Source organism: Dermacentor variabilis, chromosome 7 (genome assembly GCF_050947875.1).
Source record: "Dermacentor variabilis isolate Ectoservices chromosome 7, ASM5094787v1, whole genome shotgun sequence".
NCBI classification, from domain to species: domain Eukaryota; kingdom Metazoa; phylum Arthropoda; class Arachnida; order Ixodida; family Ixodidae; genus Dermacentor; species Dermacentor variabilis.
In genome coordinates this window covers 94,310,656-94,382,744 of record NC_134574.1, presented here as the reverse complement: position 1 = coordinate 94,382,744, position 72,089 = coordinate 94,310,656, and the positions used below count along the sequence as shown (strand labels likewise).

Here is a 72,089-nt window from a genome sequence, read left to right as displayed (position 1 = left end):
ACCTGCATTCGTCACGCAATCACTGTCCATAAATTTTACGTAATACCATCAGAAATATTTACGAATGCAGAATTCGATGTGTAAATCAATTAAACTTCCATCAAGAGATTCTTGCAATGTACCCTGATAGAGGATCCGTGTATCCTTCGAGACGCTCGGCCACGACGGCTCTTTGCGCCGGTTGCGCCCGTGAATGCTTGTACCATAATATATTTTTATTCAAAATATTACGTGAGAGGGTTTTGGAAAGGCTAAACATATTCAAAAGAAGAGCGAGTCACCTAGTTACATAATGTGTCGTGGTATGAAGCCACGTGTTATACAATTCTTAGCCTTATATGTTACAATTGTTGCTTATAAACGTTTAGGCTGCAAATAACTGAACTGTGGAAATACACATGCAATTTTTACAATGACGTGGCACATCTTAAAAAAGGTATCACTGAAAACTCACACCGTCGTACGCAGATATTCCTCAGACAGTGCATGGGCATTCTTTAAAGATACTGGCCACTTGATTTCTAAAACTCCCAGGATCAACAGTCTAGCAAAGATAGCAAATGTATTTAATAAGAAAATGATTGTTTACCCAATTACTCAAATATGGATGTAATTGAGTGGCGCAAACCATCAGCACACTTAGCTTGTCTCAATTAATTCATTAATAAGTATTTAATTATTTCGTTAATGCATTGATTGATGATAGGTTGCACTTACATCACTTAATTCAAAGTTGGGGTAATAAAGTCTTTGAATACTCTATATTTCATTCAGATCTTTATATTGTTGTGACAACCGCTGTGTATAATTTAAACTCAAATTGTTCAATACCATTTAAATTCTGTATTATTGAAAGTGGAAAACTGAAATACGACTTTTGAACAAAATAATCAGAAAAAATCACACACAAGACAAAGTTGCACGCACAAGTTTAGCGCCGCACTGACAACATGAAGAATCAGCGATGAAATACCCTATGCGATGGATGTTGGCGGCTACGCTGGGGTCGCATGATATGGCATTCAAGTTCCAGGCCTTGCCATACTTTCGGCCTCACATCAATGCATTGAACGTGCCGCTTTTGAACACACTAAACCCTTCTAGCACAGTACAGTGCTATCGAACATGAAACGTTCTTGACACAACGGTGGTGCGTTTTTCGCCCAATTCACACTAGTCACACTGGTGAGACCAGAGTCGCCGGCACAGAAAAAAAAACAAAGGCGTACATAGCAATGAAGTTCATATCACTCAAAGACAGCACATACACTCTAGCGCGATTCGAAGGTTATCGCGAAAGCGTCGTACTGCTTAGCGGCCCGTTACGGAACTGTGATAATCAGCAATTCGCATTCTTCACTTCCCCGTTGTCCGTTCCATGTTGCAACAATTACTCCTCGAGAAACTCGCCACTCTTTCTCTTTATTTACGACACCACAGTATACGTTGACTGCAATACCATCACTGCCTCTTCCCTGAGAGAAAACAAATTAAAAATAGCCTGAGTGAGGTATCTAGCGAAAAAAAAGGAATCGTTGAAACCAATTACCCCGACAATGCCAGTAACAGTGGTGCATCAAGCACACCAGATGGTTTACACAATAGCTTAAAGAATAACTATCTCTGAACTGAACCCTATTAGGCGACCCTGGTACGTACTCGAACAAAATATGTCGCTGAAGTCTTGACGTTGCTTCATGCATTTTACAAATGACCAACCTGCTCAGTGCTCAACAATTCTGCTGCAACGTACTGATGCTCATACAATTTTTTGCACATATCTTAATGCTCCGCCGTGTCATGTTATGAGAAGAGCCTGTGTAGTAGAAGTGGACTATTTTTCTTTGTATTCCGTTCAGAAATATTAAGCAGAAAGTGAGCACAAAGGAAAATGGCCGCAGAAATTCAGCGCTGAATCCGTCACATGCCCTTGAAACAAGAGCAATGAGGAAGTTCGAATATCTCGAAAGGCTCATAAATTAAGGCCACTTTCTCTGATATCTTAATCTTCTTGCTTCTCAAACAAACTATTACAAAACAAGGCCACATCGTTTAGATATACAAATTGCGAAAACTGCATTCGGTGATGTCGTTGTAAAGTGTGTCGAGAACAAAAAGTAATACATTTCTGTTAACTCTCATATATAACCACAAAAAAGAAAGGAACATAATGAGCATGAAGATGAAAAAACTTGGGATTCATTTCGAGACCTGAAAACGGAAACGATTCGTGCAAAGAAATTCGAATACCCCTTTTGCTTGTTTCTCTTTTCTGAGTTAGAACCTAAATTTGTATGAGTTTACCATGATGATTATGATTCTCTAAACAGTTATCATTATGCTCTAGTTTTATGGCCCCGCAAGAATGAGTGAATAAGCGTGACATGTGCAGGTATGGTCACAATTACCTAAGTGATGTAGTTACCTGAGTGACTGTTCTACCGCAATTACGACATTGTAGTATCATATATCTAGAGGATGCTATTTGTACATCACCTTTCGTCGAATTCTCAAGGTTTGAACACTATTAGATTTATGTGATGCCGAGGTTATACGCAATATATTCTTTTAACAAGTAGCCATCCTTCGTGTGATCTGCATTCGTCAGATAATTACTATCCCTATTTTGTTGAATGAAATACCTTCGAAAATCGTAAATGTAGAAACAAGGCGATATTTAGGTGAATTCCTGGATTTTTATTTATCTCAGTGCTTTGGGTTCTAATATGCCTCAAAAGTAGCGTAATGTTCGCACAAGTTCATATACACGTATAAAGTTTCAATCAAGAGAGCCATGTCATGGATTATGATACAGGACTTGAAGTGAGCCACTCGACGACCTTGTCACTCACGTATATTTTAAGTATTACGAATAAATAATATTTACGGTTTTGAGAAACACAAGAAAGTGAAGCCGACAATGACGACATCCTCGGGCGTGCATTAGGCGTTTGAGAGCAGGGCTTGACAAAGACCGTCGCTTGACGCTCTTCCGATGGCCGGCTGTAAACACTCAAGCCGAAACAACCAGGTTGGAAAGCACTGGTCGAATGTCAATGATGGTCACGAGAGGGCCGCTATTGACGTGTTGACAGTGCGAGGCAATAGTGCTAATTGTGAGAATGAGAAGGGGGGGTGTTATCGCGGCCCCAGGTGAAGCTGTCGATGACGAGCATATGCAAAAGGTGGTTCAAACATCCGAAATTCACAACTGCTGAAAATAGAAAGCATAGGAGCAGGCAAGCGAGTGAATTTTCACGCGCTTCCAAGAAAGCTGATTAGGAATGTGATATCGAAAATCAAAGGCCACATAGGGGACACAGTGGAGGAGAGAGTGGTGAAATAGAGCGGAGTGATTGACATACTGCAGGGACTAGGCACGGAGATCGCGAAGCAAATAGCGGAAGTGGTTACCAACCTACGGAATGTTTCAAAGAAAATACAAATCTAAGTGCACATGTGCCACAGTTCAAAAGGCAGAAACGCCTTTTATGGCAGACGCCAAGTATACGGTTGAAAGTGCAGTGCTTGAAGTGGAGAGATTAGTAAAATTAAAGCAGTCTAAATGGACGGAAACGAATGATGTACTAGGGGAACTACATAATGTTTTCTGCGTAGCATACAGTAAGAAGATATCATTTTTGTTCCAACTCGGTGCATAGAGATTTAGGTAGCTCAAAATAATCTTTTATGGAAATCATTTCTAGATATTAAGGGAGCCCGCGAGAATGCTGACAGGGATTTGTTAAGGGATATTCTGAAGTACAAATACATAAAGGACAACTTCATGAAACTGCTGAGGGGAATATATAGAGACAACCGACTATAAATTATATGGCAAGTAGGAAATTGTCAAGATGTGGTGTAGTTCACCAAAGACTGCAACAAGGGCGCGCTCAGTCGTCATTTTTATTCGTGTTTTATGGTAAGGGCATAGACAGACAACGGTAGAACATTCAATTACCATTTGATTCACCATGCATGCGTAATGGACCAATTCTGCAGCAGAAGACCCTTGCACTAATCTATTCGGACGACATTGTGCTACTAGTGGACAATGCAAGAGATTTACAAACACTGAATAATATATATGGCAGTACATTGATGCATCTGGGCCTTAAATTTAGCTGAACTGACTAGCGCAAGAGTGGAGACGGGACATTGAAAAGGCGACAAGGAAATGTACTTGGCACTTTTTAGTGTCCTGTGTGCAGCCTTGCGCTGGTCACTCCAGCATAGAACACCAACTAGACAGTACTGACACCCTGCTTAGATTTAGCACAGAGAAATTTAGAATTAGAATATTGAATAATGAGATAAATAACTACGTGGTGCCGATTCTTGAGCATGTGGCATCCACAGTCTAGATATATAGATACTTCCACGTACACATAAACGAAGAAAACAATTACTCAAGCATCCAACAAAGTAATCTCAAAATAAAAGGGAAACCTATTTCAGCAGCATTAAAACATAGGAGCGTTTCTGGCCAAAATCTTTATTAGGCGGTGCGTGGAATCCGGAAAGGAGCCATGGTGCCTACCCTGACGTGCTCAGATGCCATTGTGTGTCCTGAAATTGGATATATTGATGGGGTTGAAAATTCACGAAAGATTTGCAGGCCGGTTGGCTTTGCGAACGCATCGCAAAACCAGAAATTAGGCAGTGCAAGGGTACATAGGTTGGACCTCGTTCGAAGGCAGAGAAGCACAGAGCAAAAGTAGTGTTAATGACAGAGTCAGGAACATGGATCAAAATAAATGGGCCTTTAATGCGCACAAGTATCTGTACCTAAAAGCATTCACACAGAATGCAAGAATTTGTCAAGAATGTTAGCGACCAAGTAAAGGGTAATTGAAAGTGTACAAATACAGCCACGAAAATAACAAAGACAATCAGAGGAACCAAGAAAGCAAATTGGATACAGAAAAGGAAACAAAAAAGACCATCGAGGTTTACAAGAATGAGAAAAAAAGATGTCAGAAGGAAAAACTGATACGATAACATGAATGGAAGTGTCTTGCAATTTGAGGCTCAAGCTGGTCGCCAAAGAAAACAAAAATACGGAAGCAAATATTCGTAATGGCAAGCGACATGTGTATACTGCAGCAAATATTTGGAGACTACGCCGCGCATCATAATGGAATGAGAAGGGATTTACCTAGCGAGACCGGTACGTAACGTACAACTTGCAGAAGCGCTTGGATTTACATTAGATGGAAGTATGACCCGGTCTGTAGTCCAGATGAGCAATAGACGTTTAGGGTATTGTTGAAAAAAGAAAGCAGAGAAGACCCTTTTACGACCAGATATATTACAGGCATGGGCAGTGGTAAGAGGTAGACGTAGAAGATAAAAGTGATGCACACAAGAATGCTAGAAGGCAAATCATTGATCATTGATAATTATAATCGAAATTGAAATAATTGAACTTATAACGTAAACGAAAATTGAAATATTTGATAATTGCAAATAATATGCAACTTGTAGCCCATCGCGGCAATCGAATAGAGAGGTATTTTAAATTTTACAGACCTGTATCTCTATCTCTCCAAGAGTTAGCTTTCTTGCACATTGTCGTATAGTACGTCAAGCAGCGAAATATTGATAATATTTTTCATATTTTTATTATGCGTCATGTTAGATACAAATTCTTTCCAGATTCTGCGCCACCATATCCCAGTGTCCAGTATGCGAAAACGCTATCGAAATGTTAGATTCCGTTTTTTTTTTTTTGCGAAGCAACGATTTATTCTTATCCATTTCTACGTTGGTTCAAATTGTTGAAACCTATACAAAGAAAAAAAGACATCGCAGAAAGAGAAATTTTCCACTTCGGAAAAATCTGTAGCCACGAATGTAAGCACTTGACATTTTCCTAGTGTAGAAAAATGAAACATTTCCTCATATTCACCGTGTGTCTATACTTAGACTCTCGGCTTATTCATCCATCAACGGTGCAGACGATTCTAAAATCTAGACAATCATTAGTATCACAGGGCGAATTGAAATACTCAAGGCGAATTTTGTGCTGGCGTATCAACGAATACGAGCAAAGACGGACTATGATTGGTGAATCCTTATTTAACATCCTGACGGTGAGCAGTTCGCAGCAAATATAAACACTCTTTTTCAGCTTCTGTGCACAGTTTGCCTGAGAACGTCCACCAAAGTAATAGCTTAAACTCAAACGTTCGCCCCCATGTTGCTGCCGATAGTTCTGCTTTTCCTTCAAGGAACATATGCCGCTGGAGACGTGAAGGCCAGAAGCGATGATTTAGGTACGAATATATGTACTCCTTCTGACTTCTTGTGGCGGGCAAAAAGTATAGGAGTTATATGGGTAGGCGTTTTAGCTTACGCTTATTTATGCTACCATGATTTTCTCTCTAATATTGGTTTTGTGTGCATGAGCCGTAGGTACTTGTTAAATTCGTCAGAAAAGCGCGAAATATTTCATGTGGGTGGCACTTTGTTCGTCATTGTAAAAGGGGCTTGGAAAATTGTGCACATAACAATGTGTGACTTGTGGTAGAATATACGGACCCTTTCGCCAATATAACATTGTACACGGCGTGCAGAATTACTTGTATAAAAATGGCAAATGCTAACTATAAACTCAGTGTTAGTGGATGGCTAAGAGTGCCATACACGTTAACTCTTCTCGCTTTTCTAACTTTAATTGTGAGAGTTATTGTAAGGGAATTTCTCCTTCTCAATTGATCGAGGGTACTGCCTTTGAAAGCTTCCCGAGGGCAGAATTCCTGTTTTTTCAAAGGGTCCTATTTATTAATGTGAAGTCATACCCGACGCTTTACTTTCTTCTGCATACGAAGAAGCTTTATTATGTACAAAATGGTAACACTATTTATTTGGAGACTGGATCGATACGCGTTCATTAGTTTTTTTAAATAAAAACTAAAAGGGAGGGATCACGAATGGCAAACACTGGAACCCGCACTGACTTTTTTTTTTTGCATATGCCTACTACTTGGTAGCACAATGAACCACATGCGTAGAACAAGCTTTTCACGTAGCTGGCTTACCTTATACGAAGTTTAGTGCTCGTTTTGCGCAGTTTGTTTCTTTTTAACGCGAACGACTACCCAGCTCAAAAAAAGTTTCTGCTTGATTCTTTACGAGCACATGTATTGATCACTACTGCTGTTTGATTCCCTGCAGCCGCAAAGCCGCTTATAAGTTGAACTTTATGTCGTGTAATGAAGAAAGCGAACGAGGCCGTTTCACTTATTTTATCCCCACATTTGTCGATAACATTCGTCAGCTACCTGAAAACTAATTGCACTATGTATACTGTCATATTAATATAACTTAGCAAAATGTGTTGTGAAGGCGCGCATTGAATGTGGTATTTTTCTTTTCCAGTGTTTAACAAGCAAGAGGGTACATGCAGTTATCCCCAATGTACGTACTTATTTTTCTATGCATGCTACTATGGTATCCTTGTTGCTGAAAAGCTAGAGTCTGAATTATACATTTAATTTGGCTTGCAAGGATGGAAACGTTTATAGAATATTCTCGGGTCCTATACAATGAATGCTGCTTTGTAATAATTCATACGTGTAATAAAGAAAAATTTAGATTTTTACTGAGAAGGATTTTAAGCAGCAGCTGGTATCTGATATGTGTTATGTTAAATGGATCATAACCTTCAAAATACGCATTTCTATATTTTTAATCCGCGACGTTGTGGGAAATCATTCATTTTTACTCAAGGGAATGTATAACTAAGTCATTTTGCTTAGAAATATGTGCGTAGTAACGTTTTAAAAAAGTATTCGCTCACAATGTGCCTTGAAGTACATTGCTCAACCAATTTTCTGTACAGATTATACACAAATTTGAGCAATCTGAGAGCATGGTTACGATTAGGTGTGCACTTCGGTTACACATCTTGTCTGATGCTATCGCTAACGAAGGCTTATGCAATTACACGACCGTCCTGATAGTTTCAAAAGGTAGGATGTTGTAAGTTTGCTTTTCATAATTGAGAATAACGCGTAATCAGTGTTAAAGGCACCAGTTGCTTTAAAACACTGCTTTGTGTCGTGACAAACCTGCCGTAATTGTAATATAATGTTGCGGCAAAACAGCGGGTTTTCTTCGGTAACGCATTTGGCATTGTCAATCTACGGCTGGTATGTCTGCACCAGTCTTAAAAAGTCACGATCTTGCTAGCTCGAATTTCGTTGAAAGAGATGAGGACGCCTCTACTACGAATACCGATGTCATATGAAGGCCAGAAATTATGTATGCTAGGAGTTCTGAATTTATTCTACACATTTGAATTAGCAACTGCAACCTAATGCAGTTTTACCATAACCCCCTAGCAAGTATGTTTCCCCAGTGCAGACATACACGTAATTCGCACGAATACGAAAACTTTCAGATATTGTTACATGGCTGCTCACTTACGGCATTGCAATATCATTCGGTACAACGACGCTTGAAGGTTCCCAAACATATACGTTCTACTATAAATACTGCTACGATATAGTACAGGGAGAATGAGACATCCATGGCATTGTAGGAATAGCTACAAAGGCAATGTTTGGGTTTCATTTGTAGCAATAAATACGATTGGCTAGATGTTTCATTTCCCCGTTACTATTTACTTCTATCAAACTTGTCGGTTTCCACAGAACTATTATTTCAGTATTATATGGGTGCAGTCAGGCGAATAATTTTGTTTAGGCGATGGTTTTTTCGCCATTCTCCTCTTTTGTAGGCACTGGTTGCTTTCTTCGCAAGAATCAAGCCTACTAACAAATAAACATTACCCTTATCTTTATCTTTAAAAATGATCTAGACCGCTAATCATTAGCCTTGCAGCTATGCGACACTCGGTCACCATAGATTGCGCGAAACTACTTTAGAGAGAGAGAGAGAAACTTTATTGCAATTGTAAAGGTTTGAAGGAGGGGTGGTCGGAGCCTCTCAGTCCAGGGCCCCACTGGCCTCTGCCACCTGCCTGACCTGGCTAATTAAGGACTTTTGTCCTGCCAGGTCGGAGCGGGCGAGCTCTGCCTCCCACTGCTCCATTGTCCTACTGGTATTTAGCCTATGAGGGTGCTTAGTGCACTCCCAGGTTATGTGTATTAGGGTAGGTATGCCACCGCACCAAGGACAGTTGGCCCTATAACGAGTGGGATACATGGCGTTTAGCAATTTTAAATGGGGGAACACCCCGTTCTGAATTTTACGCCAATCGGCGGCCTCTTCCCCGTTAAGTTGTTGGTGGGGCGGCGGGTATTTGCTGCGGACTCCACGCTGATGAGCAAGGATGTCTTTGGCATTTAAATTGGTGGAATTTTGTGAGGGATAGTGCGGGTGGTTGGGGTTAGAAGAGGACGCCGTCGCTCGGTTAGTGAACCCTCGAGCTAACGCGTTAGCCTTTTCGTTCCCCTGTACCCCCGCGTGGCCCGAGCACCAGAGTAGGCGATGATGGTGGTTTAAGTATTTGGGAATTATCGCGAGGCTAGCCGCAGTCACGTGCCCCTTGAGAAACATGCGACATGTCTCCTGGGAGCCCGTGACCACGACCGAGTCCCTTTGCGAACGCTCGGCGTGGGCGAGTGCGATCACCACTGCTAATATTTCAGCCGAGGTGGGAGATCCTGCCGTGGCCGACGCGGTAATTTGTTGTTGGCTGATAGTGTTCACGACTGCCAGGGCGTACCTCCTTTGGTAGCGCTGCCCGGTCGCCTCTGCATACAGAGCTGCGTCCGTGTAGTACGTGTTGTACCTATGGTTATTAGAGTACGCTGATTGAATGTGTTGTTCGCGTGCTTTGCGCCTTTCTTTGGTGTACTCGGGATGCATATTCTTTGGAATTGGGGCTACTGTAATTTTGGATCTCATCGAAAGAGGGAGAGGCACGGCCTGCTCTGTGAGATAAATGGGGTATGCTGGGATATTCAGTCTAGCCAATATTGCCCTACCAGTTTTCGTGAAGCTGAGGCGCTCCCTCTGTCGCATCAGGGTGGCTTGCCTCAGTTCGTCGAAAGTATTGTGCACTCCCAAAGCTAACATGCGCTCCGTTGAAGTACATTTAGGCAGGCCCAGAGCAGCTTTGAAAGCGGTTCGGATTATTGTGTTAGCCTGCTTTTCCTCCTCCCTGTTCAGGATTTGGTACGGTAAGCCATACGTTATTCGACTAACCACTAAGGCCTGTACGAGCCTTAGGGTATCGTCCTCTCGCATTCCCGGTTTTCGATACGTCACGCGACGTATCATTTGGGCTATGTTGTTGGCTGTGGATTTGAGGGTCTTGAGTGTCTGTACTACTCTCCCGTCGCTCTGAAGCCACAAACCCAGGACTCGCATCGTGGGTACCTCTCGGACTGATTGGCCCTCAACCACGATGTTAATGGATCCTCTGGATTTGTAGCCTTTCGCGTGTATCCGTATAACCTCAGATTTTTCGGGTGCGCACTTCAGGCCACTCCATTTAGAAAACTTCTCCACCGCTAATACTGCGCTTTGGAGCGTATATTCCTTATCCCCTAGTGAACCTCTGCTCGTTCACAGCGTGATGTCGTCCGCGTAGAGCGCGTAACCTAGGTCGGGTATCCGATCCAGATCGCGCGCGAGGTGACACATCGCTATGTTGAAGAGAAGAGGAGATAAAATAGCTCCTTGAGGTGTTCCTTTGTCAGGCATTTTAAATAAATCCGAAGTAATGTGGCCCATACTGATGCTCACCTCGCGGTTGGAAAGAAACGCTCTTAAGTAATTGTATGTGCGCTCACCACAACCCGCGAGTTCGAGTTCCTCCAATATTGCGGCGTGAGAGACGTTGTCGAAGGCTCCTTTCAGGTCTAGCAGCAGTCTAGCAGCAGCAGTTGCATTCCCAAGCACGCATCTAAGCAAACTTCCTTGGTTTCACAGGCTAGCTGCATCGGCTGTCCCTTGGATAGCTGCGGTGACTACCTGGCTGGTCATCCCTGCATCGTACACGTGCCTGCGCGGCGCTGACTACCCTGCTGATCTCGGCGCGCACTCCGCTGAAACCACCCCCAAGCTGCACTCTACGCAGTCCGGATTCCTGCCATAAAAGCCGTCCCGACGAGAGCATCACTGTTGTAGCAGCAGCAGTTGCATTCCCAAGCACGCATCTAAGCAAACTTCCTTGGTTTCACAGGCTAGCTGCATCGGCTGTCCCTTGGATAGCTGCGGTGACTACCTGGCTGGTCATCCCTGCATCGTACACGTGCCTGCGCGGCGCTGACTACCCTGCTGATCTCGGCGCGCACTCCGCTGAAACCACCCCCAAGCTGCACTCTACGCAGTCCGGATTCCTGCCATAAAAGCCGTCCCGACGAGAGCATCACTGTTGTAGCAGCAGCAGTTGCATTCCCAAGCACGCATCTAAGCAAACTTCCTTGGTTTCACAGGTCGGTTGCTTTTATTACTCTCGATATGTTTTTTTAGAATTTCTCAAGTCCTGCAACTGCTGCTGCTACAGTTGTTGCTGCTATTGCTTTTCTCTGTTACCGTACTCGCATTGTGTTCACTATTTAGCCATCCTCGTAATGCCGACAAATGCTGAACTTTGTAGGCGGATGGACGAGCTAGAAGCTATATTCAAACATCGGTTGAATGAATTGGTCGACCGGCTTGTCATTAGCATACAAACTAAGCTTCAGGACACAGGATTAGACATCGGTGCGATGAGAACTGAAGTTGGTCGCATGGATGACAGCCTAAAGCTTCTAAACGAAGTAGTCGAGTCAACCCGATCTCAACAGCTTGAGTTATCTGCGGCAAACCGCGTTCTGAAAGCAGAAAACGAGGCCCTTCAAAGGAAAGTAGCTGACCTTGAGCAATACTCAAGATTAAATAACTTAGAAATAAAGGGGGTGCCCTGTACCCAGGGGGAGGATTGTACCGCAATCCTGACTGCCATCGCCGACAAAATCAACTGCACAGTCTCAGCCATAGATGTTGACACAGTTCATCGCGTACCAGCAAAGTCTGGCCAAAAGAATATAATCGTGCGGTTTTGCTCTCGATCAAAAAAAACTGAATTCATGAAGAAGGCGCGAAAGGCTCGACTGAATACCCGAAGTATAGGGTTTTCAGGAGAGCACTCGCAGGCGATATTCATCAATGAGCATCTATCGCCAGACAATAAGCGTTTGTTTTCCAGGACGCTTGCCTTAAAGAAGGAAAGGGGTTGGCAGTTCATCTGGACAGAAAACTGTCAAATCAAAGTGCGGAAATCTCCCGATAGTAGGGTATTTCGCATCGCTTCTGATTCTGATCTATCTATCATTACCTAACTTTGCATAAGCCTTCCAACTTTCAATTTTTAAATTCTGTCCAATGGCTACGTACTTTTTACCTGAAGAACTTGAGGCTTATTTTTCATCGCACTGCCGTTCACTAATCCATTTCAATGCGCGAAGTCTGCAAAAAAACATGGATGGCATCACAAATTTTTTATCATCTACCCGTCATAATTTCTCTGTTATCTGCGTTAGTGAAACCTGGCTCTCCGCTTCCCACAGTAACTTGTATTGCTTTCCTTCATACTCAGCCGAATACTGCCACCGTGATAACAGTAATCATGGTGGTGCTGCTATTTTTGTGTCCTCAGAGTTGCGTTTTCACAGGCGATCTGACTTGACACTTAACGTGGCGAACTGTGAATCTGTCTGGGTCGAATTTGATGATACATTCTTTTCACAAGATAAGAAAAACCTAATAGTTGGCTGCATCTATCGTTCACCCTCATCATCTGGAAGCGCGTTTTGCTTAGCCCTAGGTAATTTGCTACATAATTTAACATTCGAACAGAAAAATGTCATTATCATGGGTGATATTAATATTAACCTTTTAGATACATCCAATACACTACTTAATGACTACGTTAGCTGCCTCAATGGGTTAGGATATGAAAACCTAATTACTCTTCCGACTCGTTGTCCCACGGATAAACAGGGCACGCTTATCGACCACATAGTATCCAATCTTCTTACTAACCCTGACTGTGGTGTGGTCGAAGCTTCAATAACCGATCATTACCCAACATTCGTGCGCTTAACTTCTACTGCTCGCATTACCGATGCAAACTTCACCAGAAAGAAATTTAATTCGTCAATTTTTATTGAAATAATTGCCGCTTCAGACTGGTCCCCAGTAATGGTATGTGATAACCCAGAAACTGCCTATAATACATTCTCACAAATAATTTCTAAAGCTATTTCAGATTCCACGGTACTAATGAATTGTAAAAAAACGTTTTCAGCTCCTCGTAACCCATGGTTATCTACCAGTTTACTAAATTGCTTAAGGAAAAAAGATAACCTTTACAGAAAAACAAAAAAACAGCCATTTAACACAGCACTTCACGAAAGGTATAACAAATATTCTAACTTACTAGGAAAACTGCTCAAACAGGCTAAAACGACGTATTATGAAAATGAAATTAAGTCTGCAGGTAATGATGTCAGAAAGCAATGGAACGTATTAAACTCTTTTTTAGGTCGGTCGAACCATACTTCCGAAATAACTATGATACAGTCGGGGGATCTTCTCCTTGATACTCCCTTGGACATTGCAAACTCCTTCATTAATTCCTTCTGTGCAGATAATGAAGAGTGTGAAGATTCATTGACCGAGACTTACCCCCGTTTGCCCCATAGCTTTTTCCTTTATCCCGCAACACCTCAAGACATAGTCACAGTCATTTCCAGTCTAAAAAATACAGGACCTGGTCTTGATAACTTCAGCCCTTCTCTTATAAAAACGATAGCTTACCTAATATCTGAAACATTCTGTCACATAGTGAACCTTATCTTTAAAACAGGAATTTATCCAAGTTCTTTGAAGAAAGCCAAAATAATCCCTGTTTTCAAGAAGGGAGATAAGCGTCTAACATCTAACTACCGCCCTATAGCTATACTTTCATTCTTCAGTAAAATTATCGAAAAACTAATCGTAACACGCTTATCAAGCTATTTATCAAAATTTTGCATCCTATCACCAAATCAATTTGGGTTTCGGGAAGGTTACTCAACTGATTTGGCATTAATATTTCTAACAGACAAGATTCGGCAGGCAATTGACGCTGGAAATTTCGCTGGTGCATTATTTATTGACCTCTCTAAAGCATTCGATTCACTTGTTCATAACATCCTTTTTGCTAAATTAGACTCTATTGGTATAACTGGCCCGGCACTGCAATTACTACGTAACTATTTGAAAGATAGAGAATACACTGTATCAATCTCCAGCACTTACTCGCACCCTAAAACAACTAACATTGGTGTACCACAAGGATCTATATTAGGGCCTCTCTTGTTTTTAATATACATTAATGACCTCCCAAAGTACCTAAAGTCATCTGACTGTATCCTTTACGCTGACGACACTACCATCTTCTCCTCAGACAAAAGTCTTGATTCACTGATGTGTAAGCTTAATCACGACGCGGCAAATACTATAACTTGGTGCCAACTTAACAAACTACACATTAATACTGCCAAATCTAACTTCGTCATCTTCTCAGCTAAACAAAAACATATCTCAGTGTATCCATCGCTAACCTTTGCCTCCGGTGTACTTTATCCTACTGATAGTGCACTGTTTCTTGGCGTCATATTAGACAAACACCTAAAATTTGACGAGCATGTTTTATCCTTAACAAAGAAGGCAGCATATGGAATTAGAATATTAATTAAAGTTCGAAATTTCTTTAATATGAAGACACTCATCTCCCTCTACTACGCTTTTATTCACACGCATATTAACTATTGCATATCATCATGGGGAAACACGAATTCTACACATTTATCTCCACTACAGCATACCCAAAATCAAGCAATTCGCATCATTACACGTAGCAGCTACACATCGGAAGCATCTCCATTGCTCAGATCTAACGGCATTTTATCGTTACAGAAACTAAATAAATACTCACTTGGAATACTTGTTTATAAATCTGTCAACGGAAAGCTCCCGTTCCCTATAATTACTACCAGCCAGTATCCATTTTCCACGTCTACCCGTTTCGCTTCTACCAACAGCTATTTACTACCAAAACCTAGAACTAATTATGGTAAATTTACTACTAACTTTTCAGCCACATTACTTTGGAACTCATTACCGTGTCATATTAGGATATTCTCTCATTTTTACACATTCAAATCAAAACTTCGTAAATTTTTGCACTCAATATAACAATTTGATCGTTATCATTATATTAATAAGTGCTTTGTTTCGTTAAATATTTTTACTGCGTAAGCTAGTGACTAACTTAACATGGTGTCTTTTGTCTTTGCATATAGCTGCTTTGTATTCATATATCCTACTCATTTGTAATGGGAGGTCCCCTGTACGGTCTATTGACTATGGGACCTCCCTCTGTATGTATGTATAATCCCCATTTGTAACCTGATTATTATGCAAATAAAGAACTTGAACTTGAACTTGACTAGTCTCTCGTCGCCGTACGGTATATTAGTTAGAATTTCGTCTCTAAGTAGGAGGAACGCGTCCTGGCAAGATAAACCCGTGCGAAATCCTATCATGGAGTCCGGGAACCAGCTCCGCTCTTCCAGGTATCGCTGCAATCTGCTATGGATAACCCTTTCATAGAGCTTACCTAGGCAGGACGTGAGCGACACCGGCCGTAGTGTATCAATCGAGGGATTCTTTTTTGGTTTGGGGATCATGATTATTTTAGCCAATTTCCACTCTTGGGGCAAGTCTCCCTTGGCCCAGCACTCGCTATTAAATGTCTTTGTGATTTTCGCTAGGGCTACCGAATCCATGTTTCGAATCATTGCATTTGTGATCGAGTCTGGGCCCGGTGCCGAGTTTTTAACCGCGGATTGTGCCGCCTCGTACACTTCCGCGTACGCTATATCTTCGTCTAATTTAGGGTTCGCTTCCCCCGCGTATTGTCTCCTCGCGTAGGACGACCCCGGGGTAGGGGAGGGTCCTATGTACTTTTTCTGAAGCGCATGGACGAGATCTTGGTCTGTACCCTCGAAGTTGTCTGATATAATTTGGAGCTTCTTGTTATTCTCAGTACGCGTGCTCATCGGGTCTAGCATGCTTCGTAGTATTCGCCACGTACTGGTCGTTCCAAGAGTTCCTGACAGGGTTCCACAGAACGTCGCCCACTCGTTTCAGAACAGCACGCCTTAAAATTTGTTGGAGCCCAAAGAGAAAAAAGTATGTAGGTGGTTGAATAATGAAATAAAGGAAGCTATAGAAGAGCGCAAGCAAGTGTCTGCGGATAATCGAGACCCTAAAAAAGTTGGTACTACTCGATCAACAAGTATTGCTTAGATCAAGGAGTACCAGGAGAGTGAACTGGTCGTAGAAAATGAAAAAATATACATGTGAAGTTTGGGTCTTGACGTTTTCTATAGAGGTAGAAGCACATAAAAAGGTTCTCGAAATATGTAAGGGCACTAACGGCACCAAGAGAACATCCGGAAATATTTAAAACGGATGAAGAAAGGTATTTATTCGAATGAGACGAAGCGCCGCAGTAGATGAGGAACGTTATCTCTGATGATTTTGGCAAAAAATAAAAACTCCGTGCTATTCCGCTGCGTGAAAGTGGATAACCAGCGAAGCTGTGTATGTTGGCACCTAATGGCTAACTGTCCATTGTCGTGCGCCAAACGCAATATGTACATGCATGGCAGGCGAACACGGCTAGTCGCACTTCCACAATACTGAGCCTCAGAAGATGATGAGGCACCAGATGTATACCTACACATGTATTGTTGCGAAACGCGGCAAGGCACCTCACAGCTTACCGCACTTAGAGGCACACACTGATTCACCGTATCGAAGGCGATCGTGCTTTCGCCGACGTCCGCCAGTGCAGTAATGGTTGTGAGGTCACTCGAAAACCACGGGCCATCCAACAATGCACATGTCATACAAAATTGGTTCCCCACAAACTTCTTTTGAAGTGTGGCCGTTGCTCCGATGAAACGTTCCAAGTTAGCGGGGTAAGGGCCACATGGATGGTTTGCATTTCTTTTCGCCTCGTGGTCCTGGCGGGCAGCATACTTACGGACTGCCACCACAGGAGAGCGGAAGGAAAGCAAAGGAGATAAGCAAGCACTTGCAACGCAGACAAAGAGAGGTCGTTTTCAACGTAGACATGTCCGAGGCGGGTGTAAGTGTGGTATCCGTTCTTATCAGCTTAATATATTATAGGTGTAGTATTTTAACCTAAGATATTAACCTTATTTTTGCAAGTTCGTGGAGTGCCTACACACTAAACATTTTTACACCCTTAAGGGTGTAAATCAGTTTGTCGCCAGACGAACACCCTTAGGGTGCTGTGGCCTACACCTTACATCTGGGGTGCTAATATAACACCTTAGAGGAAGGGTGTCCAGCAAAATAAAAATAGGGTGTTAGGGTGCTAGTCAACATTAGCACCCATCTATATGGGTGCTGGAAGGGTGTACACCCTTTGTCACCTGTATCGAGGTCGATGAAGCTTCAGATAGGCATACATAGAGATGCGCTATCGATCACTGTAAATAATGGTCACTCATGGCATACAGAAGCAGTTTGTCTTCCTTGCACAAAACCCGTGCAAAACCAATATATGTAATATAAATATTTAGGCACGCATGCATTGAATGTTTTGTTGCTTATATATATATATATATATATATATATATATATATATATATATATATATATATATATATATATATAAAACACCAGGACATACACTTTCTTGCATGTTAAAAAGAAATATGTGCATGTTTATTGTGCTTCTGCCATACAAACTTAAAACTAAAATCACAAAGGAACATTAACCACTAAGTCTTTTAATACAAGCAAGTTAACATGCCACAAGAATTCTAAGAACGTGAAGCTTTAACAATTCTGTTGAGAAACTTAGTCGTCACAGACCTTGGTTTCGTCAGGTCAAGGCCCATAAAGAACCGCTCAAGCACAACAAGGGTGTTAAATGCTTTGCGGTCATACTGCAGGTTGAACAGCCAGTATGCACCCATTATTGCCGCAAGTCCATCTTCTGCATTCATTATGGCGAAACATTTCTCCCGGTCGACCATCAAGAAGAGAAACTCCGCATTGTGAAGCGAAGAACCAGTAAATGCCACACAGGGTGTTGCTGGAATGTCATCCTGCATGACAAAAATAAAAACAATATTTTCTGCATGAGATGACAGCATGCATGCATGTTGCTAATTGACATGTTGCCTATACTGTGGAAAATTTACTCTTATAAACATGACTGGATCCAACAGAAATAAAACTTAACACACATAAACTTGGCTGACGATCACATTGGAGCAAAGGGGAGCCGTTGTTGCCCATTGTTCTGAATGTGGTCACCATCCCAAGTATAATTAGATACGATTGCTTGATGCACATACGTTCCGCAATCCCATGAGCACTGGTGCATTCACGGAAAAAATACGGCTATAGTGGCCAGTAAGAGGGCACACCCACTTTTATTATTTTCAAACACAAGACAAACATTGACTACTACATTAACTACTATTCGGCTATTACAGCTACACCTAATGTGCATAATAAAAAACTTGCAATGAAAGATAGACATATGCCCGAAACCGAGTGCTTTTAATAGGGAATACTTCCCACATATACATTTTCTGTGATTTTCAAACATTGCTATTCCATTTAGAGAATAATTATAGAACTATTTTTCTAGATCCCTTTTCATTTTATCTTTTATATTGTTAAGAAATCCTGAATACCTTTAGTGCGTGTGTGTGTGTGAACCTTGAGCGGTGCTACAAGGTAAACAGAACAAGTATTTAATTTCAACAGGTTCGACAAGTGGACCAATCTTCATTAGGATTTATGAGAAATGGCAGTTCGGCACTGATAGTGAAGACACCAGACCGGGTGCCGGTCATTCTCATATACATGAAACTAAGAGGGACAGTTATGACAATGACTGACTTTCTCTCGGCGTTATGGCAAATTTATGGCTGGCTTATTGGCAACGATGCAGGGCAAAAGGAAGGTGGAGTCCTATGTATGTAGGGCAAGGTCAGAAAAGAAAGGAAAAAAAGAAAAAAAAGACAGGACGAGGGAGAAAAAAGTTGGAGAACGGAAGAAGGCGGAGTAGCAAGGAGCTAGGTTCCAGCTGACACGAGGCAAGGAAGGAGAATACGGTCACTGCTCAGTACCAGTACGTGTGCCACCGTTGTAGCGGGAGGGGGATGTGGAATAGGGAGGCGGGGGCACAATAGAGAAGGGGCCCGGAAGGAAGACAGAACAGTGGCTATTTGTGGAAAGTAACACAGTGTCACAGTACACATATACAAGGCACGGCCTGTTTCGGCAACGTTGTGGTCCAGCTGAGGTGCAGAAAAAATTTTTCTAAAAAGTTTATAAACGCGGGGTTCGCAAAGCAAGTACGCCCTTAGGCTTAGTTTTAGGGAGCAGAGTTAAGCAGCTTCCGTGTGGTGCAGTTTCCGAACGTTAAACGGTCAGCTGATATCACATCAGCTCGTGCGGATTCCCAGAAGGGGCAATAGGTCAGTCGAATAACTACGCAAGTGGCAGGACGGAGGAAACTGGATTTATTAGTTTTTCGCTCGCGCCCATGAAGCACACGCGGAGGGAGCCGCAAGCAGTGGCCAGCATCAGTTTTCAAGTAGAGAATTATTTGCAGTCCCTATGCCCTCTCACTGTATATCCCAGACACATCAGTCGCCCCAGACTCGCTATAATACCTTTAGTGTATGTTGCAAATTTATGGATGACAAAGAATTCTCTCTGCTTGTGTGCACGGGATGTTGGTAACAGGCTGCAAGAGCACGACGCTCACGCGTTCAGAGGAGTGATCTGGCAGTCGAACATGCCTGGAGAAGGGTAAAGTCGGGAGACTCTTCACATGTGTGCGGCGACTGTTAAAACGCAGGTGAAAAGGAGTCTGATACACTCCCGCTTACACACCTCGCATCGAATTTTGTACATGACACTACTGGAAATGCAGTCAAGATTTTGTTACTTTTATATACAAAGGTAGAATTTGATGCCTCAGCGGTGTCTGTTGCTGTCATGTGACGACATACCTTGCAACAAGGTTTCCCACACGGTCGACAACCCTTGGGCATGTTGGGCTTCTGTCATCGCCCTGACTAACAAATCCCTTAATTTTTTCTTCTTTATATACAACCCGAGGCAGCCACTTGAATATATTAGCGAGTCGGATGCTCTGTTTCATGATGTTAAAATGGCGCTTAAGAATGGCATTGACTCATGAAGCACCGGTAGTGTATGAGGACCAAATTCGAGTGTGATTGGGTATTTTTAATGCTCACGCTCTCTCGCATTATATGTGCTCGATCTAAGCTGCGGGCCTGTTCAATGGCATTGTCTACAATTCGTGGGGCATATCATCCATGTGTCGCCAAAATTGTGCAGATCTAGAACAGGTTCCTCACGTTTGAAAGGTAGCCTGAAGAATTTCTTTACACGCACACACACACACACATATATATATATGTGTGTGTGTGTGTGTGTATCTGACGTCACATACATGACATCGTGTGCATTATGTGCATATTATGTCAAATGAGGTTCTACTTCGCATGTCTACCTTCACTTATTGTATTACACTATTGGCATGGTGCATTGGGTTCCTTGGCTGCGATGCAGTCTTTTTCTTGCTTTTTGTTCGCTTACACACGTTGATATGAATTATGGAATGTTTTGTCCACTCACATTCTTTGGAACAAAGAGAGCTCCCACAGCTGCTCGCTCCTTCACATTTGATGCAACAATCTCCAGTGCTGCAAGTGCCAGGATGTCTGTAAAGCAAATGATAGAGGTATAGATGTCTGTATACATATTTATCTGTGTATATACATATCAAAAAGTACACTATATTATATATATATATATATATATATATATATATATATATATATATATATATATATATATATATATATATATATATATATATGGACTCATACTTTATTAATCATATAAGCCAGCATTCAATTACACCAAGTACAGCATAGAGGCAATTATCTGCATTTCATATTGTAATTAAATCATAATTGTAAATAAAAGCCGATGAACTGGCCGCACGTGGGATACAAACCCACATCACCATGGTGCTGTATTCCCATCCACTTTCTGTGGTTTATTTTTCTTGACTAGAAGTAACCTTAACAAATTAAATTGTGCGGTTTCACGTGCAAGAACCATGATTTGATTATGAGGCACGCCGTAGTGAAGGACTGTGGAGATTTTGACCACCTAGGGTTCTTAAATGTGCACCTAAATTTAAGTACACGAGTCTTCGCATTTGGCCCCCATAGAAATGCAGCTGGCGTGGCAGAAGTAACCATGGGAGGGTTAGCCAGTGCAAACACTCACAGCCTTTGCGGCATATGTGGAACATCCTTTCTGCCCCAGGCGTCACATCTACGTGAACTATTTGAGTGAAGGCAACTGGTAAATAAACCCACGTTACCTTAAGCCACAAAGCTGCCAGATTGGAGACCCTCGCTATAAGAAAATGAGTGTACATATATTATATATATATATATATATATACATATATATATACCAGAAAAAACCGGTTCTGAGTCCGGGTAAATATTCACAGTGAAGTAGACGCGCGTATGAAGCGGTTTATTGACGTTTCGGCCGGGGTCCGGCCTTCATTCATTTCATTCATTCATTCTGATGAAGGCCGGACCCCGGCCGAAACATCAATGAACCGCTTCATACGCGCGTCTACTTCACTGTGTGTGTGTGTGTTTATTAGTCTTATTAGGCCAACACTCACACCAAGGACAGCATTGGGGAAATTATTTGTAGAAGGGTAGCCTGCATTTTTGAATCATGCATTGATAGGCAATACATGCAATTTTTAAACTTAACAAATAGGGTAATCACAACTTGCACATGTGCAATATTGGTAATACAATGAAGCTGTTGCACACAAAATTATTGAACGTAGGTGTAAAAGTTCCACTCAGACTTAATATTGCTGCAGTGCAGGGCCCAATATGTACTGCCTAATTGTTTTACGTTCGCAGAATCGCAACATACTTTTTACAAATCAACTACAACACCAACTGCAATATCGTTTTGATTACTTACGGCTTGTTCTCAGCCTTGTTGGTTCCATTTCACTAGCTGTCTGTAACATCTGCAGCACATGTTCATCACAGGTCACTTTTTTCCTTGTGGCCATCCTTGTCAACATATTAATGGCTTGTGAAACCTTCTTGCTTGGTTCTGCCTTTGTTAAATGCTGAAAGTCACTGCAGAACTGCACAAAATACAGAAAGATGTACCACTTCGAAACAAAATGTCAAAAATCGTTTGGCTATACCTTTTCAAGTAATATTTTGGGTTAAGCCAATATTCGAAGCTTCATATGCGAATCAAATATCACACAATAAATATTCGTATAGATATTTCAAAAGAAACTAGTTCTTATTTTGACAACTGACTATTAAATTCCGGTTACAGTTTATCTGCTACACAGCACATTCTGAAGGGAAACAAGACATTTTCAAAGCAATATAGAAACGAAATGTGTGAAAGGCAAATTGTTATCCATCCAAATGAAGCGCGAACCTACAAAGGAAACCCATATCGTTTTCCAAAAGGAAAAGTTTTACATTTGAGAAAAAATCATCCTGGTCTGGGATTTGAACCTGGGACCATCGCCTTTCTGGAGTGGCCACCACTATCGGAGCTAACTGCTGTGGTCAACTAGCTTCTTGGTTAGCTGAAATACAAGAGCGACCATCCCACAAGCGATTTTTGCTAGTCTCTGATTTAGCATTTTTGGCAGTCTCGTCATGAAGCTGGTTCAAATCTTACGCTCTCTCCTGGGTGTTTTTCTTGTAACGAACCTTTGTACATATGTATATGGCACACAAATCCTTTGATAAAGCAGCATCGGCGCTTCCTTACTAGCATGCTGCACAAACATGTGTGCATCGTAAATTTTTTTTGTGCCTTGCAGAAATCTTGACTATAGATTATGCTGCTTGGTGTCTCCCATTCTCTATCCTACAATTATCCAAAAGAGCCGGAGTTGTTTTGCATAGCACTTTGGAAAGAGGCCCCTCCCTGCATATTTTAGGTAGCAATTATTCAGCCACCACATTTCTTTGATAACTGTGGCATACATTAGATCTAAATTGTACTTTGCAATTGGTCCATTCTAGCACATAGATTACAATTATGCTATGTTTTCACAGGTACCTATTAACAAAGTTTCATCTCAGTAATCAGTTTCACAAGGCACATGGACATTTCTAATGCACCAGAAATGGCTGTTTTATAAGTGCCATACAAAAGCCCCTTACAAACCTGTATAACTAATATGTATTGCTGTCATGAACATCTGCAAAGCAAGTAGAAAAGCCGAACCACTTACTCGTTGAAATTCCATGAGGTATGGATATTTCATCTTGACATCGAGCACAGTGCTCTTGGCAAGGTCAGGAACTCTTTGGTTTGCTGTTAGGGCCATTCTTTCTTGCATCGCCTTCTCATTTGGCAAAGATTTCTTGCTTTCTAAGATGAGCCATTCCTCATGTTTGGTGAGACTAGTCTCATCTTCTCCTGTGAGGTTTGGGAGGCCGATGGCCTGAATTGGGAAATAAAATTGCAAACCACTTATTCAATTGTTGCTGTAGTTTTCAAACACAGATGCTGCTTTCTGCTTGAATGATGCTGAACTGTCCTCACCATCTTAGGCTTCTTGCTGCGCTGGAGCTCTTTCGCGGCTGCCTCAGTTCGTCTTTGAGCACCAAATTTCTCTCGATTTTGCAATGCCCGATCATCTTGAAGTTTCCGTCTCTGGTTTTTGAATTTATTTCTAAGTGCTACTTTCCAGGAGTCCTACGAATACAGAATATTAAACTGGTTAGGATATCTGCTGATATATAAAGCAATGCTGTTTCCACGCGTCTACAGGGTGCAATGCTTCTTTAAAAAACAGCACCAATTTACAATCTCTCTTGAAGCACTGCAAATTCACTGGCATTTGCTAATTTAAGACTTATTAAAATATAGTGTTTTACTGTGGGCAAGGTACATTTGTCAAATACATTGGATGGCATTGCATTAAATACAAACCGAATATATAAAGCGAAGAATTACTTTTTCACAAATGTCTAGCACCGAGCATAAAAGCTTCAAAGGTTTCAGAATGATGTTCCAGAAAGATATATAAATTACCAAATGTGCGCTTTTCGTTATTACGTTTTCATAAGAATATTTGCTGATGCTCTCATAAAAACTATTGTGGATAAGTCAAGATGAATCCAATCATAGAGAACAGCATTCTAACTTTAATGAAAGCTTGCAGGACCTTTCATTAAAGTTATTCTATCCATCCAATGCTAAATTCAAATACTTCTAACCTGAGGATCTGGGTGTGAATACATTCCTTAATATTAGCTGAAATAATTAGCATGGGCCAGTTTCAAAAGTTATGTACTGAAATGTAAACTGAGTAGGGTTTTTAAATATAAGGTAATGCATTTTAAGCGGCTAAACGTAGGTACAATACAGCACAAGGTAAGTTAAAAAGCTGAAGTAACATTAATTAATTTTATGAACACGCGTAATGCTATGTGCTTTCAGTATAAGCGACATTTGCATAGCTGGAGTTTGAGTACCTCCTTTGATGAAAATAATGACTCCCAAGTTTTATGGCAAAACTAATTTCGTGTATATGCAATATAGAGGCCGTACAAAAAAAATTACAGAAGGCCGCCTTTTCTGCGTACCAAAGCATGAAATCTACTCACGGATCCACTTCCAACAACGTCTCGCAGCTGTGGGTACTTGTCAAGGAGTAGAGACGTCACCTTGTTGTAGAACTGACGTGTTGGAAACCTGTAATGTACGTGTGCATTACATTTTCAGTGGTACACATAAAAAGTTATGGAAGGCAGAAAACAAATGCAAGCCAATATGCACTTACAGTGTTGTGGATGCCATTGCACCAAACAAGATGTCGGTGATCTGTCTAAAAGAAGAAGGCGTGAGTGCTTCGCCACTGATGACTTTGTCATGGAGGGCCCCAAGGCTGGGCATCACAAAGTTGACCCCGTCATCATCTGAGCTGGATGGCCTACAAGAGATGACACTTTAAGTTACACATAAAAAAAGCTATTATAACGACGAGATTACTTTAATGGCAATTAACCTTACGATTGAGTTGACAAAGCTAAAACCGAATTTTGCATTTAAGTCTTTTTTATACAGAACGAAAACCATTTTTGGCACACACATTCTATAAAACTGATAGTGCCAGATAGCTGCAAACTTCCATGTTATGTGCTCTTGTCAACAAAATGTCAACCTCGTTTGCTTGCTTATTGATTTATGGTATTGTCCACGCTTCGACAGCTAAGTGGGAGTAAAAGCGATATTAACAGTGTCAGTTGAGTGCCACGAGTGTGCTATGTTGCTGTAAAAAAGGTTCAAATTTATATGTCATCACACAAGTGGTTTGTACAATTGGGGAAGCTATAGCTGACGGGGCTGAAAAATTCCTATATGTGACTGCAGATATCCTTCTGAATGAGTACACTTCGAGCTTCGTCAAGTGTAGCCTTGTAAGTGCAGCTTTGACAGCACCGTAGCTTCCACAGAGCTCCAAGCTAGAAGTATGAATTTGTACGGGTGATAACTCTAGAAGTATGAGCTAATGATTCACTAAACATGCAATCATTGCAGTAAAATTATCAGAAGTGCAATCGCAACTGCACCTAAAAATGCACTTACAGTTCAAGATGATGAAGGGGTTCACTGGGTCTACTCTGTTCACAAGTTTCCAAAGTGACTTCTGATGTGCACTGAAAGCAGGAACAAGCCTTAAACTTATTGTTTACTCCAGGTAGGCCACATACTCCTGCGATCAATGCCTATAAAATCATGCAGCTTTTGTGAACTGTGGGAGTATGTGCAAGCAAAGCTTTGGTGAGCTGGTAAGACGAAACTTGGAAACATGAACAGATGTCACTCAAACGCATACACTCGCTGTCGCAACACTGGCGGGAAGAGCGCGAACCGAGCGGTGCAAATGTTTATGCTGCATATCGCTTCAATGAGTCTCCAAAAACCCGAGGTTACTAGACCTCCAGCACTACGGGCGTATGAAGCCGTACTGCAGATAATAGCCGAGTAGGCGCACCTACCGCAGAATTTCAAGATAGGGTGCGGACGTGCTGCTGGTGTAGAAATGACGCGCGCTCACCTGGCCCTACAAAGCATGCACTTTATCACGTAACCTCCAATATTGGGCGCGAATCAAAAATTCTTGGCTCACCTTCGCTCCCACAACCTACGGCGACAGAACTCTTTGTTGGCCTAGTTGATGCTTGCTAAAAGACATGCTTTTTGCCGCAATTGAACAAACACAATATTTTTGCCGCCCGTGTTGTCTTTATGTGTCTTCCTTTTGTCTGTGTTCAATTGCAGCAAAAAACATGTCTTTTAATCTACGGCGAGCAGGGCGCTATATGATCTTATGGCACAGAAGCGACAATGATAAAAATTCGCCTGTAGTTTTTATATAACTGCTACCACAATAACAGAGAAAGCGATGCGGCTAGCAGTGGCGGAACATAGCAGCCCTATCTGCGAGTCAGCTGGTGCTGACGCTATGTTGCAGGTACCATAGTTCACAGTTTGAGCCCCTCCAACTTTCCACTGTCATTTTCGAGTTTACAAACGTTGTTTTATTTACCAATAACGAATTCGTTATTACACAAGCCGTATTTGCGGGCAACTAAAGCGACCATGGATATCACCGCACTACAACAGGATCTCAATTCCATCGCAGTATGGTACGAGAAATTGTACATGACGCTTAACCTTACTAAATGGAATGCCTGTGCGATACTGAATGAATGTACGGAATAGCCACTACTCCTTCTTGCTCTATCATTCACCCGCAACCACAGCTTAACCAGTCATACCTACACAATAAGCTGTGCTCCGATCAATAATGCCCCTCTTACAAATATCTTGGCGTTCACATGACATCGACACTATCATAGGCAACTCATATTGACGCCATCTGTTCTAATGCTTCACGCACCCTTGGATATTTAAAACGCAACCTGAAAGCCGCATCACTAGAAATAAAAAAGCTAGCATGTCTAACATTCGTACGTCCGCAGTTAGAATGTGCGTCAACTATCTGGCACCCTTCCCAATCATATGTAACCTATGACATAGAGGCAACACAAAATCGCGCAGCTCGGTTTATAGCTTCCAATTACTCTCATGGTACCAGCATAACCGCACTAAAATGTACACTTGAACTACCATCACTTGCTTCCCGCCGCATCATCTCTCGTCTCTGCTTGCTTCACACCTTTTATTACCATCCACACTCCAGGCATTCCCTGTTAAATCCACCCTTACGTACATCCTCTCGCTTAAGCCACAGTTGTCCCATAGCAAACATTAACACCCAATCATCTGCCATGAGCGCTTCATTCTTCCCCGACGCAATAACCCACTGGAACCATCTCCCAGAAGATATCGTGTCATGCACTGACCGTAAAACGTTCTGCGAAATGTTAAATAACCACACTGCTTAATTACCGATCCCACCTACCCTCACTCTAACACGATATTCCCCTTTTTTTCACAATTGTTCCTGGCTTTTATTTGTTTATTGTTGTTTCTTTACTTTTCTGTACATTTGTTCTAACATTATTACAAAGATTAAAGCCCTCCCTTATGTAATGCCACCGAGCCTTTAAGGTGAAAATAAATGAAATGAAATAACGCGAAGGGATGCAGTAATGAATGAGGAAATGACACATAAAAGCGAATGGCCTCAGGGTGCTTCATTCATCACTTCTGCGATCTACAGTCGCAAGATAATGTAAAAGTACGATTGACGATGTTTTTTTCACGGTCGGTGAGAAGAGCTTCAGCCTCCCCGACGCATATCATGATTATAGAACTTCGATACCTCAGAAATGTCCACAACACAATCGAACACGGGAATGTCCTTCACGTATTACGCAATGATGCACCGCGGAACATTGTGAAGACCACTCGCTTAACGTGCCTGAGGAACAGCCTCGATCGTCTTACTCAAGGTTGCAATTAATAGACCATAACCACAATAAAGTGCTCAGTGGCAACTCCTACCGCGGCGCTCTTGCGCAAGGTGAAGTGCCAGCCAGCACGGCAAGCAGACGAAAATAAAATCGCTTTATGTTCGTGTCACTAACCCGAATATTAACGAGGCACTTTATATGACGCTTAAAAAAGAAAGACGCCTCATATTCGCGCAAACACGGTAATCATTAAAACTAGCGCGAGCTCGCGAACGTGTGAAATATTAAAAAGAATTAGTTTACTACAGTGACAAGCTTCCACTAAGAAATTTACCTTTGATGATGAACATGATGGTGCTCCTTCAGCGACACTTTCCTGTTGGGCGTCAACAATGATTTTGGCCATATCAGGTATGTTGTCATCGGCAGCGAGGTCAACATATTCGTTGAATGTCGGATCCAGCACCTGAAACCAACGTCCGTGTACAGTCACTCAACCGGCTAACTGCTTAGGAGATCGCATTAAGAGGAAGCTTTAGCTCGGACCCAACTCCGACGCGGCCTATTCAAATACATGCAAAAACGAAAAACGTTTTTCTGAGATAACCCCTAATTGATTTTAGTCCTTTGAGGGTCAATGACGTAAATATACGGCGCCGCAAACGAACTCCAAGATGGTCGATGTAGTATATTTACAGCACCGTCCGTATGTTTAAAAAGCGCGCCAATTTCCTAACTTTTCCTTTTCTGCCATGCGCTGCCACTATGTAGGAATACAGGGAATTTTTTTCGCGTCACCCTCACTCATTTTCCGTTGCATGGTTTGTTTTAGCGCTAGTTCGCTCCCGCGCGTCTATATAGTACCGCTCGCGCATTGGCGAGCGCGCAGGCCGGCGGCGGCTCGGGTTTTGTTCCGCAGGCGGTTTCGGCTTCTTGCACTTGCAAAACTGATGGCTATTTCGTTACTAATCGCTCAAAGGGCGACCGCCTGTCTCTCACTCGTTTAGTGCTCACAGGGGCGCGCATAGGAATGATGCCGCCGTGCATGCGTTTCCGGTGCTTTTTTTTTTTTTTTGACACTCGCGGGAACTAATTGCCTTATAGCTGACGATAAGATGAAGATTAGCGGAAGTTTGTCACGCGTTTTTCTTTCTTGACGGGCACACAACCACAGTTTTCTAGAGTATGCTCATCTATGCAGTTCGACAACGCTATGCGTGTACATATTAGTGTAAGAGCAGGAATATTGGAGTCTTGCGAAATATTCTCGTGTGCGCCTTTTCAAAGCCTTGAACTATAACAATGCATAAAAGTTTTAATTTTTATCTTTATTTCCTTTTTTATTGTTATTCATGAAAGAAGGGCACATATATACCAACGCAAAATATGTTTTCCTCACTTTACGGTAATCCTAGAAAATTACGGTAACGTTTTGGAAATAACTCCCTAAAAAGAATTGGAATCTGCAATAAACAAAATCGACCCTATGCAGTCGCATCTGGCGAAAAAAATCGACCCTCTGAGAGTTAACGAAATTTGTTACATTTGGGAGAGCGAGTTAAATTCTAGTGAATGCTGTCGCGGAATCTTTAGTTAGGTCCGGAATTTTGTTAAAAAGATTTTCAAAAATGTGAAAACTTGAAAAAAAAATATAGAAGCACGAAGTTTACAGATTCATAGCTCTCCATAAAAACAGGTATCGGTTCTGTAAACGGAATCCATTAGATCATTCAAAGCGGACAAATTCGATACGTCATCTTATATCTTACGTGAATTTTTACGTTGTTTACAAGGGTTCTGTAAAAGCTATATTTCCATATTACAAAATTTTTGAGATTCATGTGTAACATATCAATTTTATCCGCTTTAGACGTACTATTAGATGCAATTCACAGAATTGTATTAACAATTTTAGTTGCTGAGTTACAGAGTTGTAAATTTGATAATGTCGTTGCAAATTTTCGATTTTTGCCAATTTTTAATAAAAAGAACTGACAACTTAAATAAACAATCCGAAATCAACAGTCACCAGATTTTCAGTTTTCCCTTTAATTTCAACAAACCTTGTCAAATTTGGTTCAGTGGTTGCAGAGAAAAACGAATTCTCCTTCTACATGTATTTAAATAGAGCACCCGAGCTCCAACTCTGACGCGGCCTATTCAAATACATGTAAAACGCAAAAACGTTTTTCTGAGCTAACCCCTAGACCGATTTTAATGAAATTTGTTGCATTTGAGAGAGAAAGTTAAATTCTAGTGACTGTTGGAAGCGAAATTTAGATTTAGGGCTTGAATTGTATTAAAAATATTTTCAAATATTCGACCGATTGAAAAAGAATAGAAGCACGACGTTTACAACTTCATAGCTCTGCATCAAGAACAGATATCTCGGGTCTGTAAACGGCACCCATTCGATCAATAAAAGCGGACAAATTCGGTATGTCATTTTAAATCTTACGTGAATTTGTTACGTTAGTTACAAGGGTTCTGCAAAAGCTGTATTTCCATATTACTCAACTTTTTTATATTCATATGTAACATATCAATTTCGTCTGCTTTAGATGTACTATTAGATGCAATTCACAGAATTGTGACATTATTTTTCGTTGTTGAGTTACAGAGTTGTAAACTTGATAGTTTCGTTTCTTAAAATTTTCAATTTTTGCCAATTTTTAATAAAACATTAACAACTTAACTAAAAAATTCGAAACAAACAGTCGCTAGATTTTAAGTTTTTCTTTTAAATGCAACAAACCTCGTTAAATTTGGTGCAGTGGTTGCCGAGAAAAACGAATTCTCCTTTTACATGTACTTAGATAGCAGCACCCGAGCTAAAGCTTCCTCTAACATTTTTTTCGTCGTACAATCACAACTCCGCATGTACTCGTATGAAAAACCAGGCAAAACATAAGGCAAAGTTCGGTCTGCTGTTGCGGAGCTAACGAAGCACTTTTATCGTCGCGACGATGGATAGGATTTTTTTTAAAGTGCTAGGAAGGCACATGTAACCGACAAACGGAAGCCTCGGGAAAACACCCGAAATTATACGTGGATGGCGGAGGAACCCTAGGGCCCCCAACGCGCAGCGCGTAGATCACAGCTGGAACCAGAACGGTCTGTGTGTTCGAACGACCGAGGTCAGAGCGTGCCAAAGGTGCTCGCATACTGCGACATGCAGAAGTCTCGTCGAGCCCCGAACTATTGGGCCAGTCCGGACTCCCGCTTTGGTGCCCCAGTTGCCCCTTTGGTGCCCTAGAGGCGCCGTCAAGTATACTTAAATGGCAATTGTGAAAATAAACACGATTGGAAAAATAGAATCGCGCCGGCCGCGCGGCACGGGCTTGCGCAGCCGCCAGCTGGTAAGTCGATGTCCCGCGCTAGCGCGCACCTGAACTTCGCGAACACCAGCTATAACCTTGTCAGGTATAAATGCACGGAGTTATCCACGGCAAGCTCGAACATACTGCTCCATATATAAACAGAATTCTACACTTGTCATTCGAACCGTCCTGAAATCGCCGTCGTGGCATATTTCTAAGCGTTTGAATTCGGAACTATGCTGCGAACAGCTTTTAGAAAAAAAGTGCCTCGCCCGACGTTTCTGTCATACACGCAATTCGATGTAAGTGAAATACGTACGTCGACAAACAAATGCAAAATCAACGTGCACTTACCTGAAATTTGCTTGATGACAGTGCCACCAGACTACCGAGAACTGGACAAGTGGCGACTGCTTGCTTGAGCGCTTCCAAGGACCCATCTTGTAGCGTGTATGACCGCTTCGCACGGAGGTGCGGCACAGTTAACAGGCAACGTACAGGCGGCATCTTCGTTGACACCGCGCACAAAACTAATCACAAGTATAAATTTGTAGAGCCGAAAACGAACAAGCGCGAAGAGGCGCCAACGAACAGCGCAAGTGCCGCAGCTAACGAAACAATGCACGCACTGGCGCGCCTGGTCTGTACACAACTTTGAAGGAAAGGGGAGAGTGAGAGAGAGAGAAGGAGTGCTAAGGAAGTGCCCGAAGGTGTGCGGCAGCATGAAGGAAGGAGGAGGTGCGCGATGGAGACGGTTGCCAACAGACAGCTTGAATCAGGAGATTTGGGATAGCATGGGGATAGCCGTCCGGAGCTTCGCGAGTTGTCAGGAGCGTGAACAGACAACACAATTAGGCGTTGTTTATTTCTAGGCAGGGTGGTTAATCTGAATAAATTGTGTGGTATACATTTCGCGTTACTTCTTGCTTTTGCATCAGCAAAATCACAAAACAAGACATAATCATTTTGTTTTCCACAGCGAGGAATAAGAAGAATGTCTATGATAAAAAAATTATGCAGATCCCACGGGAATCGGTGTAAGCGAAGCGTTGAGCGCTGGATGCTTTGATTGACGATAATTAGCGGGGATGTTGACGGCTAGAGCCTAATTTCTTTAACGTTTAGTCTAACACGAGAGTGGCGGGTTGATGTTAAACGTTACCTTACGGGCACCACTGCTGTTTGTCTGCGTAGTGCACAGAACACGCAGAGAGAGGTGTTTTCTTGAGGCGTTGTTGTGCCCCATATTTCACAGCCTCTGAGAGCGTTGAGCATAGACATTGCCTCACATGGCACATCGCATTGCGGCAGAAGTATTAAACTTGAATTGGATTATGGGGCTGTACGTTCCAAAACCACAATCGAATGATAAGGCATGCCGCAGTGGCGGACTATGCATTATTTCTGAAACCGTGATGTTCTTTAACGTGTTCCTAAATCTAAGTGCACGTGAGTTTTCGATTTCGCCCACATCGAAATGCAGCTGCCGCGGTTGGAATCAAATCCACGGACTCTAGCTATGCCATAGCCACAAAGCTAACGCGGGGGGCACAGAAGTGCTGATTTTACGGTCGACCGCTTCAGTAGGGTCGCGTGGACCGTGTGGTGCGCTTTAATTAATGCGGCTCTGCTTCTGCACGCCCTGCGTAGTTTGGCCGCTTGAAATATTTGCACGGTATTTATTTTTCAGAAATAGCAACAACGTACTGTACGGCACATTGAACTGAAACTTATCCAGTTTACCCGCAACCGCCGTCGTATAGTAGTAGGGTTTGCTTGCCTTCTCAGGTCACCTCCTCGCCCCCCCCCCTTCATGGGAAATGCCTCTTCTCCTCCCTCCTTTCTACAGTTACGTCCCCTCTGGGCACGCACCTTAGGAGAAAGCGAAGCGCTGTAGTTTCTGCAATGCTTCTGAGGGGAGCCGAAACTTATTTCTCATCGGAATCAGACCAAAAGAAAGGAAAGAGAATGGTTCTTAATGAACTTAAAAGAAATGGCTACACAGAGGACTTCATTCGAAAAATAACCAGGCACAGACGACTGATTCCCTACCCCAGAAATGAGTGTCCATCCCATACGTCAAAGGTACCAGCGAAGGTCTCTGCCGAATACTAAAAAAAGGCCTCAAAGTTGCGAACAAACCGATAAACGCTTTCAATATCCTCGTCCCTAAACCAAATCGTCCAACAAAAGAAAAGGCTCAAGGCGTCGTCTACAAAATCAGCTCTGCCGACTGCCGGAATCGTACATCGGGGAAACCAAAAATCTCAAAGAAAGAATCAGACAACACGAGAATGACGTCCGAACAAATCGAATACGCAGCGCCGTCGCTGAACTTCTTGGAGACGCCGACCACAAAATTGCTTTCCAAGAAACCCAAATCCTTCAAACAGAGACGAACTCACGAAAAATACTACTGGAGTCATGGCACATTCAGAATACGGGGGGGGGGGTGTAACATAAACCGCGTGAAGGGCAACCTACCCTCGGTTTATATCCATGGCCTTGGCGACATGGCGAAAAAAAAAGAACGCCTAGCCAGGTAGATTACCGCTCGAGGTCACCAACACGAAAATGTCTGTGCTCCCCCGTGCCCGACCCTCCCTCCCTCCCCCGCACTAATCCTGTCAACTGCACTCTCACGGGTCAAGCCTCCCCCAGCATCGGTCATCCCAGCCGACCAACACCGCTGCAGCAACCGACCCTACCCCCCTCCCCGCCTCTATTTCCGGATGTCAAGTGTGTCCCTACGTTCCGTACTCTCCCCTCCTTTCTACGGAAGACCCTTTAAGCTGCACACCGCCACCTCCGACGAATACCCCCCGGAGAAGGAGCCGAACAGGCTCCGAAACTTTGGGCTAAAAAGTAAGAAGATCCCACGCACTGTGGGAATCGATGTAAGCGAAGCTTTCCGTCCTGGATTCTTTGTTTGACGATAATTAGCGGTGAAGTTGAGGATTAAAGCATAATTTATCCAACGTTTGTGCTAACACGAGAGCGAGAGTGGTGAGTTGATGTTAAAGGTAGCTGCAGTGCGTGCACCACTGCTGTTTGTCTACGTAGTACACAAACACGCAGGGAGAGGTGTTTTCTTGAGGCGTTCTTGTGCGCCATAATTTAAAACCTCTGAAAGGGTTCAGCGTCGCCATTGCCTCACATGGCCCATTGCATTGTGGCAGACGTATTAAACTTGAACTGGATTATGGGGCTGTACGTGCCAAAACCACACTCGGATTATGAGGCACGCCGTAGCGGCGGACTCCGGATTAATTTTGGCACCGTGATGTCATTTAACGTGTTCCAAAATCTAAGTGCTTGCGCATTTTCTAGTTCGCCCCTGTCGAAATGCGGCTGCCGCGATTGAGATCAAATCCACGACCTCTAGAAATGTCAAAGCCGCAAAGCTAACGCGGCGGCCACAGAAGTGTTGATTTGACGGTCGACCGCTTCCGTAGTGTCTCCTGGACCCTGCGGTGCGCTTGAATTTATGTGGCTCAGCTTCTACGCGCCCTGCGTGAGTTGCCCGCTTGACATATTTGCATGGCGTTTATTTTTCATAAATAGCAGCAACATCCTTTATCCTACCTTTAACTCAAGCTTATCCTATGTCCTCGCAACCGTTGTTGTATAGTAGTGGGATTACCTCGCCTTCTCACGTCTTCCTCCCCCTCTCTTTTTGGGAACTGCCTTCTCCTCCCTCTCCTTCTCCTCTCTACAGTGCTATCTGCGTCCCCTCTGGCCTCGTAAGTTAGTAGAAAGGGAAGCACTGCAGTTTCTACAATGCTTCTGAGGGTAGTCACCGGTAATTATAGCTGGCAAGCGGCTATATAATGTGGCGACGGCCAGGTAGCTCCAGATGGCATTGTGCACATTCGACGAAGTGGGGTGAAAATGTGTTTCCAGCGTCGCCTTTCCTCTGTGACTCACTGCTGCCATGTAGGCACACGCTGTAACCCCCCCCCCCCACCACCCCCTTGACGTGGTGTGCTTGAAAGCATCAGCCACAGCGGCAACAGCAGCGCAAAAGTCGAAGGAAGAGGCAAAGAAAGCTTCGCTTTAAAAAGAGCAATCAAGTGTCCATGCTCTGCTGTCGCACGGTCGGACCAATTGTCACGGTGGGGATTCTGGAGTTATAAGTCCTAAACGTGTCCATACTCTGCTGCCGCACTGACGCATCGCTTGTCTCGCTGGAGAATCTGGAACTATAAGCCCTGTGTGAGCGCGACATGCCTGGAGCAGCTGTTTTATAATCAATCGTGTGTACCGCAGTCGAGAAGCGTGCGAAAGAGAGGCTCACAAAGGCGGCATTTAAGGTGCTCTCATCCTTTCTGCGACTTAGAGGTGAGTATATGTTATATACATACGTTATATTTTAGCCCCGGTGCCATAATTCGGGCAGGACAAGGCAAGCTTACACTGTACGGACACAAGGACAAGGAATACAACACAAACGCCGTCCTCTCGTTCTTACGCCCGTGTTTTGCAGGTCTACCTTTCCGTATCATGGATTCCTTATGCACTCGCTCACGAAGTTTTGTGCGGTGTGAGACCGGAAATAAACGGAGGCGACACACGAGCGCTTCGAGACGAAACAGAGGCGCGCTTGAGTTGCACAGGCCACAAACGCAGGAGCGCGCTCAGTGCTGTTACGATTGATAAATGCACGGGCAAGTTATAAACCCAAGCAGAGCTGCACTAAACCAGTCTCCCTCCCTTCGGCACTGCTATGTGGCTACGTTATTTAACGACTTCTGCTTACCAGCCTATACTGTCAGGAAACTAAGCTTAGACACTGCATTATACTAAAATAGGCATGTTTTAATACATCACTTGTCATTGTAATTTCACGATGCAGAAAATTTCTAAAAGATTACTTTTTTTCAGATGCCGGGTATTCGGTACTTCCGATGCCCAAGATGCGGGTATCCAACGTTCTCACTTAAGGAACTCTTCAGACATCTCCGTATAGCTCATGGGCATGAAGATAACTGGCTATGTGGCCTAGGAGGCTGCATGAAGACATTTAGACTGTTTCTTTCATACAAGAGGCATGTGTACCGGAATCACCCCGAACTGCTAACGGAAAGAACACAGCCCATCGCAAGTGTGCCATTGGAAATGGAGCAAACGAGCGTGTTTGAGCCGCATAGTGAAGAGCGTACAGAAGCCCAAGAAGTTTTAGGTGATCCTGAGCCATCTCAGTCAAGTTCCAGTTTAAGCAAATATGTGGATCAGCTTGCAACGCTGCTTCTGAAGTGGAAGGAAGCAAGGCGTCTTCCTGAGTCCACCTTGAATGAAATAGCAAACGATGTTATTTCCTTCATTAATATAATGCTTGAGGATGCACAGCTTTGCACAAATATTGGTGCTGTCGTTCATGCAGAGCAAGAATGGAAGCAGCAGCTGAACCAGCTGCTCTCGAAGTCGGGTCGGCTTAGATATTGGAAGACACATTTTCCAATTGTTGAGCCTCGTACCACCGTGCTGGGAACTGATGGCCATGGAAGATTTGACACCATGGAGTATGTGCCACTTTGTGATGTACTGAAGTGTGTCTTGGAAAACACACACTTATCTGATGACTTCAACAGCTACCCAAGAAAAGAAAACTACTTGTGTTCTGCTTTTGATGGTACTGAATTCCAAAATCATGCCTATTTTGCTGGGGACACTTCTAAATTATGCATTCAGCTTTATAGTGATGAATTCGAGGTGTGTAACCCGTTGGGTAGCAAAAGAGGGAAACATAAAATGACTGCCGTGTATTTTTCAGTGTTGAATTTTGCTACAAAATTCCGTTCAGCACTCTCAGGAATCCATTTGGTTTTGCTTGTTAAAGACAAACATGTGGCTACCTACGGCTTTTCAAAGGTCCTGGCTCCCCTAATTACAGATGTAAATGAATTAGAAGATGAAGGTATTGTCGTAAATGGAACTCTACTAAAAGGTTCGGTTTTTATTTTCACAGGTGATAATTTGTCCAGCCATAGAGTAGGAGGCTTTAAATGCTCATTCAGTCATGGGAGAATTTGCAGGTTTTGTATGGCCTTGCACCATGAGCTCAATCACAAATTTCTGGAAAGTGATTTTCTGCTTCGCACACCAGAAGGCCATCAGCACCATTTAAATATGTTAAGTGCTGGGCTTCCCACTGCATCATTGTATGGAGTTAGAGAAGCATGCGCCCTCACATTCAACGGGTTTAATCCAACACAGCATCTACCTCCCGATGTAATGCATGACATTCATGAAGGTGTATTGCCATTTGCCTTGCAGCATATCATTTCATCGTTGATCAAACAGAATTTCTTTTCCCTCACATACTTGAACAAGATGATATGTGAATGGAATTATGATGCTCATGATGTGCGCAACAAACCAGAGCCTCTATCAAAAGAGTTTTTGAAAGGAAAAGCGGGTATGAAGGCCTCAGCAGCTCAAGTGTTCTGCTTGTTTCGTCATCTTACTTTTTTTGTTGGTGAATGTGTTCCCGCAGAAAATGATGTGTGGCAGCTTTACCTTCTTTTACGTGAAATTGTAGACATTATCATGAGCTACAGAATCCCTACTAAGTATATTGCCTACCTGCAGAGAAAAATACATTTCTTCTGTCTGGAATTCAAGTTATTGTTCCCATTTTCATCACTACCTTGCAAAGTGCACTATTTAATACATTATCCTTCACTCATCACAAAGTTTGGACCTCTAAGTGCACTCTGGGCAATGCGATTTGAAGCAAAACATCAATATTTTAAGGATATTTCACGCAAGATCCGCAATTGGAAGCATCTTTCGTATAGTCTGGCAGTCAGGCACCAGTTATTGCAAAGCTTTACATTTATAGCTCCTCATGAGAGCAGTGTTCACACGACTGGTTGTTGCCCTGTGCTCTTTGAGCACCTTCCTGAATATGTACAGCAATTCGTTTCTGAACACAGTCTTGAATGCTCAAATTCATTTACTGTAAGTTCTCTAACTGTGAATGGCAGGATGTACAAGGTAGGTTGTTGTCTTGTTGACAACATTTCACTTGATGATATGCCAGAGTTTGTTCATGTATGTGGGCTATACTATGTAAACAAGGTACTATTGATTGCGGCAAATGTGCTTCGGACTGTTTATTTTGATGAACATTTTCATGTTTATGTTGTGAGTATGACAGAAGACTACAAAGTGCTGACATCAGTTTCAGAGTATCAGAACGAGCCATTGTACATGCGGCAGCACAAGGGACGCAGTGTGATAGGCACTCGTCACAGTTTAGCGTAAACCAGCTGCCTAATGTGCACGTGTGCATCTCAATTTTTGCCTAGTTGCTGTTTCCCTTGATGTAACTTGATGTAAAAATTTGTGGCTGCACAGCCTGTACTTATGCCTTTCAATATTTACGTATATCTGTACAGTTTGGTTTGTAATCATGTGAGAAATTCATGCTTCACTGAAATGATAAATAAAACTTGACTAAGTATGTTATACTTATCAGGCATGGCAAGCAATCCTTAGCTCTATTGTCTAGATGTGGCATCCCAAGTATATGTTTTCATGAATAATTCTGCAATATATTTGTAGTGCAGTAGCATAATACTCTCATAAAACAAGTGCCGGTGACTGTACACCTGGCAGCATAAGCATCACAAAAAAGATGGGATTTCTTATAGCAAGCTTTCGAATTCAAATGAGCACTGGCGATTTGTAATCTCTTACAAAATGCAAACAGGCAAGAGTGCTAAATAGGTCTTTTTCAGTGTTTGAAGTTATTTGTTTTTTCCCTGGTTGGTCTAAGCGAGCTCTTAACGAAAGTATTGATCGTAATTTTTAGTTTGAGTCAACATTAAAACAATACAATGATAAAACTGTATTTTCAATAAAACTTGTATGTGAATTGCTTGTGCGTTTCTATGTGCCCTTACTGTTTGTACTACACACAGTTTTTTCTGGCTTTTGTGGAAAAGCTTTTAGGGGCATTTTAAGTTCTACAAAAATGTGCCTGTTGCTTTAACCGTGATATTCCACTTGTTTAGTTTTGTGTAAAGATGTATCACTGTTTTAAATGATGCTATATGAACGCATTTTTTTATTAATCGACAAGTGTACTTGTGGCCATACCCTTTTCAAATACCCATCATATCAATCACATCGTTACCTTAAATATAACAGTACACAAACGCATTCTGCAATCTACAATTATTTACATTCATGCGTGTATATCAATGCAGAAATCTATTTAACACCCTTTACTTCATGCTATAACACCCTTATTAATGGCATATTCACACCCTATATGCGTCTGCACCCTTATTGCGGGGAGTTTTGAGCAGAAAGGGTGCTAAAAGGGTGTTATACAGGGTGTAAACATCGAAAACACCCTTCTCAACACCCTTAAGGGTGCAAAAATGTTTAGTGTGTAAAGCCTGCTTCACATCCGCTTCGGGTCGTCCCGTTATGTAATTGTCTGCAGGATTAGCCGATGTATAGGGAGAAAGTATCAATCTACGCGGCTTTCTACCACAGACAGATTTCTTATGAGAACCTAGCCCTATACAGCTTCACTGTAAAAAACTTGGACCTAGCCAGTTATATAAGCAAAAGCATAGTGATAAAAAACAACCACAAGATAAAGTCCCTCTACAAGGCCGCAGAACCGGATAAAATCCTTAAATAAATAGTCAGACAGCTCGCTGGAAAGAGCAAGGGACATTAGTAGCGGTGGCGTAGAGGTAGAACACCCGCCTCGCGTACAAGGGGTCCGTTGGTCGAATCCCGGTACCGGCAATTTGCCACCGTATCAAAAAAAAAAAATCCGCGTGTTAAAAAAATTGCACAAACAGGCCTGGAGTGTGGCCTGATCCCGGTGACCACAAGCGGTAACGCACTCCCTCACCAGAGCCACAGATAATTTTATAAAAAAGATATCTTAATTTCGTGGCATGCGAGCAGACTTCCATTTTCTGGGCTGGCAATGTAATATGGATAAGACGAACTCACTCAGCTGTGTTAACGTAATGTCGGTGACATGTACATTGGTAATGTAAGTAATAAAACTGAATCTTTAAAGTGGTTCGCGAGAAAGTATATTTCGGGGAACTGCAGAATAGGTTCACATGAGACCCACGCTTAGGCAGTATTTGTTTCAGTTACTCATATTAAACAGTCCAATAGCTTGGAAAATGTCTATAAACAGAATCGCTAGATAGAGAATTCCATGATATATTCTGAAGTACGAGAGCACACAAAAATTTCTAGGATGAAATCATGGTCATAAGTGGACATATATATTTACATGTAAGGGCAAATATAGTAGCAACCTAGTACAATTAATACGGAAAAGAGGAAATGCGAAGCATGAGAGAGAATATACGAAAGACTAAATAAATTTCCTGTGGCTCCATTGTTCTTCCCGCTTTATGGTAGAGCCTTGAAATATAATTGGAAGATAATACTTTCACGACCGATTTTAGGATCAACTGCTCTATTCTTTTTCGCACGTGTGACCATATCTTTCACAATAGATTGCCCGCTCTAGAGACATTTTCGAGCCCATAAGGAATGTCTTTTTCTGGTGTGTATCACTCTGTGATAATCAAAATATTACACACTGTTTTTCACCTATCTTTGTTTTTATAAACCGGTGCTACCTGTAGCAGGCGATGGCTCTTATGGCGCGTCCAGCGTCTATTGGTACGAATCCAATAGACAGACCTACTTTAAGGAGCCATCAACCGTATGAAACAGAGGTGACTTTTCTCTGAACATGACTTTGTGGGAGGAGCCATAATGCATAAGATGCCTAATTCGCTTTTGAGTGCTTTTGCGAGAAGCTCAACAGTAGCCTACTTTAACCGTACTGACAACATTCGAGATCGCGAGTGTAAATGAAGGCAACAACTATGAATACCAAGCAGTAAAACATTTGGGTTTCCCTTCATCTTCCGCCAATTTTTGCAGGAAGAACTGCAAGAGAAAGGACTCGGCCAGCGAACTCCAATTAATCATTTTTTGTGCTAGCTGACTCTAGCTAGTGCCTGTAATGTTCCTAATTCTATTACCTAGCCAAACTTTGAGTCATCCTTGACTGCCCTTCCCTGTTTTAGCTATACATTCCGTAGGTCTGAGTACCTACCGGTTATGCGCTTGAAGCATGAAATGGTTTGCCCAGCTCCATTTTTGAGCGCAACCTTTAGCCGCTTGTTCTTGTGGCGAGTGTCGGCGTCGGTGTCCCTCATAACAGAGCAAGCGAACACAGCGAATGAAAAAAAATTAAAGGCGTAGCGGAGCAGGCGTCGAGAGATGGCGATAGCAATGTGAGCGCGAGGAGGTAAGAGGAGGAGGCGGGAATAGCGACAACGTAAGAAGAAAAGCATAGTGCCTCGCAAGATGCATAGCGGTAGAGTAGCGCGCAATCTTCTGTTCACTGATAGCACGCGACAACCACGTCCACAAACACCATGTATGAAAGGAAAGAGCTACACGAGCGAAAGTGGGTGGCGGCTGCTGTGAGTCGTGCCCACGTGTCACTTACGCACCCCGTCACTAGTTCTCCGATAAGCGACGCAGTCACGCAACAGTTTACTCCGTTTGGAACGTGTCGCACAAGGCAGATTGTCGGCGCCAGGCAATATATCGCAAAATAAAAAGACGCCAGAGCTGCGCTCAAATACTACATTAGGGGTTATCCTAATCATCTGTAACATTTTCGCGTGTCATATCAGCGCGGGTATCAGTTATCCCCGTTAACACTGTGATGCAGACAACTCTTTTAAGTCTCGCCAAGTTACGTGTAACCTTCTTATACCCATCGTTCTTTTCGTGGTCTTTAACTTGACCTCTAGCTTCTTTGTTACCCTCCAAGTTTATGCCCCTTTCTTAACAGTGGTAGAATTCAATGATTATACACGTTTTTGCAACGACAGTGGAAAGCTGCCAATCAGGATTCGGTGGTGGTTTCGTGTGACCTCCAACGCATGATTATCCTTCTAAACATTCTTCTCATGATCATGGTTCAGGATCATGGTGATCATGATCAGTTATATAAACCTACTCCTGGCAGACTCTAGAGGCTGACTGGCCATCATGAATCACTGCTTCCCTGCCAAGCTATCAAAAATTTTACGTTTCTTGTGTATAGAAAATTTCAACCCCGCTAATACACTTTCTTGGTTAGGGTCATCATTGATCTGTTACTCATTGATCAGGGTGTAGACGAGCCGTATGTAAAAATACTGAAAGATATCTATAGCGGCTCCACAGCCACAGTAGTCCTCCATAAAGAAAGCAGCAAAATCCCAATAATGAAAGGCGGCATGCAGGGAGATACGATCTATCCAATGGTATTCACAGCCTGTTTACAGGAGGTATTCAGAGACCTGGATTGGCAAGATCTGGGGATAAAAGTTGATGGAGAATACCTTAGTAACTTGCGATAAGCTGATGATATTATCTTGCTTAGTAACTCACCGGACCAACTGCAATGCTTGCTCACTGACCTGGAGAGGCAAAGCAGAAGGATAGGTTTAAAAATTAATCTGAACAAATTTAATGTTTAACAGTCTCGGAAGACAATGGCAGTTTACAATAGCCAGCGAGGCACTGGAAGTGGTAAGAGAATACATCGGCTTAGGACAGGTAGTGACATCGGATCCGGATCATGAGACTGAAATAATCAGAAGAATAAGAATGGGCTGGGGTGCGTTTGGTAGGAATTCTCAGATCACTAACAGCAGGTTCCCATTATCCCTCAAGAGAAAAGTGTATAAACAGCTGTGTCTTACCAGTACTCACGTACGGAGCCGAAACCTGGAGGCTTACGGAAATGGTTCTACTTAAATTGAGGACGACGCAACGAGCTATGAAAAGAAGAATGATAGGTGTAACGTTAAGGGATAAGAAAAGAGCAGATTGGGTAAGGGAACAAACGCGAGGTAATGACATCTTAGTTGAAATCAAGAAAAAGAAATGGGGGGGCCATGGGCAGGAAATATAATGATGAGGGAAGAAAACCGGTGGTCATTAAGGCTTACGGGCTAGATTCCAAGGGAAGGGAAGCGTAGCAGGGGGCAGCAGAAAGTTAGGCGGGCAGATGAGATTAAGAAGTTTGCAGGGACAACATGGCCACAATTAGTAATGACCGGGGTAGTTGAAGAAGTATGGGAGAGGCTTTTCCCTACAATGGACCTAACCAGGCTGCTGCTGCTGCTGCTGATGATGATCTGTTGCAATTCGTCCCCAGTGCTGCTGCAGAGGACAATTCCATCTGCAAGCATATTGTTTTCTCTCACTCCTAGGTTTTCCCCTGTATAAGGACTTGAATACTTCGCAGCATGCAACGCACAGAATTTGAGAGATTTTGACTCTTTCTCACAGCCCTCTCTTGATATGCACTTGTATATTTTTCTTGAGGAGATGCGAAGTAGCCCTGTATTCTCTGTAGATATTTTCCAAGTATCCACGTGTGCCTCCTGTGGTCTTTGATTAGTGCAGGATAATTGCTTATTGGATGTTTACGCGCTCCAAGGACGAAAATATCTATTTGTCACACAATGGCGGCAGCAGCAAGTTTATGATAACAAAAGATCAAAGACCCACCTTGGTTGCTTAGTGGCTATGGTGTTGGGCTGCTAAGAACGAGGTACTGGGTTCGAATTCCTGCAATGGCAACCGCATTTATATGAGGGCGAACACAGCGGTGTTACTTAGATTTAGGCACATGGTAAAGAAGCCCACCTGGTCGAAATTTCCGGAGTCCCCCACTACGGCCTGTCTCATAATATGATCGTGGTTTTGTCTTGTAAATCCGCAGACATTGTTCTGTTTTTTGAACAACAGGTTAAATCATCGCCTGTGTGAGGCACGATTTAGAGGGAGCAGTAGCCTCAAATAGTTTTTATCTCTTCAACACTTCTGTCTTGATTTAGATACCGATAAAGCTACAAATCTCGTCACCTAACGGATATTCCTTATATCAGTAAATCATTTATTTCATATGGACTAACAATATTAAAATACATGTAAAAGCATTTCAGGAAAGGCACTGTAGCTGCGCCATACATTTGAATAAAGAGATATTCATAACCAGGTCGAGTATTACATAACCTGAAACATCTTGACCTCCAGTCGTAAGCCTTCTTATAATAAAAACCCAAATATATCACACGTTACCGTAAGCATATGTCGAACTTCGTTTTTATAAAATCTTATGTAGCACTTTATTATAGTGTAAATATAGTCACCCCAAGAAAGCGGGCAGTAAAACGTATTGAGATGAAGAAGTACCGTATGAAGAAGAAGAATCTCAACCCTGAAATGGTCATTTGACCAAAATTGCTATTCATACGTAAGATATATAGTTCATGAGTACTATTATTAGGTTAAAAAATACACTGGAACCAATTTTTTCTGAAATGTTCAGTCTGAATAAGCAGGACAAAATTTAATTGAAGGAAATTGTACACAATAACGATTATGTAAGGACTACATTATCCCAAAACTTTTGACGGTCAAAGAAGTGCCTTCTGCTTTACGGTAAGCTGAAAGATGACAAGAGAATGTAGCATAATTAGTGGCCGTTGTATTGTAGACGCAGCACAATAGACCTGACCGCTAAAGATAAAAATTTCCGCTAAAATGATGCATTTTCGCATCTATGTTAATGAGAAACATGTACGTATATATGAAATGAGGTAATAACTGTATTTATTGCAGCCTGTGAATGCGATGGCCCAACAGCGATTGGAGACCAATTCGTCAACACCTATGGCTAGAATCGTGATACACGACAGTGCGAAGAAAATGGATAACTGCAATGGAATTTCATCAATACATGAGTGCGAGCAGCGATGTTGTAATGAAGGAAGAAGCTAGCAGCGTGTGACATTACCCTTCGCTGAAAACTACGGCGTAATAAAGCAGCCGACAGAAAATGTGGAAAGTCAATTTATGATTTTAGCACGTTTGCCCGAATATTGGTGCAATAACCATAAGATTTTCTTATTTGCAATTTGTTTTGACGGTGTGAGAAGCTGCTGAAAGTACAAGGCTTTTGCAGAATACTTCAAAATGCGGCTGACAAGGTCTCTGAAACGAAATAATGCGCAACGTCGCTTTGTTGTCCATCCATTTCCAGAAAGACAATCGTAACTTCTGACCTTCCTGTTTGCGCCTTCTAGCCGTCGACTAATTACAGAGTGCGTGAGTAGAAACACATGGATTGGGTCGAGGCAGATGTGCAATATCACCAGTTGGCATTGAGAGTTGTCAAGCACCGTGAGGGCTAAAGTTGTTTTGGTGACGTCGGTATGTTATTGTAAAGAAATAAAAGCTCTTCAAAAAATTCTGCGCTGTGGCACCAGTTCCAGAGACAATATAGATGAACATGGAGCAGGCGATTGTGTTCGTGTATATCCTCCTGAGACCCCGCTATGGGGATTTGTCCAATATATTGGACATTCAGAAGTGAGACAGTACTCCTGTGACAAGGCTTTCATCCTCCTAAAACCGCGCTGTCTAACTTATTGGACGCCTGCTTGCGCCATCTATGCAGCATTTATGAAAATACATCGTACAAATTCCCACCGAAACAGTTCCACAATGGCGGCATTCAGCAGCGCGGCGTATTACGGCAGCTGCCGGAGAAGTAAGCACTATTTCTCGTATTCCTACCAGCTTTCAAGGCATATCCTTGATTTTATAATAAAGTTAATACAACAGCGTACGCGCGGAATACGAAATTTAAACTGTTAACGCGCTTACTTTTTTTTACGCTTCCTTTGATTTCGCGTGTCCATTACGTTGGACGCTAGGACTCAACCCGGTTATTTTGACCGCGCTTTTGCGATGGCCTTGTTATGAAAAGCAGACGAGTACTGTTAGCATTTAGCCGCTTGTCGACGAAATCGCGTCTCTTTTTTTTTGGGGGGGGGGGGGACCGGCCTCGTGTGTCTGATGAATTAAGCCGACAACTTTGCTTTTTTCAGTCTATGGCTAGGACTCGCAAGGCAGCTGTGGCAGGCCGTCTCGTAGGAGAAAAAAAAACACATCGATATCCCTCAATCAGATGTGTGCATGTACAACGCCAAGATGGGTGGTGTCGACAAGGCAGACCGAATGATAAGTTACTACAGGATAAAAGCACGCGTTAACAAGTGGACAATCAGAGCCTTCTTTCACCTCTTCGACATTGCCCTCAGCAACTCCTGGGTGCAGTACACGCGGGACATACGCTCACTAAAGAAATAGCGGAAAGAAATACTCAAATATATGCAGTTCCGCCAATCTGTTGCTGAGACTCTCGTGGCTCAAGGGAAGCAGGATGAAACGGAGAGTGAGAACGAAGCCGAGTGGCATCTCCCATCAAAGCAGGCTCGACTGTCTCCTCGAGAACCCCAAGAAAAGAGCACTACCCACTGCTCAACGCAGGCAGACACTGCAAACGCTGCCCGTTGCAGACTACAGGGCTGCGACATGAAAACAAAGTTCTTTTGCACCAAATGTCGGCTCTTCTTCTGCATCACAAAGGAAAAAAAGGCGTTTTGAAAATACCCACATGAAGTAAACACAAGAGAAAAATTTTTGTTGAGACGAGGAATGCTCTTTTTTATGTACTTCATTCACTACTTTCTCTTTCGAGTTATGAAAATATTTTTGCACGCGAGTTTGAGCGCAATATCTGCGGTACGTCATTACGTGCGCGCTGGGTGAAAAAAGACCGGGTAGCATCCCAGTGTCCAATATATTGGACATCGCGCTGTGCTGAAACTATCAGGGCTATTGAAAAAACATTTAACACTTTTCACCTTCATAACCCTACTGACCTATTCTGAAAGTTTGGGAAAAATCTGTGCACCCAAATACATCCCGGGTCTCAGGAGGATATAGTCATAGGCACCACTCTGTACTTACTTTTGTTCGCGGAGGGGTATATGGGGGATGCCATACTGGAATGTGGCCCAACAGGTAGTCGCTTGTCAAAGAGAAAATCAGGATAGAGTCTTAACAATTCATAAAGTAGCGAGAAACGAACGCTGCGGCTTCAGTACTCTCATTTTCAACCATAAGAAGGCGAACTAAATTAAAACGCGGTTGGCCCGATTTTGCTTTAGCCAAAAGTGGTCATTGAAATCAAAATTACCTAACATCTGGCGGTGAACAGCCGTGAGCTGCACGCCATATAAATTTTCAAAATACCCAAAACTATCGAAGTCTGGGTCTGCCCTACGGCTGCGCTGCTGCTGCATTATCAAAGAGCTCATACTTCAAAAAACCTAAATTAGGTACCCGAAATGGGAATCAAATGTCTCTTCTTGTCTACAGTACCCATATACTCCACTCCAACCTTTATGCCACAGCTCCTCGTAGTCTTCTATCTTATCAAATTCAACTAGCTCATTAAAATGTTCGCCAGGGTTGTCCCACGGCGGAGCACGGTTATCCGAAAGCCCATAAATTGTGAGCACAAGCAGACCAGAAGGCGCAGAATTTTGGACAGGTTGTAGCGTGGCGAAGTTAGATTGGACGAGGCCACTCGGTATGACCTTGTTGTACTAGAATCTGCATAGCACAGAAAATATCACAAGTTTTAACACATTCCATGGATCCACAGGTGTCAGGAGTATAAGACGTATCGCAGAATGTATAAAATTTATAGCAATCTAGATATATACAGATATGTCGTTCGTAGATTCTAAGAAGGCGCGCGGATCAGTCGTCAATTTATTATTGTTTCGTTTGGCTTGGCGTATCTTCTCTCTCCGCTCCGTGACGACTAATGTGTCTTTGTGTTGACTTAGTTGCATAATTAGTCTTAATGAGTTAATCAACTTCTCAGATGTTACGATTAGATGAAAAGTGTCATTGGAAAATTTTATAGCAACATGATAAACCCCCGACAGCGATTTCTGTAGCTCAACACGGGCTGCATAAGAATGCACCGCGAATACACGCAAAATGCACCGAGTGGCAAGTCACAAGACAATTTCGACTCTATTCGCGGTCATGCTGTATTAATGGTCAAAAAACTTTTATGTGGTATGTATTGAGCTGAAAACAGTTGTATAGGGAGCTTTTCATGGTGCTCTACAACTTTCTCCTCGCCAATTTTCATGTAATTATAATATTTGAGGAATTGTTTATTCAATCAGGACTAATTATGTAACTTAGAACGACAGAAAGCTGAGCTAGTTGGTAAGTATTCATTATGCAAAATAGATGTGAGGCGTGCAGACAGGACACAAGAGTAGAGAAGTGGACAACACGAACACCGACAACACGCGGCGTTCGTGTTGTCCACTTCTCTACTCTTGTGTCCTGTCTGCACGCCTCACTTCTATTTTACATAATGAATACTTACCAACTAGCTCAACGGCGTTCGTGTTGTCCACTTCTCTACCCTTGTGTACTGTCTGCACGCCTCACTTCTATTTTGCATAATGAATACTTACCAACTAGCTCAGCTTTCTGTCGTTCTAAGCTTCGGCGTTCGTGTTGTACACTTCTCTACTCTTGTGTCCTGTCTGCACGCCTCACTTCTATTTTGCATAACTAATTATGTAAATAGGTGAAATCAGCAGGTGGAACCACACCTTCGTCCTGTCCAGCTATGTGGCATGTCCATGTCTTCAAATTTTGGTGCATGATAAGTATGTCATCCTGTATAACCGGTTCTAGAAAAGCAGCGGAGGGGCATTTCCGTATGGATGATTCGCTGGATGCTACAGGGACATCGTGCATCTGCTGTACAACAGCACCAACCATACACTTGACTTCGCGACACCATGGTGAAGACATTTATAGAGGCGCTATCACGCTTGCACTTCTAAAACTCCTCCAGAATATCCACCTAGTCTTCCTATGTATTTGGAGCTTCGCTAAGGTACTCAGGTGCTCTGAGAACACGCCCTGAAACACCGCTGGTGCTTCTCGCCGTACACATTCCGCGCTGACGTATTATAATTTTAATTGTTGGTCCAGAGCTTACACTCCCATCAATGCAGCCTACAGTCTGCTTCACTGTTTCCACAAAACGTACAAAATATTTCACAGAACTAGGCGGTGTACAGAAATCGGAAATTTTACCGTAAAGACTGACGTCAGCTAGGATATGTAGACAAATTGGAGATCGGTGGGCGAGGCTGTCTACCTACACAAAACCTGCTCAGGCAAGGTGATTTTTATTTCCAAAAATACGTACCAAAATCCCTGAATTTCGGAAGATGCTGTAATTATGCCACGTCCTCGGGATTAATTACGTGCGTCGATATATTTTTTAAAGAATTCTAGGCAGTAAATAGACACGCGAGCATAATACATTGGCTAATTTACTGGACAAGCGAATAATTCAAAAGACTCACCCGGATGACTTATTTCATGGCCATAGTCGAAATAGTTCATAGGTAGTTCTAGAATGCAAAGAACTGATGCTGCCTATATTGTTTGAACGAAATGAATGCCGAACCATATAGAATTATGGAAAACGAAACATGTGCTGAGGAACAGCACATGTGTTACCCCTCGGAAACATGCGCGTAAGTGACGTGAATGCTGGTATCCCACCGCCGCACGACTAATGTGCGAGCGCCCTTATCGGGGCACGATCCCGCTGAAACTTCAGGCTGTGATTTCGTGTGGTCGCCTCGTTCGTAAACAATCAGTAATTTGACCTGTGGAAGCGACTTGTGGAAGAGCAGTATATCCCCATTTTTCGCATACCAGTAACAAAAACTTTCCTTTTTATTCCATGCAACGGGTATACTTGCTAGTCAAAACAACATGCTATATCTAGTAATTTTTTTGCATAGCTCTCCGTGTGCTAATGTGCCGATAGATATCCAGGAAATTGTATTGAAAATGCACCGTATGTGACAGACAACATATAAGCTTCTAGAGCTTCATTCAGATCTTTGTCATTGCGAACAAGATATTGACACGTGTACTTATCTTTATTGGGCAACCACGTTTCGCCGCCTAACAAATGTAATCGCACAGCGTGGAACGCGCCTGCATGTATCCGAAGTTTCTGGAAAGTTATCGATGCTTCTATCCGCTGTCTGTTGTCGCCGAACCTTATGTTATCTGACTTCATCACCTGACGCGAATGGCACAGAATTTGTGGAAGGCACGCGGGTCCGAATGATTAGTCTGGAACATTCTACGACTGCTCTATAAAAGCCGACGCACTTGACCCGCTGATCAGATTTTCCACGACCGCCTTTCGTGTTCACCGCTACCATCATTTTTTTGAGTGTAGCCTGTTTTTGAGGGCACAAGTTCGCCCAATAAAATCTCGTTTCGTTAATCACAGTTTTGCTGCCTTCTCAACCGTCACTACTACATGACATCTGGTGGAGGTGCTAGTGCGTTATTGTACCCAACGCCCCCGTAGAGCCGCGATCCAAGCCCGAAGCCCGAGGACAAAACCAACATCGCCCAAGACATGCGTGCCAGCTGCAGACTGCAAGGACTGCCCCCAGAGCAGCATGGACTTCTAGCTGAGACGACAAAGAACGTCGTGGTCGAAACAACCCCAATAGCTTCGCCAGCGTCCCCCGTTGTGCTACAACAACCTCGGGACCCACCGACCGTCCAGGAAGCAGGGACTGAAGACCCGGAATCCTGGTTGGAGACCTACAAGCGAATCGTGGCTTTCAACAACTGGGACCCCGACGACAAGCTGCGGCATGTGTACTTTGCCTTAGAAGACGCCCCCAGAACGTGGTTTGAGAACCGGGAGTCGACCTTGACAACACGGGACCTGTTCTGTAGCGGCTTCCGGCGCGCCTTTACGAGCACACTGCGCAAGGAAAGGCCAGAAGCCATGCTGGACACCCGAGTGCAGCTACCTAACGAGGACGTTGCCATATTCACGGAAGAAATGAATCGTCTGTTCCGCCACGCCGACCCGGATATGTCCGAGGCGAAAAAAGTCCGCCTTCTCATGCGGGGTGTGAAGGAAGAATTTTCGGCGCAATGATACGAAGCCCACCGAAGACCGTAGAAGAGTTCCTTCGCGAAGCCACCAGCATCGATAAGACACCCGAAATGCGGAACCGGCTATTCAACCGCCGCACGACCTCTACCAATAACGCAGGAATTCAATCACTGGCCACCGACGATCTGCGCGAGACTATCAGAACGGTCGTACGGGAGGACCTGCAGAAGTTTTACTCAAGGACGCAGTCCCAAGTGGATCCAATCGCTAAAATCGTCAAAGAAGAGGTACAGCGATCGGTTGGAGTTCCTGAGGTGCAACTACGATCACCGCAACCTCAGCCGGAAGCGATGACCTACGCCGCCGTCGCCTGCCGTCTAGGTCCCCCTCAGCGACAACGCCAGGGCCCTGTAACGCCGCAACTTCGTCGTCCACCGCCGCCGCGGCCAGCACGCTCACCCGTCGCCCAACGCAGCTACGCGAGGAAGACGGACATTTGACGAGCCCCCGATTACCGCCCGCTCTGCTACCACTGCGGCGAAGCCGGCCATGTGTACCGCCGATGCCCATACTGCGACCTGGGATTGCGAGGGTTCGCCGTCAATGCACCGCGCCCTCGGGAAGGGGAACGCCCTCATGACATCGCCGACTACCTCACCGCTGCTCAGTGGAGCCCTCGACGACCGTCCCGTTCGCCGTCACCAGGCCGCTACCTGTCACCGCAGCGCCGACCATACACTGGCCCTGCCCGGGGCTGGTCAGCGAGTCCATATCAGGAAAACTAAAAGCAGCAACCGATGGAGGTGCGGTTGCTGTCCGTCGAACTGACGAAGGTCCTCCGTTGCCGCTGAAGACGACGAAGAGACCACCTCGACGACATAATAACGACACGCCGCCGTCCCGACGAAGTCAGGAAGCCAAGAATACACTGACGAAAGACGAGTTGACGACGCGACGTTCCAGCTTCAGTTCAACACGACGCAGCCGTGATGCGACGCCAAGACCTAATTGCAATGCCAAAGAACCACTGACCTCGACGTGCTTGTCGACGGCCACGCAGTCCACGCTTTAGTGGACACAGGAGCTGATTACTCCGTCATGAGTGGACCCATCGCCGCGCAGTTGAAGAAAGTTAAAACTGCATGGGAAGGTCCTCAAATTTGGACCGCTGGAGGAAACCTCACCACGCCGATTGGAATCTGCACGGCAAGAATAACCATTCATAACCGGACTTACCCTGCAACCTTCGTTATTCTCCAACAGTGTTCACGAGACGTCATTCTCGGTATGGACTTCCTGGACCAACACGGCGCAATCATCGACCTGAAGCCGAAGTCAATAACGCTGATGAAAGATAAAGCGATGCCACCGGAGAGCCCTCGTAGTCAGCATGCCTTGAGTGTGCTCGAAGATCAAGTGACCATCCCGCCTCGCTCCAGCATTGTCATTTCGGTCGGCACCGAAACACCCGCTGATGTAGAAGGCGTCATCGAAGGCGACCAACGTCTACAGCTAGACCGTGAAATTTCCGTCTCAAAAAGGATCACTCGACTGCATGGAGGGAAAACTAAAGTATTGCTGACAAACTTTGGCCGGGAATTCAAGCACGTCAACAAGGGCACGACGAACGCGTACATCGAGGAAATTCTGGAAACCAGTAACGCGTTTGTCCTCTCGGATTCCGCCCAATCTACGCCGACAACCTTGGTTCCCGAACCAGACTATGACATTAATCCAAGTCTCCCCGTGATTAAGCAACAACAGCTCAGAATTCTACTTCGACTGTATACAAAGGCTGCTTTTCGACGTCATCGAGGATTCGACAAATACCAGTCGCCAAGCATCGCATACTCACCGAGGAGTGCGCTCGACCACTTCGCCAGAGCCCTTACCGAGTTTCGCCGCGAGAACGTGAAGCTATGAGAACAAGTGGACGAAATGCTGCGCGACGACATCATCCAGCCGTCGAAAAGCCCGTTTGCATCCCCTGTTGTCCTGGTGAAGCAAAAGGAGGGAACCCTACGTTTCTGCGTCGATTCTCGTCGTCTGACCAAGATCACGAAGAAGGACGTATACCCCCTCGCACGGATAGACAACGCATTGCATCGGCTCTGCAACGCTAAATACTTCTCGTCGATGGACCTGAAGTCTGGCTATTGGCGAATAAACGTCGACGAAAGACATCGCGAAAAAACCGCTTTCATCACCCCAGACGGCCTCTACGAATTCTAGGTTATGCCATTTGGACTGTTCTCGGCGCCTGCAACGTTCCAACGTGTGATGGACACGGTTTTAGCAGGATTGAAGTGGCAGACCTGTCTCGTTTACTTGGATGATGTCGTTGTCTTCGCCGAAAACTTCGACGATCACCTTAGGCGGCTTCCAACAGTACTACAGGCCATCAAGTCATCTGGGCTTACTCTGGAGCCAGAAAAGTGCCACTTCGCTTACGATTAGCTTCTGTTCCTAGGCCACGTCATCTGGAAGTCTGGAGCCCGCCCCGACCCGCAGAAGACAGCTGCCATTGCCAAGTTCCCGCAGCCCATCGACAAGAAGGCAGTGCGTAGATTTCTCGGCATGTGTGCCTACTACAGGCAATTTGTCAAGGACTTTTCTCGCATCGCTTAGCCGCTGACAAAGCTAACTAAACACGAGGTCTAGTTCAAGTGGGAAACGCCGCAGGCCGACACATTTCGAGAACTCAAACGACGCATGCAGTCGCTGCCCGCACTTGCGCACTTCGACGAGCACGCCGATACCGAAATACACACTGACGCCTGTAGCCTAGGCCCCGGTGCCGTCCTAGTCCAGAGAAAAGATGGACATGAACACGTGATAGCTTTCGCTGGCCGGTCCTTGTTAAAAGGCGAAGGCAATTATTTTGCAACCGTAAAAAGAATGTCTCACCATCGTTGGGGCTACAGCGAAATTTCGGCCTTACCTCTTTGGCAGGCCATTCAAAGTGGTCAGCGACCATCATCCGTTGTGTTGGCTAGCTAACTCAAAGGACCCTTCAGGACGGCTGGCACGATGGAGCCTCAGAATACAAGAATACGACATCACTGTAACATACAAGTCCGGACGAAAACATATAGATGCCGATTGCCTATCACGCGCCCACATTGACCCGCCGCCGCAAGATGACAAGAATGACGACGCGTTCCTTCGACTTGGCCGAACAACAACGAGGGGACCCGGAGATAAAAGCCGTAGTCGAGTTTTTGCAAGGGCGCACCGACGTTGTCCCTAGGGCATTTAAGCGTGGATTATCTTCGTTCAAACTTCAAAACAACCTACTCGTGAAGAAGAACTTCTCACCAGTCCACGCGAACTACCTTCTTGTTGTTCCGTCGGCACTGCGTCCAGAAGTACTGCACGCCCTACATTTCTCGGTTTCTACACCTCGGTTTCTCCCGGACGCAATCGAGGATACAAGAAAGGTATTACTGGCCACACCTAACCGCCGATTTCGCCCGTTACGTCAAGACATGCCGAGACTGTCAGCGACGCAAGACACCACCGACATGACTACAGCCGATCAAGCCTCCTTACTGACCTTTTCAGCAGATCGGGATGGACTGGTTAGGACCTTGTCCGACATCAACTTCCGGAAATAAGTGGGTCGTCGTGGCGACCGACTATCTCACCCGCTTCTCTGAAACTAAAGCTCTACCGAAAGGCAGCGCAGCCGAAGTGGCGAAATTTTTCGTCGAGAACATCCTGCTGTGACATGGTGCTCCAGAAGTCGTCATCACCGACAGAGAAACGGCTTTTACAGCAGAGCTCACGTAAGTCATTCTGCAATACAGCCAGACAAGTCATAGGAGGACAACCGCCTACCATCCGCAGACGAATGGTCTCACTGAGCGCCTGAACAAGAACCTCGCCGACATGCTAGCAATGTACGTCGACGTCGAGCACAAGACGTGGGATGCGGTCCTGCTGTCCGTAACATTCGCTTACAACACGGCGATGCAAGAAACAACACAGATCACGCCATTTCAGCTGGTTTACGGCAGGAACCCGACTACGGTGCTCGACGCCATGATGCCGCACGTCATTGACGAGGAAAATCTTGACGTCGCTACCTATCTCCAGCGCGGCGAAGAAGCCCGACAGCTCGCCTGCCTTCGAATCAATAACCAGCAGAGGACCGACAGCCGACACTACAACCTCCGACGACGCTTCGTTGAGTACCAGCCCGGTGACCGTGTTTGGGTTTGGACCCCTATACGCCGACGAGGACTGAGCGAAAAGCTTTTGCGTCGCTATTTCGGACCGTACAAGATCATCCGACGTATTGGCGCACTGGACTATGAGGTCGTGCCAGGCGGCAATTCGGTATCACAGCGGCGCCGCTCACGACCTGAAATAGTCCACGTTGTGCGAGTCAAGCTGCACTAGCAGCGTTAATGAACTTTGGGGCTTCGCAAAATTGACCTTTGGACTTTGTTTGTTTTCTTTGTTTTGTTACCTATGTCTAATAAGTGTCCTGTTGTGTTTCGCTCTCTTAGATTTGTAGCATCGGGACGATGCTTTTTAAGAGGGGGGTATGACCTCGAGCGTACTGGAATCTTGGAAGAACGCTAACATAATCCTAATCCTTAAGAAAGGGGACGCCAAAGACTTGAAAAATTATAGACCGATCAGCTTACTGTCCGTTGCCCACAAACTATTTACTAAGGTAATCGCAAATAGAATCAGGAACACCTTAGACTTTTGTCAAGCAAAGGACCAGCCAGGATTCCGTAAAGGCTACTCAACAATAGATCATATTCACACTATCAATCAGGTGATAGAGAAATGTGCGGAATATAACCAACCCTTATATATAGCTTTCATTGATTACGAGAAAGCGTTTGATTCTGTCGAAACATCAGCAGTCATAGAGGCATTACGGAATCAGGGTGTAGACGAGCCGTATGTAAAAATACTGAAAGATATCCATAGCGGCTCCACAGCCACCGTAATCCTCCATAAAGCAAGCAACAAAATCCCAATAAAGAAAGACGTCAGGCAGGGAGCTACGATATCTCCAATTCTATTCACAGCGTGTTTACAGGAGGTATTCAGAGACCTGGATTGGGAAGATTTGGGGATAAGAGTTAATGGAGAATACCTTAGTAACTTGCCATTCGCTGATGATATTGCCTTGCTTAGTAACTGAGGGGACCAATTGCAATGCATGCTCACTGACCTAGAGAGGCAAAGCAGAAGAGTGGGTCTAAAAATTAATCTGCAGAAAACTGAAGCAATGCCTAACAGTCTCGGAAGAGAACAGCAATTTACAATAGGCAGTGAGGCACTGGAAGTCGTAAGGGAATACATCTACTTAGGGCAGGTAGTGACGGCGGATCCGGATCATGAGACGGAAATATTCAGAAGAATAAGAATAGGCTGGGGTGCGTTTGGCAGGCAGACTCAGATCATGAACAGGAGGTTGCCATTATCCCTCAGGAGAAAAGTATATAATAGCTGTGTCTTACCAGTACTCACCTACGGGGCAGAAACCTGGAGGCTTACGAAAAGGGCTCTACTCAAATTGAGGATGACGCAACGAGCTATGGAAAGAAGAATGATGGGTGTAACGTTAAGGGATAAGAAAAGAGCAGATTGGGTGAGGGAACAAACGCGAGTTAGTGACATCTTAGTTGAAATCAAGAAAAAGAAATGGGCATGGGCAGGACATGTATTGGGGAGGGAAGATAACCGATGGTCATTAAGGGTTACGGACTGGATCCCAAGGGAAGGGAAGCGTAGCAGGGGGTGGCAGAAAGTTAGGTGGGCGGATGAGATTAAGAAATTTGCAGGCATGGCACGGCCACAATTATTACATGACCGGGGTTGTTGGCGAAGTATGGGAGAGGCCTTTGACCTGCAGTGGGCGTAACCAGGCTGATGATGATGATGATGATCATCATCATCATCATCATCATGATTGACACGTGTACTTATCTTTATCGGGCAACCACGTTTCACCGCCTAACAAATGTAATCGCACAGCGTGGAACGCGCCTGCATGTATCCGAAGTTTCTGTAAAGTTATCGATGCTTCTATCCGCTGTCTGTTGTCGCCGAACTTATGTTATCTGACTTCATCACCTGACGCGAATGATGTAGAACTTTGTGGAAGGCACGCGGGTCCGAACGATTAGTCTGGAACATTCGACGACTGATCTATAAAAGCCGACGCGCTTCACCCGCTGATCAGATTTTCGACGACCGCCGATCGTGTTCGCCGCTACCATCTTTCTTTGAGTGTAGCCTGTTTTTGAGGGCACAAGTTCGCCCAATAAAAATCTCGTTTCGTTAATCACAGTTTTGCTGCCTTCTTAACCGTCACTACCACGTGACAATATCAATTCACTATTTCTCGCAAGCATATTGCAGGTTTTCCCTAAATTTCTTATGCACTTTGTTTGTTCTATCGAGATCTAGGCCCCCATAAATGCTACAGTTCCAAGACTAACAAATAGATATTTTTTGTTTTGTTGAGAAACACTAAATATACGGGTATCATGGTTTAATGGGTGGTTGATCGGCAGTATAGTTTGGGCAATGACAGAGTGATGCACAAAGGTAATATTTATTGCGTAGCTTCGGGACATGGAGACATATTTTCTAATATGAACGCAAGTCAGTTGTATTCATTGCATTAGAGCAACCTGCGCAGAACAATTAACTCTTGTATCATTTTCACGACCCTCTAATACGGTGAACGTATATTACACACTTTCTTTAGCAGAGCCTGTAGGCGCAGTCTCGTGCGCCTTGTTTGAAGCATAGGACAAGTGTTAGAGCTACGCTAAGAGTTTTATCATTGACTGAAGGTCATCCGTCGTGGCAATTTCAGTGTCGACTTTTCTAGAGCACTCGTTTCTGGCACAGCATGCTTTCTATTCGTATTGAGGTTATTCACTAACGTGCCCAAACAAGACCCCCTCACACTTTTGCCATATTATTGAAACCACTGAAGTCAAGAGTCCTGAGCAACATTAGCATTTACACAACTTTACTGAAGTAAGCACCAAAATTGCGTTGAATGAGGTCTACGCAAATCTTGAAAGCTGCTGAAATATTTTCTAAAGATCCGCTATTCAGGGGCCACTCTAACAACTACCGGAATTACAGAAAGGATAAAATATTAGTAAGATGTTTTCTGATCTTCAAGCTTTTGGACCTTTCTTATTGCAAAGGGTTTTCTCTCCCGCTGTTTTTGGGGATCCAGATTGAAGTTATTTATGTGCAGCATAAGACACGCAGCAGGTCTATGCGACCCTTATCAGACCAAAATATGTCTTATAGTAGACGGCTGTTTAGCTTACCTTTCAGTGTAGTGAACACACGGCACATATGCGCGACCACACCAAGATGCTCCTGAAGATACTTCTCATGTCCCTTCCTTCCTTTAACAATATTGGAGCATCACCTGGCACGGCAAGAGTTGCTATAACTCTGTACTCTCACGATACATCAACTTCTTTAGTGCTTCCTTTGTGGTAATCTTTCGTCAGCGCTTTAACTTCGTTGACTTCCTATACCTTTGCGTGTCATCGCTCAGTCGGTTGATGACGCCTGCGGTCGCTGGTGAGTATATTTTACGCTTCTCGCCTCGCTTCGGCATTGTACGACCTGTAAAGACAGACACATCTTTAGACCATCTTGTCAGGCTAGCTTGCAATTTTGCAATGACGTTGCGTGTTGTGTCAAGGAACGCTACACACTAAACAATTTCTCACTCTGAAGGGTGTAAAAAAGGTACTCAACAGTTTTACACCCTACTGCACACCCTTCCAGCACCCTATTTGCGTGGGAGCCCTCTGCGAGCAGGACGCAAAGGGTGCATTTACCGAAAGGGTGTAAACGAGGGTGCCAGAAGGGTGCTCTAACTAATTGTTTCTGAAGTGCTGATAAGAGTGTACAGTAGGGAACAAAATTTTTTGCACCATATGATCAGCCAACTAAGCGGATAGCTTTTAGAGGTCGCCCGGCTAGCCACCGCAGCCTCACCAGGAGCCTTGCCAACGTAGCGATCGGCTGAGTGGCCGCAGCATCCGGCAGAGGTGAAGGTCGTAGAGGTATGGTGCGCAAGCTCATTATACCGTCGGATGGTACGGCTCTTGGGGAGCTGAAAGAACAGCATTTTGGACTTTTACCACTAGTGCGGCCTCCAGCCAGCGGTTAATAAATCTATCGGCTTCGTTTGCGGAATACCTGGCCCACAATTTTTTGTCTTCGACTTTACATGTAGCGCAGTATTTGTTAATGTACACAGGATACCAAGAAAAATTTAAACCAACAGGGCCACGGTAACACAATACGGCTTTTTTTGCAGGACAAATATTAATTTTTCTTGTAAAATACGAGTTTGTTATGCCATTTCTCACCTTCAAAATGCATTGTAATTATATATGCATATTGCTCACACAAATTTATAGCAGCGGCAAATGCAAGTGATTAATGTTATTGCAGGTAACGGTGCAACTTCTGTTTCCAGACAGATTTTCGAGATTCACATCTCAGAAACACCAACATCTCAGTCATAGTTGCACGCGTCATTATTGAGGTTTCACAAATGAGTCGCAAGAACAGTTGTCACTCGAGAACTAGTAGGATGCAAGTAATTAACAAAGTTGATACAAGTGCGCTTTACAACTGAAGTTAGATAGAGTAGTTATGTGCTGCAGTTTGCTGTTGTAGTTTTTCACAAGAAAGTCTTGTTATTTGTTTAGAACAATGAATGGTGCGTGCTTACAACACTTCGACCCTTGTGTTCGCGCATGTACAACGGCTCTATTTGAAACTCCGGAAATGAAGTTAGAACACTGTACTCTTCTGTGGCACTGACAACATACACAAGAAAGTGCTCATCAAAACAGACAGTCTCGAGCAGTTTAGCCAGAACCAATAGCAACTTGTGTACATAAAATAGTTGACACACAGCAAAAATTCTGGCAGACCATCATCCGGAATACTTTTGACAAGGCAGCATCCTGCAGTGTATCTCCTGCCATCAACAGTCACAGTCTGCGCATCCGTTGCATTTGTGGACACAAGATTATTCACAGTTGTGCAATCTCTAACATGGCAAGGTAGGCGCTCGTATAGCATGCACCTCACGCCTGTACTACGGGGAGTTGTTTTGGTCATCACCTGCAGCGAATAAAAAAATCTGCAACAACTGGTGCCTCATGGCAAGACTTTGAGGAATGTTCTTCCAATGGCGTATTTTTCGAGCATTTTTTAAAAATATTGGTGCGTTGCCTCAAAACGCATTGCCCATAGCAGGCTCTACAGTCCGAATTTCGCTATGTGCGAAGGGCAGTGTATGAGGTAATGCATTTTACATGGAAGTGATATTGATGGAAACAATGGTTTGAAGTCAATACAAAAGAAATGAATCTTTCTTGGTGGGTAGGCACTATGCGCAACTGGAATTTTATGATTCATTACAATGTCAACAATTTCTCGAAGAAGCAGGTAAAGCTGCCAAACTGCATTGTCTGATGGGACGCTATCTCCAACAAACTAGGTTAGGTTGCGAAATAAGCAAAATACTTCTGTTGCGGACCCCTTCAAAACAGCTTTTCCTAGAAGATATTGCTTAGAAATGGGCTCTGGTTTGCTGCCAATATCATGAGGATTATAAATCCATTCTAACATGCTTTTGTTCAAATAACCAAGTGAAAAGAATCGCTTTTCAGGTAATGAAGACGTTATATGCCGCAGTGCAAATTGTAGGACTCCTTCAAGCGGGTACTGCATTATATCTGGTGGAAGGTGTAGCATCGGATCAAAGCCGGGCACAAAAGAGCACATGGCTCCTTGACCCCATAGAATGACAGAGTTAGAAGCCCCACACTGAACATACTCAAGTGGTGTTTGTGCCCTTTCGGCGAGCTAACCACAAAATTGCCTTCTGAATGCTTGTAGTCAGTCTCTTTTCGAAGAGCCATGCAATGCCTAGAAATTCTTCCTTGGCTGAATGGGCATTTGAAGCCTCCAATTCTATGACTAGACAAATTGTCACCAATGAAAATGAAAACAGATCTCTTTACCAGGTTTCCGTTCACAGTTAAGCCGTGATTTGCTAGCATCCTGATTTCTCAGATGCATGGCTCAAGAATCTCACAAAATTCATGAGTGGCAATATGCTTATCTTTGACAAGGAGTATGAGATGAATGCCTGACACTGCTGACCGCAACTTCACATCAAAATTTAGCACTGAGAAATCGACACCAGTCATTTTGTTTTCCTCTCTTGCTGCCTAGTGGATTGCACACTTCCAACTCATCATTGCACAACTGCAGGCAAAGTTCACTGCTATCACCTGCAAAATACTCATGGTTTAGAAATGCTCTTCCATCAAATACCGAATGCATGTAACCATCTGCACAGGAGTGACGGCTGCACTCATTTAAAGGTTGTGAATGTTGAAGAATGAACTTGAGCACTTCACAGACAGGAAGTTATTTCATGGTGTCACCTCCACGCAACGCTATCGTACGGGATTCAACAAGTGGAAAATGCGCTTTCCAGTAAGTTGTCCGGCCAGATCATCTTCGTAGCTGGTCAAGCTGCTGCTTGCAAATATCTTCTATTTTGATAACTAGCTCACCTTGAGGTTGTATCTGCCGATGGTGTGCGATGGTTTCCATGAAGTCCATAAAATCTTTGGCTAATTCGAGCGCAATGGCTTCAGGTAGCCGCGTTCGTTCCTTCCATTTGAGTAGTGCTGCCAGTTGATAACCATAGTCAGTTGAACTACTGACAGAGTCATGCTGTTCGGCCTGCACATCTAGACACTCTGCATCTTCGGAAGGCGCATCAGGTGATTCATTCGTACTTCTTTGTGCCATCCCTAGCCGCAAAATATCACAGGGGTACATTACTTTCACGAATGCAGCATGTTTTGTGTATACGTGCTTGTTGTACGAAAAAAACTGACGAAATGTTTGCCTGGGGTCGCTCAAGCCGCACACTCAAGTTGTTTCCTGGCCATGGTAGTCCGCAGGTGCCTAAACAGTGTCCTTAAGGAGAATTGTTGAGAGTCACACCGTAGACAGCGAAAGAACCGGAGTCCTGGCATCTGAAAAGACACAAATGTTTGATTTTAACAATACTCCTTTATGGCTTCTATGGACTATCATGTAATGTAATGTAAACTCCAGTCAGTTTTCTGGAATGAATCAGAAATCTTCACAGAAATTCATTATTTTCAGGTATAAATTATTGTTTGTGTAACACAAAAGATAATCCTGGTAACGATCAGCTACAACAGTGCTAAGAAAGACGAGCAAGGTGTGCCTGAGTGCCAAGTGCACCTTTATTTTTGTAAAAGCCGCATAGAATGAAAAAACCAAAGTGAACATTTCCTGTACCATTCGCTCAATAAAGATATGCAGATCATGGGTACTGGTCCTACCAATGGCATGTGGTTACCTTCTATAGTTTCGAAAAATTTTGCTTCAAGTGAAAAATTATTTCATCAGGAATTTCCAATATATAAACGCAACGATAAATAAAAAAAAACATTGCCCTGTGTTTTCATTGGTTGCAATGATGGCCGACTTTCCTCATATGCATGTACTAACTGCCAACAAAGTTCCCTGGTGTCACACAAATCTCCAAATGGTGTTACAAAACGTAATTTTATCGAGCTAACGTTGAAGCTCGCATGCATATGCATATGGTTGCATTGCATATGGTTGCGAAATTAGTAGAATGATGCGGAATTTATTTCTATTTTTGCTGTTATGTTGTCTAGCAAAATGCTTTTACTCATATTTGCTCCTACACAGGCCGAGCTGACTATATGTTCACGCCACACTGTTGAAACTCCTGTGTTCTACCAAACCACGAATGCAAGGCGCAAAACTGGCTAAAAAGACAGAAAGCGAAAGGCGAAACATTAGTGAAGCTACCATCCCACTTGTCGACTGCCTCCGAATAATGCCGGCATACAATCGCTGTCGCACTCACCTACCACTGTTTTCACCATGCTTCCAGTACAGGTCTACAACTACTTTGCAGATCGAAAAATTCTAATAAAGTTAAGTGTATCTTGTACTGGAGGCGCAATGCTAAAGAGAGCAGAACTTATGAGCACCTAGATGGCTTTTCAGCTAGGCTAAGCACTACCATGTCAATCCCAGCCTTTTCCAGAGTTTATTGATCGGTTATCTATTAGCTATTCATCAGCTATCGCAAGATATGGCTACATGTTTGGGCTAGGCTAATCACTACAAAGTCATCCCCAGCATTTCCCGGAATGAATTATTTGTCGATTATTGATTCGCTATTAATTCGCTATCGCAAGGTATTGGCCCCGTGTTTGCGCTAGGCTAAGCACTACGAAGTAATCCTCAACATTTCCCGAAATTTATTGATTATTGATCGACTATCGATTAGCCATTGATTGGCTATCGCGAGGCATTGGCCACCTATTTGGACTAGGTCAAGTACTACCAAGTCATCCCCAGCATTTTCCGGAATCTTCCGGATTAGCTATTGATTGGCTATCGATTGGGTATCGATTACTGACTCTGCTTAAACAGTCCCAACCATGTTTAGCTAGACTTAGCCAGGCTCAGCATCGCTAGTTTACATGGGTATGGGCCATTGCGCTAGGACCCCTTCAGCACTACCGCCAGGATCGGATTTTTGGATTCAGCAGACACATTACGCCTGGCTTAAACAGCTCCGCTATTGAAATGTTCCACGGCGTTTTCTGCGTCACCATTTCATGATAAGGCATTCTGACCGGTTAGCTTTTCATTGAACTAAATATAACCGCCATGAAAGTCATTGTCAGTCCCTTTAATAAGGACTCGCAACTGCCTCCGGTATGGCCGCCTCGTCGTTGTCTGCAGCCAGGCCTGAAATACAGACGGCGGCCTGGCTCAACGCGGTTCCTCAGGACCATTAGTAAAGTTCTTTCTGTGTCTGTCTCTTTCCCCTCAACGGGAAGCGCTCACAGCAACGGCGTAGCGCACTCCGCAAAACTGCAGGCGCCCGCAGCGCAGCACGGCTGCCCAAGCGACTCGGGTTACGGGGCACAGTGGACGGAGAATAGGAGCGGGAGGCAGCCCCCTGGTAAGCAGAAACAATAAACACTTGCCCCGTAAAGTTAGTGGTATCATTTTCGACGCATTCATCAATATGTGAGTAAATACTGCAGCCCTTCTCAATGACAGCCGTCCGAAACGGGTTCAACGCAAAAAGCAGCACAAATTCACTGTTTCACGTCGCTTAGATTTGTTATGTTCCCTCGAAGTCGGTACTGCTCGCATCCTCTTAGCCTTGCAAGCTTGCCTGCGCAGTTTGGGCCTTAAGACAGCGACAACATAGACCGAGCACAACGCCCTAATCCGTGCGCGCCATTAGAGAACATAAACACAATAAGAAGACAAAAAGGAGAGCTAACAGAACACACTCTTTCCGACAGAGAAGTAACAACTAATGGCATGTCTTCTGCCTGTAGCATTGTACTATTACTAATCTTTTATTATTACGTGTTTTCGAATAATAATATTACTTGCTGATTATGAGTTTCTTTGTGCTTTTGATTGCTACACTGCAGCGATTGTTATCTTTGCACGCACTGCAGTAGGTACTGAGCATGGTCAGGTTTGATACCATTGCTGGCGACAAGGGGGAAGCTTCAGGTATCTCATTTTCTTAGTAAAAACAAAAAGGCCAAACGCAAACCGCCCCAAAAAGTGTCAGTAAGTTTTTCAATATCCAAATTGTTGCGCCATCTATGCGCAACTTTTTACACTGCATTTACTAAGGCAATAGACAAAAATTAGCGTGGCCGTATGCTGTTTTTGCTACTGGTCGGCGCAAAATATATGTTTTTAAATAGTTTTAGATTTATTTAGACTATAGCATTTCTGTGGCATGCTGTAATGACTAGTTTCGCAACTGTCTCTTGTTCTGCCATGGTTACATAGTGCACGTTGTTGTTAAAAACTTTATTCAAGCAAAGGTGTTCGGGGCACAGCTTGCCACATAATTTTCACTGCTCTCACTGCTGCATTGGTTTCATATTTGACTGCCTGTTGTTTGAAAGTGCCAGGGGTACTGTGTATGCAGATTTGCTTGCGATTCCACGCTGCCTAGTTAGTGTGCGCCACCTTGGTGCGGCGAGGACATACATCCTTGCGAATGGCAACCCCAGTGCGCTCAAAGAAGCAATTTGCGCGTGCCCGGTTCTCGGCGGCAAAGTCGACCTAACGTCGAGCTCGTTTCAAGCAAGTGCACGTGTTCCCTTGTTTGATTCTAACTGCACCTGCTAAGGTAGTGCTATGCGGAAGTACTGACGATTATGACGAGGGAGGCACTTCGCGAAATGTTTGAACCAGAGTAGTGTTCACATCGCTAAAACAGGTGTATCGCGTAGCAATAAACTGAAAGTAGATTCCTCGTTCGCGCTACATAATTGTCGCACGGACGCGGTAGCGCTGCAGAACTCGCGGTGCGCCTTTTTCGTTGCGGGGTGCTTTTCTCGCCGCGACGGTAGATCGCATTTTTACAGCGAAGCCGTGTTTCGCCAAACTCGTTATGTGCTTTAGTGCGACGGTGACCAGCAACGAGCATTGTTCTCCATGTCTCTTATGCCGCCGCTTAGTTTTGGACTCTCCCAAAATTTGCCTTGTCGCCCGGAGGTGCTGCTTATGCGTAGTGCGTCTAGTCAGTAAGGCGCCCTCAGTCCGTACACGCTTGCCCTTTGCCATACTGCTGCTCCCCTTGCTCAGTCTGAGCAAGCGCGTCCGTGCAGCCTGTCATCGCCATGGCACCACTGTCCGCCATATACATAGAATTACTTTCGCAGTGGCTGTGAAACATAGCAGAAAAATAAATAGCATTATGCATGTCAGCAACTGAAGGCTAAAACATTTCGTGTGAGCTGCATGTTAGCGCACTCAAAGGTGTGATGCCTGTCATGCCCTGTACGAGTGCCTCAGTTACTGTGCAGATTCGTTTTATGTGCTTTACGGAAGATCGCTCGCCAAGCAAATGCTTATTAATGCATTTCACTCATATAACAGCACATCCAAGGGCACATTACTGGACTGTTTTGTAAACCAAAAACAACAGTCCACTGTTGCACATTTACAGTGGTTTGCTGCACACGAAGCGATGGAGGCAGTTTATAGCCTTGTCGTGCATCGAGATTCCTCAGGTCTCTGCTCGATATAAAAACCAGTTGTGTTTTACCGCTTTCAGATACTGGACAAGACGTTCAATGAGTATGTGGATCTCTCTCCTGAGGACGGTATCCCAGACTCATCAAAAATTTTACTGCGCCCAGAAGTGGACAGTGAGTATCAGTGTACGCCAACATCGACTTAGGTATTTGGATTTGGTAGTCGTGTGTTCTGCAGATTCACAGCTTAGTTACGAATTCAGGTATCGGCGATTTATTTGAACAGTGCAGCTGTTTAAGCCGCGCGTTTCATATGCGAACAAAAAACTAGCACAGTGTTGCCGATTCCGCTAAACTTAGCTTAATCTAGTTGGAGCTTGGTTATGCGGTTTGTTCATTTGTAAGCCCAGGTAAGGTAGTGATATTTGTTTCAATCATAATTAAGAAATTTAAAATCGACAGTCAAACAATACCCAATCGATACCTAATCGATAATCGATCAATAAATTTCGGAAAAACTGCTTGTAGTTCCCCGGTAAGCATGGCAATGAATAGTGTAGGCCAATCGATATCCTAACGATACCTAATCGATAATGTATCAATAAACAGTAAATTTCATAAAACGCCCTTGGTAGTACCCCGGTAAGCATGGCAATGCATCGTATAATCCAATCGATAGCCACTCCATAACCAATTGACGCCTAATCAATAATTGTGATCTTGGTTGCCATCTGCTCCACTGTCTCTATAGTATTTCGGCGCCAGTGCAAGGTGCAAACTACGCTATTTTTTTTCGTTGCAGTAGATTGCAGCGAACACTATGGTGGCCAGTGGCAGCGAAGATCATGAAAATGGCCTTGGAATTTCCTTTGATCTGTACGTGTGTTGAGTGTCACATAAGAAATTAAGTAGTCTCAAAGGGTCACAAAATAATATTGGCGTCGCCCGTAATCATTTTTAAAGAGAAATTTATTGAACGGAAAGGCAGAGAAGTCGGCCTAATACATGTCTATAGCCTAGTACTCTGAACAAGCAAAGGGTGTTAAGAAAACCAAAGCACCTTATAGAAAGATGGTTGAACACGAAGCTTTCTCCCATCTGAATTAAAGTCCAAAGTCAACGACCACGGAACGAAACAAAGAAATGATGAGCCACCCGATGCAATGCATATGTGATTTGATTGCTTGTTTACGATTTTAGTCACTGGCGTTTGGCCGTGTTCTCCTGGTTGTGAACCTTGGGATCAGCGCGGCCATAACGTCTAGATTCTGTCTTAATGCGCATGCTTGATTGGATCAGAACGGCAGCGGCAATGTCAATAACACACACAGCTCACTGGTATGTTCGCGGCTCCCACGTTTATATTGACGGCAGTGGCAAAGAAGTTGCTGCGCCTGAAATTCAGCACATCACACGCGCTGCAGTGCTGGCAGTAAATTTTATGAATTCACATCATAATGAACTTTGTTGCAGGTGTGATTGTATCACTGGTATTATTTTCGGACTTAATTCCTCTTTCCTCATAATAACTACGACGGGCTTTCTCGGAGAATGTTTAGTAAAGTCGAAGTACCATAATTATTTTAAAACACAACACGCTTTATATATCCTTGGCTAGTATTGTTGCAGTTAGAGTCGAGAATGTTCGAGAATGATGGAGTCGAGGGCACGAGAATGTTCATTGCTGTCCTTATACTCATATGTGGTGTATTTAATCTTTCTGTTCTTTCTTGAGATAACTTATTGCACATGCTAATAAAAACACTTTGAACTGGTAGTAGTCAGCATGTTTCTTCTCTCATTTGTGTTGTTTGCACTGCTTTGCCTTTTCTTTGGTTCTGTAATCCGTAATAAAAATTTCATTTGGCTCTTTCCTTTACTATAGGCGACCTCTGAGTTTGAGCACAATATTATTTTATTGTTCATGCAACTCTCACGACTCCTGAAAGGTAAAGTTGCGCTACAGATTCAAGAATCAGCGAAGGTTTCTCTCGTACGATGGTCGCGTGGGCGAGAACTGTGCAAAGTTTGGGTCACGCAGGAAGCGCAGTGAAAAAACAGCCACGGTGGAGCTCTAGCGGCACAAAGTGCAAATGATGGTGGGGGGCATTCCGTAGTCAAATACAATATTTTGATTTGACGTAATAGTTCTACGGAAACCCGCAAGGTGGAGAGAAGTACTTAATAAAGGGAAAATTAGACATTCACCTGTTCGTAGCAATTGCTACAAAGAAAATCTATACGGGTTCGTCGAAAGAAAAACCTCGCAGTTGAATAAAAATTCGTTCTGGTCCGGCACTCGAACCCGCGGCCACCGCATTTCCGCGGCAGCCCCTCTACCATCCGAGCTAACCAGGAGGCTAGCAGATGGTAGGGCGAACTGAAATTTGTCAACAACTCGAAGCAAATGCAAGAGTTTGAAGTAATAGTTCTGCGGAAACCCGCAGAACTATTACGGCAGAGCGGCTGCTCCGGAATGACGGTGATCTCCAGTTCGAGTCCCGGACCAGGACGAATTTTTCTTCAACTGCGAGGCTTTTCTTTCGAGGAACCCCGTATGGGTTTCCTTTGTAGCAACTGCTACGAAAGGATGGATGCCTAACTTTCCCTTTTTAAATATTTAGATTTGTTTATCTAGGATGACGTGTAGCAAGCTAATGGCGAGCGTAATATTTTCATTTGCTAATGCTTTCAAATATTTCCATGTTTTTTTTTTTCACTGAATAGAAGCGCTCCAAATTTAACCCTGCCTATTCAGTGCCCTCTGTTGTTTTGAGGTGGCATTAAAGTATTCTGGATGCATGATTCAATTTATGCTGGCGAAATATTTATCGAATCAATTTAGCTAGGCGAAAACTAAAAACCATAAATCAGAAAGACCAATGGCAACATAATGCAAGGCGACAACTGAAACGAGGCATTTGGGGTACTAACAAAGTTGTATAGTGCTCAACCGCAGTCCTTTCTGTGTTGCCTGTCTAGCAAGTGGGAACAATGCCATATGTTAAGCCAAAAATTTGCTATTTTCTTGGCTGACTAAATCCTGCGTAGTTGTGTGTTGCTGTAAATGTATCACATGAAAAGGATAGTGAATGGGGCGATTAGATTTTGACAATACCTCTTGAACATTACTGCAATGTTTCCTTGCATAGGGCAGGTGTACTTATGCCGCAATCAGCTATATTTCTGTTGCTTCCCTCAGGATGTTGCTATCTCTGCGATAGCTGGAGAAGACGAAACAAGTTTTGAAATGCACACGGAGTGGCTCAGCTGTGAATCTCGCAATGATCTCCTGACGTGGATCAAATCAAAGAAAGGATGGTCTCAACCAGTTACAGAATCTCTAGCTCTTTTTATATGCTGCTACCTCGTTAACCATGCAGGATAACGTAACGTAAATGCTGTTTCATACATAGTAGCAAAAGTTTACTTAGCCGCTGAATGCTCATTATGTATGCGTACTTCCACTTCGCCTCATGAATACTATTTGTTGCGATTCCTTGGCTGTTCGGAAAAAAATTACTGACGTCGCCACAAATAGTATTCATGAGGCGAAGAGGAAGTACCGATATATGATGAGCGTTGAGCGGGTAAGTAAACTTATCTACTTTGTATGAAACAGCATTTACATTAAGTTAGCCTGCATGGTTGAGGACGCAGCTGCATATAAAAGAGCTAAAGCTTCTGTAACTGGTCGAAAAACTAATTTTAATGCACACACACGTTCTATTGTACTGCAAAAAAGACTCAAGTACTGCACTTTAAATATTGCTATGACGAAAAAGTTAGTGCTTAAATGCATTTGGGCAGAAGACTCATTAGCTACGCCACCAATGCTGTCCTTGGGTCACATATGCATGGCCATCAAAGGTACACCACAAGGAAATGAAAGTCGTTCAATGCTTCGATCAAGACACTGACATTTACAATAATGACCGACTGAACTACATTGTGTGTGTGCATAGTGCTTATGCGTGTGCAGTGCATATGTGTGAAAAATACTAGAGAACTGTGTTGAGGATATAATCTATGAACTTATCGAAAGCAAGACCTTCCCTTTTTTTAAACTATTTAAAGTAAGTGAAAAGGGGTAGCGGTCGCCAAGACAGAGTGACAACTCCTCGATTCATTTTAATTTCAATAAAAGAAGATTAAACGATGAGCACCATAATTTGGTTTTCTTTTCTGTGTAACTAGAAATTTTCAGTTTCAAGTGCAGCTTCAGAAAAAAGTTGCCATTTCTATTTCGTGAGGTCAGAGGGCTCATTTGGATTGTTTACATCTGTCGCCTGCCCAATGTACAATGTAAATGCTGTGCTTGTAGATAGCATGGTGAAAATAAGTGCTATGCATTTGCTGGGTTCTTTTTGCAGTTCCCTTTCTACACATCTTTTTTTGCAGTTTTGCAGCGGCTTTGCAAGATTAAGTTTGACCCTTCTCGTTGTATTGCAAAAGGGTTCAACAAAATTGTGAAAATGGCAGAAATAAAATGCATCCCTTGAGAAGCAAGTGTAATGGCATCACTTGAACAGGCTCGTGAGATGTCACCGGAGAGGCTGCGAACACGACGTGTGTACACGACGTGAGTGACGTTCTTCGTAAACGTCGCCTTTCTTCTTGAAGCTTCTCTTGGTTGAAGCTTTATATAAATTTAAACTTGCATCAACATTTCTGAAAATGTTTAGCTCGAGTGATATTGTATTGTACACCCCTTCGGTGAGTGTTTTGCCGCAAATTCGCCTTATGAACACACCTTCATTCCCTTAAGGGAGATGTAACACTTTTAGTGAACTCTTGTATCGCAAAATACGACGGAGAAAGCAGTTCACGCACCACGTAATTCGGATATCTCAGTTATAAAAGAATTGATTGCTATTTCGTGATAATGTCATTGTAATAGTGATCAGCGGGTGCCATGATATTTGAATGTGATGCAATAGCTGCACACACCGCTTGCTTATTAGTATCACAGTATCCTTTTTACAAAAAGTTATCTACTTCAAATCGCAACATTCATGCCTTTTGGTGATAAATACGCAGCCACAAAACAGCAAAGGGATGATAACTGTGATTATGAGGCTACAGGTCTCCACAAACTAATTTAAGTTTCATCCGAACACGCCTTCAACCACGCTAATTATTTTGTGCCGACTTCTCAAGTTATTCCTCTGCTGCCAAAGGAAGCGCAATATTAGTATGTACTCTTTTCTTGAAGATATGGTCGCCTTCTTGTAATATATCAGGACATTCGAGACAGTTTTTTTTAGTTCTTGCTGTACTTTACTGAGAAAACAGTGGAGGCAGTTATTGTCAGATGCAGATATGAACAATAGCTTTTTTATTTTAAATTAGTTCCGTCTACCTGTTAAAAGAATAAGAATCTAGGCATCAAACGTGACGACACTGTGAACCTAATTAAATACATGTGAGCTCCCTCACTGCACTCGCGTCAAGGAGGAGGAATGAACGTTTGTGTGAAACAGCGAAAAAGTGTTCTTTCTTCGCCGTAGGTGGGCGGCTCTCTTAGTCCAGAAAGCCGTTGGCTAATGCCGCAGCCCGGGCCCGGTCCACCAGAATTCGCTGATCTTCCAGGCTCTGTGCCTTTAACATT

At 43.6% G+C, this 72,089-nt stretch overlaps 2 protein-coding genes across 2 annotated transcripts; one reads left to right on the top strand and one right to left on the bottom strand.

Annotated features, from left to right (window-relative positions):
- Window positions 1–17,873: 17,873 nt before the first annotated feature.
- LOC142588740 (sterile alpha motif domain-containing protein 3-like) lies at window positions 17,874–31,915 on the bottom strand. The gene is made up of 10 exons (XM_075700557.1): window positions 31,763–31,915; window positions 28,423–28,554; window positions 25,792–25,862; window positions 24,986–25,135; window positions 24,810–24,897; window positions 23,743–23,895; window positions 23,429–23,641; window positions 22,135–22,306; window positions 20,740–20,825; window positions 17,874–18,161 (listed from the first exon to the last, which is right to left on the bottom strand). Exons 1-10 carry the CDS (start codon window positions 31,913–31,915, stop codon window positions 17,874–17,876), a joined length of 1,506 nt encoding a protein of 501 aa, XP_075556672.1.
- Window positions 31,916–36,292: 4,377 nt separating this feature from the next.
- LOC142588739 (uncharacterized) lies at window positions 36,293–61,516 on the top strand. Its single transcript, XM_075700556.1, has 2 exons — window positions 36,293–37,826; window positions 61,437–61,516. The coding sequence occupies exons 1-2, from the start codon at window positions 36,293–36,295 to the stop codon at window positions 61,514–61,516; spliced, it is 1,614 nt and encodes a 537-aa protein (XP_075556671.1).
- The last annotated feature ends 10,573 nt before the right edge of the window (window positions 61,517–72,089 follow it).

What these genes read in the sequence shown, in the direction of transcription:
- LOC142588740 (XM_075700557.1), bottom strand. Translation starts at nt 31,915, where the DNA reads ATGCCGCCTGTACGTTGCCTGTTAACTGTGCCGCACCTCCGTGCGAAG. An exon ending in GCAGCAAGAAGCCTAAGATG is followed by an intron (nt 23,642 to 23,742) that starts GTGAGGACAGTT and finishes TTCCCAATTCAG; the next exon opens with GCCATCGGCCTCCCAAACCT. An exon ending in AACAAGGCTGAGAACAAGCC is followed by an intron (nt 20,826 to 22,134) that starts GTAAGTAATCAA and finishes TTTGCTTTACAG; the next exon opens with ACATCCTGGCACTTGCAGCA.
- LOC142588739 (XM_075700556.1), top strand. Translation starts at nt 36,293, where the DNA reads ATGCCGGGTATTCGGTACTTCCGATGCCCAAGATGCGGGTATCCAACG. An exon ending in GTTTTTGAAAGGAAAAGCGG is followed by an intron (nt 37,827 to 61,436) that starts GTATGAAGGCCT and finishes CTGATTTCTCAG; the next exon opens with ATGCATGGCTCAAGAATCTC.